Source organism: Chrysemys picta, chromosome 9 (assembly GCF_011386835.1).
Source record: "Chrysemys picta bellii isolate R12L10 chromosome 9, ASM1138683v2, whole genome shotgun sequence".
NCBI classification, from domain to species: domain Eukaryota; kingdom Metazoa; phylum Chordata; order Testudines; family Emydidae; genus Chrysemys; species Chrysemys picta.
The window spans coordinates 50,186,251-50,257,872 of NC_088799.1; the positions used below are offsets into that span (position 1 = coordinate 50,186,251).

At 44.0% G+C, this 71,622-nt stretch overlaps 1 protein-coding gene and 3 long non-coding RNA genes across 5 annotated transcripts in view; 1 reads left to right on the forward strand and 3 right to left on the reverse strand.

Annotated features, from left to right (window-relative positions):
• Nucleotides 1–4,166: 4,166 nt before the first annotated feature.
• Nucleotides 4,167–37,940, reverse strand: TRA2B (transformer 2 beta homolog). Of its 2 annotated transcripts, none has more exons than XM_065556197.1 (9): nt 28,073–28,225; nt 27,681–27,814; nt 17,801–17,963; nt 16,240–16,428; nt 13,163–13,278; nt 11,704–11,787; nt 6,978–7,043; nt 5,602–5,675; nt 4,167–4,718 (listed from the first exon to the last, which is right to left on the reverse strand). In XM_065556197.1, the coding sequence occupies exons 3-9, from the start codon at nt 17,831–17,833 to the stop codon at nt 4,708–4,710; spliced, it is 573 nt and encodes a 190-aa protein (XP_065412269.1). In that variant the 5' UTR covers nt 17,834–17,963; nt 27,681–27,814; nt 28,073–28,225; the 3' UTR covers nt 4,167–4,707. The 2 variants fall into 2 exon arrangements, with proteins under 2 accessions (XP_065412269.1, XP_005308694.1); XM_005308637.5 differs by lacking the exon at nt 28,073–28,225 and adding an exon at nt 37,734–37,940 and having other exon boundaries at nt 4,306–4,718.
• LOC135973344 (uncharacterized) lies at nt 28,199–31,217 on the reverse strand. Its single transcript, XR_010590153.1, has 2 exons — nt 31,080–31,217; nt 28,199–28,354 (listed from the first exon to the last, which is right to left on the reverse strand). It is a non-coding gene; the product is annotated as an uncharacterized LOC135973344 (long non-coding RNA).
• A 1,030-nt stretch (nt 37,941–38,970) lies between the features above and the next one.
• LOC135973343 (uncharacterized) lies at nt 38,971–42,070 on the forward strand. Its single transcript, XR_010590152.1, has 2 exons — nt 38,971–39,262; nt 40,897–42,070. It is a non-coding gene; the product is annotated as an uncharacterized LOC135973343 (long non-coding RNA).
• A 25,893-nt stretch (nt 42,071–67,963) lies between these two features.
• Nucleotides 67,964–71,622, reverse strand: part of LOC135973341 (uncharacterized) — a 5,304-nt gene continuing 1,645 nt past the window's right edge. Inside the window, exon 2 of the long non-coding RNA XR_010590149.1 lies at nt 67,964–70,636. This is a non-coding gene — a long non-coding RNA (uncharacterized LOC135973341). The remainder of the gene's footprint in view (nt 70,637–71,622) is intronic.

Consider the following 71,622-nt stretch of genomic DNA (forward strand, 5'->3'; position numbering starts at 1 on the left):
GCCCCCCCCCCCCCCCCTCAGTGTACTAGACAATCCAGACCCAACCTTCTCGGGCCCACTATAATGGGAAGTCTGGAACACCAGTTGGAATAGGTGTGGTATGCCTGTACAAGAGAAGGTGCAGGGCACGGTACTACACAAGGGGCAGTGGGACAGATGGAGCATTGACACATTCCACCTTGGTGCCTGGCCCTATCAGGAAACATGTCACCGTATGTCCTATGCTTTTCCAGGGATACTTGGCAGGAGGATCCCAAAAGAAAAAGGAAGGGGTGGAGTGTTAGAATATAGATATTCAGGCCTGCCTGTAAAGGCCTATACTTTAAGAACTTATGTGTATTTTTATCACTTAGCTAGTTATAGAGGTTTAAAAACAAAATCAAAATCACAATCCACCTGTGTATGGACCTTCTATCACTAGGAGAGTCTGAGGCCTTGTTCTTAGGCTAAGGCCCTTGGCTAAGCAGCAGGGGCAGCCATAAGCTGGGAAGCACATGGTCACATCCTCACATCCCAAACCAGTCACATTGAAATAAGGTGGCATTGGGCTTTTAGGAAGACGATCCTGTCCTGATAGCACCCACCACCACCAGATAAAGAAACAGATCTTAAGATGGTTAAATAAAACTTAGTTTGATAGCATCCTGTCTCCAAGAAATCACTTCTCAATGGTTGTGGGTGCGAAACCCTCATTTCTGTTTTATATTTATGGCTCCCTCTTTTTTACTGTTAATCTGTCTGGTTCTCTGTTTCTGTCTGCTGTATAAATAATTTTGCTAGGTGTAAGTTAATTAGTGTAGTAGGAGTTAGAGAATGGGTTAGAGAATAAGGTTACAATATCTTAGGAGTGGTTAATACATTTTCAGTAAAATGATTCATTAAGGTATAGCGGAGAATATTACTATATAAATGGGTGGAAACAGGAAGTGGAGGGGAAATTGGAATCATGCTTGCTAAGGGGGGGGGGGGAAATGGGAACAGGGACACAGGCAAGGCTCTGCAGCATCAGAGCTGGGAAGGGGAACACGGGGTAAATGCTCTGCGGTGTCAGAGCTGGGGATAGAACAGTGGGGAACTATTAGCACAAAGAGATACGCCCAACCCATGTGAAGGGCTTCGGAATATGCTTGCTTGAAAACTAACCCCAACAAACATTGCATTGTTTGCACTTCGGTCTTCTGCTTTCTGTCTACGTGACAAGAACCAGGCGAGAGGGTGAAGGGAAAGCCCTCTAACACTGCCTATGGTCATCAGGTGGGGAGGCAAAGAGGAAGGAATTCCAGTTGGAACGTGCAGTTCCGGTATGACATCCTCCTCCACCTACGGAACCGGTGCACTGAGTGGGTCCCAGGTATCTGCTATAGGGATCCCTCAGCCCCCAGTAAGGCCAGAAAGAGGGACCAACCATTTGAGGTGGCCACCATGAGGAATCATCAGTCCCTAGGAAGGTTGCGTCCACAAGGGTACTGACTAAGTCCTGGATCTCCTATCCAGTCTTGGCTCTCTGCGGGGGGGAAGGAGGAGGGATGCGCTTGTGAGATGTCTAAATATGAAAATTGCTTCTGTTGGAATGGCAAAGTCATTGGTAACAGGGCAATCATGTCTAACCATTGTAAGTGAGATGGTTCCTGGTGTGGTGACATGCCTCAGGAGGACTGGGGAGCAGGTACCATTCTACCTAGACTTTTTTAGGTTGCTCCCCACCCCATGGCCTAATTTGCCTTGCCAGTGGTTTACACGGCATTATCCCTAGAGCTAAGCAGGAAAGTTTTCCTATCCTGCTAATATTTTTAATGCGTTTGTCCCAATTTGGAATGGGGAAAATGTCCAAACACAGACCTTTTAAAGTTTTTCTAACAGAAAATGTGAGAGACCCCCCCCACCCTCAGTATAACCAAGTTTGGTGGCTAGGTTCAAGTCCCAGGTAGAGGATGGAATGTCTCTTCCCTTCCCCCCTCCCCCCCCCCCGCAAGAATTCCTACCAGCTTTAGTCATCCAATCACATCAGTTTCCTCACATTTCAGACATGCTTATTTATAAATAGGCCCCCTCTGTCACTGCCAGGTACCTTCCCAATTTTTGCTTTTAACAGGCTTGTTTTGTATGCCTAGATAGGACCAAAGTACACTACGTATCTGGCCTTTACAAAGCTGTACCAGGATTTAACTTTTGGGGGCTAGATGCACAATAAAGACCCTCTTGTTTTAAGCATGGTGATTGGAACACCCTTTCAAGTACAAATGTAGGATAGGACATAGCATTAGGAGGCCTGCATTCTATTGCCAGCTCTGCCACTGAGTTGTAGCAGGGTCTGGTGCATCTACCAATGTACAGTGTAAGTTAGCACAGGACAAAGTAACATACCATAAAACCATATGTATTTATGTTTCTTGAGTAACCAAATCTCTGAAGTCCCCTTTAAAAGACCCATGGCTGCCTCTCCCTCTCACCTTACTATTCTGTTCAATTTAGCTTCTTACAAACAAACATCCCTGGTATCTGTACACATTACAGAATAAAAATACCACATGGCCTGCATCAATACATTGTTTCTTCTCCATTTCTCCCTACTTTGAGGAAAAGGTAAAAAAACTTGTGCTTTTTGCTCTATGTAAATGGTGACGTTATTAGTTCCTTTGTAGGAAAACAGATCAAATAACATTTGTAAATGGAAGAACTCCCAATAGAGGTGTTTCTAGTGGAGTCCCATAGCGATCGTTTTTTTGCTTATTGGTATTCAATATCTTTATAAAGGACTCCAAAAAGGATATGAATCATGGTTAACCAGGTGATCTTAAGCTCCATATGTGATGTGGTGGCTTGGAATGGTAATGTCACCTTTGGAGGTATAAACGGAACATTTGAATAGGAGTAGGGTTGTGGCATTACCTCTGTAGATGGCATTAGTAAGACTACTACAAGAATGCAGTTTCCAGTTCTGTTATCCACACACAGTGCAAGTCAAGTGGTGATTTGACCATGGTCTCTTAAGTACCTATATAGTGAGATCTCTGACAATAGAGGGCTCTTTATGTTATCAAAGACATAGCAAAATTCAAGTGACGGTAATGAATCACTGGAACACTGCTGGATTCTCCATCACTTGAAGTCTTTAAATCAAGACTGGGTGTCTGTTTCTAAAAACAATTCCCTAACTCAATCACAAGATATGAGTCTGACACAGGAATTACTGGGTGAAATTCTTTGGCCTATGTTAAGCAGGAGATCCCTTCTGGCCTTAAAAATCTATAAAAGCAAGTCTGGAGTAAAACTTTGCAATTTAACCCAATAATAGTGAGATTGTGATCATACTTTGTACTGATCACTCCTACAGGAACTCTCTGGATAAAGCTACGAAAGCCAACTCAGGATAGTTGCCACCTTCTCTCCATTTTCATTCTTGTTTTACCTCTCTCTATCCCCATCCCCACATATTTTTCTTTTCCTTCCTGGTGTTGTTGATCCTTTAAGTTCCCCACCTCATATGTAGACCATATGCTGCTCTTCCTACTTGTGAATGGGTGAGAAATCCACTGATGGCAAGCAGTGTAGCAGACAAAAAACCAAATAAAAAAACTTTAGTAAATAGAAGAGTGGTAGGAAAGCTACTTTGTAATTTGAGAAAGCAGGGAACTAGTAGGCTAGTTCTGTACATTCATGGTCTCCAATACTTCAGAGATTTAAAAGCTTATGCAAATCCCTGAAGTATTACAAAAGCTACGTTTTCAAGGAATAACTCCTTTTTTAAGAATTGAAACAGTTTAGCTGGTTACCTTTGGTAAGTGAAAACCTCACAGCTGAGCGCCTCGGACTTTGTATGCTCATTAGTTGTGTACGTGTTGTCTACTCCAGTGAAAATCTGTTCCCTGCCTGGTCCTAATAAAGCACATGGTCTCATTCACAAGCCTTCAGACATAACATGTTAGGAGGTGTAGAATGTATTCCGTCACCCCATGACAGCCAATTAAAAGCTCAAACATCACCATATAACAGTAATTTATAAAAAAGCCTTCTCCAAGTATACAATAGTATTCAACATACCCCTCCCTCCTGCTAGTGTACAAGTTACACATAAGGCTTGACTAGTCAGACCTTTAGATAAGCATCTATTTACAAGCCACAAAGCAGCAATTTCGTAGAAGTAACTTGTCCAGATAAAAGCAGTATAAACTTAACATTTTATTAATGGGCTTCATACTATGCATATTCTGGCGGGCTGTGAAGAAGGGCGATGACTGTCTTCTTAGTTAATTAGCTACTGAATTTGAGAATTGGAGGAACAGATTACTTTGGCTATGCATAAGATTTGGGAAGTAAAAATCAAACTGTTTATTATTTTTTACCATTTGAAAGCATTTTACACAGGTTTTGATCTTCAGAATATCCTGGAATCAGTAGAAAAAACTTTAAATGAACAGTTTTGTATAATAGAAACCTTTCAGCAGTCAAAATTCTGACTAAAAAAATACATGCAAAACATACTCCTCTCAAAAACACAACTTTGAACAAAGCACCGAACTACACAGATATGCAGAATGAAACAGCATTTTAACTTCACCAAAAAGTAGTCTTCATAAAAGGTGTAAAAGTCACCTATTCACTAGGCACTGCTCACTTTTTAAACAGAATAGACAATAAAAATATTGTCCACATATCTGCGATCCCAGCTCAAGGGCTGTAGTTAGAAATTCCTCTAAACTTCATGTTTTAATAGCGACCTGTAAGAGGAAAAAGTAAACATACATTAATTCATTTTGTAATTACTAATAGGCTAAATCTTTAAATATATCAATCAAAGCCTTTCAACATCTGTGATCACCTTGTTCAAGTGGGTAACAGAAATTCAAGAGCTAAGGGCTTGTCTGCATAGGGAAATTTACCAGTATTAACTATAGCACTGATCTTCTCTGTGTAAGCAAGCCCTCAGACACTTGACATATGGAGGACTGGTGTCTCAAGGTACTGAGAAAGGACAGATACAATGCAGATTACTATGTATGTTTATTAGCAAAGAATGTGGGAACATCATTAATATGTATCCCTTATGACCAAGTAAAAATAATTTAATGACATTCTATTTTAAACAGAACTTACCCATATAAACACCTCTCCAGAATATGTGCTGATATAGTGAGATAATCCAGAGAGAAGCCCTCATTTTAGCAACTTTTGGATATTAAATATACTAATACAAAAGTCATTACTCTGACTTTTATCTCAGATTAATTTAAAAAGTATTATCTATCCTATAGAAGGTACCGTGTTGGGAAACAGTTACAACATGTTAGCCTCTGCCGGGATTGACCGTTTGATCTTGGGCATAACCAAAACGTTAACCATGACACGGTCTCCCATGACTTTTTAAAAAGAAAGTTATGCATGGCAAGGACACAGTAAGGCAAGGAGGCAAGAGTAAAACTGACATTTGCCTTGTCCTTAAAAGGTGGTCACTTGCTTGGAGAACTCAGTTTTTTTTCAAGGGGCATTAAAGTAGATGGCGAGAATATTAAAGATCCAGTAGTCGTGCTCTCTTTTTTTTTTTTTTCTACGTGGAAGTCACCATCCAATAAATGACACAACCAATTCTAAAACAAGACTTACGAGGTGAATAGGATCGAGATCTGGAGCGAGATCTGTAACCTCCTCGGCTGTAGTATGGGGATGGTGATCTTCTCCTGTGGAAAGGATTAACATGATAATTAAGCTAATTCAGGTTTTAAAGTAATTAATACTGATACACACAAATTCAAATGATACCAAGAAATACCATATTATAATTCTCCTTCAACACCCCTATTGCTGATTAGTCTACATCCCATGAATACTGGTCACCAGAAATTTAAGGTTAATCCGGTCACACATGCACTGTAGCTGCCTGTGCAACATTCTTAACTACCAGTTGATTCACTGAAAACCACGCATTGCAGAGCTGACAGGAGCATCTATATACTGTATTGATAGATGCTACCTAAAAGTCAGTAAAGGTACTAGAACATAATGGCCATATAGGGTCACACCAATGGTCCACCTAGTGAAATATTCGGTCTTCCAACAGTGCTGGATGCTTTAGAGGGAATGAACAAAACAGGGAAGTTATTGAGTGATCCACTCTGTGTTGTCCAGTCTCAGGATCTGGCAACCAGCCACTTAAGCACACTAACAGCATGGAGTTTGTCCCTGACCATCTTGGCTAATAGCCATTGATGAACCTATCCTCCCAGAACTTTTCCAATTCTTTTTTGAACCTAGTTATACTTTTAGCCTTCACAACATCCTCTGGAAATGAGTTCCACAGGTTCACTGTGTGCTGGGTAACTGCATGCCTATAAAAACTAGTAGTCTATGAAGAAAGCAAGCTTGAGGTGCTTAATATTTCCAGAGAAAAGGTTTCATTTTATATTTTAAAAAACAAACCATGAGTAATGCCAATGTTAATTTTTGGACTATTAAATATTCAGAGCCTGAGAAACATTAATCTTATCTGCAATCAAACAGCATACCATATGATAAGCAACAAACCAATACTACTTATCTTCAATTTGTTTCCAATTTAAATATTTATTTGGAGATGAACACCAACAGCTGCAATCTCCTTCCCCCCAGTTCTCCAACTCAAGGCTCTCTACATTTGTTTCCCCCCGCGCACTGGGTCCTGTCCCCCAGCACTAAAGTTCACAGAATAGTTTAAGAGTAACTGAAAAATTCATAACTCTTTGGCACAGATTGTGAATTTTCTACGCGTAAAGCTCCATCACTAGCCTATGTTATCACCAACCTATATAATTGTAATCAGGTGGACTTTTGTTTTAATGAGTTCTGTGGCTTGCTGAAAAATTGTATTCATTCACTAGTGACTACTCCACTTTCTTTTAATGCTTTTGGATGTACATTAGGCCTCAGCTGTTTGAATTTTTTAGGCAGGCTGTTTCATGAACATTTCTACTGTTCTTTGGATATTAAAACCTGTCTAAGCATACCTGTAGATCTGATCCCTGTCTTGGGCAGCTCTCCATCCTCCTCCTCCTCCTCCTCCACCACCTCCTCTGTGAAGACAGAAGCAAAACAACATTTTTCGCACTTTATTATTTTCAAAGGACAAGGAAAACAAAGCGTTATATCTAATATAAAACTACAGTTGGATCACACAGGAAAGACAAGAAAATACCTAAATAAAATTTGCTGCATTGTGTAAGTGTAAGCTACCTGTCTCATCACAGTTCATTTATGTACTATGCCCAGCATGGCTTGGCAAAAATCACAAAGTGTCTGGGAAAGTTGAGGAAATCTCATGGTCCAGTTTACCAATATTGTATGTTATAATTTCCTATCCTCCAGGTAGCAGCAATTTGAGATTATCTTCCATTTTAAATTGAAGCAAATGCAGTCACACTACTCTGTGCAAAAATTTGTACTTGCTCACTCACCAGGGAGCAGTAGTTTTGTTTCGAAATGAGACAAGTAAGATCAGTTCATTCTCATGATAGGATTTCACGCATTAGCTAGTAAAATTCTCATTATCATTTTAATGAAACTGTCTTAATTATGTAGTGGGGAAGTGGTCACATTTGGTATAAGGTAGCCAAATAAAATATACTGTAAATGTTATACATTGTACACCATCTACAAACGTTACAGGTATCTTGCAATGCAAATACTGTCTCCGGTCCAAAGACATTATAATCAAAGTTCTAGACAAGACTCAAATGACGGAAGGAAGGAGGAAAGGAAGAAAGTGTTAGAAAAATAAGGAGATGATTACTTTGGAATGAACACACTATTTTGGTAATTTTTCTGTTTGAAGTTACACAGGTAGTCTAACATACATAGGTCTGTCCATTCTGCTTTCCGCTCTACCCCTGCTCATCGCTGCAATCTCAGTGCTTATTTGCAGCATAGATGAGGCCACAACTCTGCCCTTTCACAATGATCCTTTGGGCCTAATGGAAAACAGTGTACATGGAGATGTCAAAGGCTGAGCAGGTGGCTAAATGGTCGAACTGGGAGTTTGGGAGTCATCACTACAAAGACTCAGACAACACCTCTGGGTGAAGGCCAGTCAGCTTGTAATTTAGATTACAGAGGATAAGGGGAAAAAGAGGGGATAAGTGGATATTCAAAGACCTTTAACTTTACTGCTCAAAGGCCAGAAGCAAAATGATAAAAATTAGCACTTCCAGTGAGAGGCAGGCAGGAAAGGAGACTAGAAATATTCAGTATGTAATTAGGAATTTCTTATGTATTTTTTCTAAAGACTGTATAGAATTTTATTCAAATAAGATCTCCTAGTACAGCACCAATGTATGTAATTAGTGTCTGCTTGCAGCAAAAATGTTATTTATATTACTTAATTTGTGACAACACTCCTAGTTCCATAAGATCTGGCTAGGCGAGAGTACATTTCCTTAACACAAGGGGACCTGCTCCATGACTAGGGTTCCTAGGCACTATGGTAATACAGTACAAATAAATTATAGTGTGAGGGAGTTAAGTTCTAACACGTCAAAAAGAGATCAGGCATTTTAGCTATAAGGACAACTGATGGATTCTTAAACATCCAGACACAGGAAGTAAGATTGTGGCTTAGCCTCAGCTTCAATTACGTTAAAGGCTGTAAATATGCTGCAGAACAAGGTAAAATCCAAAAGCTACCTGCTTATTTTTAAGTAAGGGTAGGTGGAAAAATTGAGGCCCAGACAGTTTGTTGAAATTACATAAGGTGAGCCCCTGTATTCTTACCAAGCATTTCTGTTCTAAAAGCACAACACTTCTAGAACAAGAGTGTATGTAATAGGTAAAGGGGAGGAGAAAATAGTGGATAGGAAGATGAACATATGGAGAATGTGTACAACTTATGAATTTTGGTTGATATTGTGAGGTTACGAAAATTTCTGTATGATGAAATGCCTCAGTCTGTATGTATCCACCGCTGCTGACAAAACTAAGCACATATCGCCCAGACGAGATACAATGGAGAGTAGGTAAAGTTAGATACTATACTCTGGCTGGTTAATAGTTATGCTAAAGAGATTGGTCAGAGCTGGGAGAAGCCATTTGGCTGTAGGAGGGGAGTTCTGGAGAGTGGAAAAATTATCAGCAGCAGAACAAAAGCAGGTGTTTGTGGTGAGACATAAAAACATGAGGGACTCAGGATCCTCTGGGCAGGAGAAGAGACAGGCCTGGCTTTCATGGGGTTGGGGATAGCTGTAGGACCAACCAAGATGAGAGAAAGCAAGCTTGTTGGGGGGTGGGGGGAGAGAAGGGAAGAGACTCCATCATTCAGAAGTTAAAGCCATGAAGTGCAACAGACTGGTCTGAGACATCCCCAGAGGACCCAGCTCCCAGCCCAACGAATACTCTAGAGTGGTAAGGAAACTGAGCATGGAGTTTATTTTTGTATAAATCTGTGCATTTCTCATGCTACTAAAGGATGAGCAGTGGTGTTTTAGAATCCCGTGCAAAGTCTGTGTACATTGTGTGTTATACCTATTACATGTCCTTGAAGAATTAACTTGTGGGCCCAAACAACCTACAAAGCTGGAGTTGTGGGAGCTACAGGAGCCTGAGGGGCAAGGCAGCAGCTGTCAAGAAGGAGTGCTAGATAGAGCATCTACACCCCAACAGTGCCTAGATCACCAAAGACAGGGCAACGGCTGTACTCTGCTCAAACTCTGCAGGCTTAAAGCACGTGGGATACAGGGGCTGGAACTCCTCACAGCAGTCTGGTGAGTGACCACAGGTGTGCTTGACTAGATGACAGTGAACACTGTCTACAGAGCACCTACCACTAGCCAGGATGCAGAGCAAAGAGAATGGTCCTTAATTCTAACAGTGACGCCACTAAACCACTGGTCCAGTCTTTATGTTTGTGCACATCATTCCACTCTTAGTTAACATATTTCCCTTGTTTTAGTCTATGCTCTCTCTAGGCTCCCATTCCTGTTCCCCATGCTCAGAGCCATGCCTCATACTCTTGACACCAGTATGAGCACTGCCAAGAGTGAAAGTAGTTAGTTTCACACTCCTGCTGGTATGCAATGGTCAGGAGCATAATTCACCCTAAAGGAATTCTCCTGCATGAGCAGTTTCAAATAGTTGGTGAGATTCTATCTAGCCTGTATTTAATATAAAGCTTCTGTAAAACCAGCTACAACATAAATAAAGGGAATAAAGCAAGTAACATTTGGAGGATTCGTTGACTCTCTAAAATGAGAGACTTTCAGATTTAGAAAAAAAGAAAGCATGACCAATTTTGAGTGATTATTACAAAAGGAGACAAAATAAAGTAAGGTTGTCCTAGAAGGAGTGACAGGAAAAGGACTAAAGGAAATAGTTGCTCACAAGGGATATTTTGACCCAGCTAAGGAATAAAAGATTTAAAATCTTATAACTGCACAAAATCTGCCTTAGGCCTGATGATAGGAAGTCATTAAAATACACACAAAGAAAATGAACTACTAGCTTAACATTTAAATTGTGTCTTGACTCTATTACGTGGTCCAACTTTGTTCACGCAACCAATCTGAAAATTCAGATTAACATGACATTTTTCATCAAGACCCACCACCAACTAGCTATATTCAAGTGTGTTAAATAAATTTCAAACAGTTCTACAATTTACCCATGGCAACATATGTTAACTATGAACTTTCAGCTACATGAAGTACAACCACGCTAGGTTTGTCAGACTTAAATCCTCTGCAAAATAAAACCGCTATTAAGCCTTGTTAGCACTGCCGCTTTAAACAGTTGCCCTCTATCCTTTTATCTATATCATAGAATTCAAAGTTCCTACACTACCCCTGCATTCTACAGTTTTATCTACAATTCAACACTGCATGTGTCTAATGTTTCACTTTCTCCCTTAATTTGTTTTATCTTCTCATTTCCTAGTTAGTAGCTGTGTTGGTGGATCCTGAAGCAACTGTTGTCCATAACAGGCTTTACAACAGAAAAATCCAACTATGGGTGCCAAGGAGTTAGTTGATAGATTTGAAGCCGTGAAATAGGATTGCCCTCTTTTGTAGAAAGGCTATGTGACATTTTCATAGTAGATCTGTCCAGTATAAGGACAGGTTTAATTTATGACCTCATCTAACTTTCAAAATAATCTTCCACTGTTGTACGCCAAGTGGCAATAACTTTGAGCATTGGTGGTCACTGCTATTTTTACCGCTGTGTTGACTACGTTTCTCCAGAGCATGGCTAGACCACCAGATGGGAAAATGCAAGTGGCAGAGGTGTATACTAATACTTTCACCACTGCTGTCTCTTGGGAGATTTTTTTCTTCCCCTTTTGGGCCAGCATACAGAAGAGGTGTGTATGTGTGCTTGCTCTTAAAGCTGAAGCATAGACACTATTAAGCAATTAAAATTATACAGATATACATGTAACTATAGCATTATGGACTATTTATGTTGAAATTAGATCTCATTCAAACTGAAATTCTGATCGGTCTGTCACACTGGCTGTACATCAAAAATAACAGATGGCAAACAACAATTATTTGCAGTAAAGACCAAAGATTTCAAAACCAGAGCTTGGATGTAAAATAGTGACTTCAAATGAGTTTCAAAGGTACAGTTATAACATTTAATAAGTTAAAAAGAAATGCAAATAATTTACTTCCAAAATGGAGGCGTTTCAAGAGAAACTCTAGCCCAAGGTGATCTGCACATATTTTGTATTTGTTACTAGTGGCTCACCTATAAGATCTGCTGTAATATTCACGATCATCATACCCTCTGTCATACCCTCTGTCATAGTAATCTCTTCGTCGGGAGCTGCCACTGCATGGAACAGTGAAACAAAGTTAGAAAAATACAAAATACTGCATACAGGTAAGGCTGGCTGAGCTAACAGTACTGTCGGAATCTTCAAATAAGGTGGCCAGGAAATGTAACTGCAAACTTAATCTGGATTTAACTTTTTGACATGAACACTAAGTTTAAATATTGCAGGAGAAATTCTTTTCTAAGACAACTTTCACCTATTCGTAACTTTTACGGGGGAAAAAAAGTCCCTTTTGGAAGGATTTTTCCTCAGTGAGCCCAGTATCATAGAAGATTAGGGTTGGAAGAGACCTCAGGAGGCTATCTAGTCCAACCTCCAGTAGTGACTTAAAATGTATGAGCTACTAAACTGACTTTTCAAAAAAGCTGTCAGCTGACAAAAATGTTTTCTTCAAGTGTTTCAACTTGAGATCTTAGTTCTCATGTGCCTTTCATGGTATGAAACCAAAATTTTTAATGCAAGCTTTTTAGATCGCAAGCTCAGATTTAAAGCTACAAGTTTAACATTTCTGGGTATGGCCTCTCCTACTGTTGGCCTCCAACTGCCCATGCCCTCTTGGTTTTCCAGGCCCGTTTCCCATGGAAAACAATTATGCTGATAGATCTGGACGAGTCACATCTGCCAACTAGAAGCAAGTTAAGAACTGACTAAATTAAGGAACATTAGACAGGTGGATAGAAAGTACTGAAATTGATGCATTTTTGGTGCATTAGGTTTTTTTTTTTTTTTTAAAAAGTGTTCAAGTGTTGTATTACCAGTAAGTGAAAAAAGTTCATGTAGTTTTATTTCTATTTATGGTTATCTAAAACACAATGTTACAAGTCACTAAATTATTGTACACAAATGCATCTTGACTTTTTACAGTTGGAAAAAGCATACAACCTTTGAGGGTTACCCACCAGTAAGAATTAAATAAAAGTTATGGAATTTGCTTCAACGATAACTATACAAGTTTGTCATTTTCGTAAACTGAGTGGCAGTTACTTTGCTAATAAGTGCAATCATTTGACATTTTAAAGGTTGCTTTATCTGAAAACAGAATTTTTAGATCAATTACATTTTTTCCTGACAGTGTTGTCTGATATGTAGCCTCAATGTTGACTGGCATGATTTTAACATTTGGTGCAAGTACACAAATCAAGATGCACTACTATTTTATGCCCATATACCAAGAGTTGCATGTGTACTTTTGAAAGTCTTTAACAAAAAGCACCAATAAATAAATAAGTAAAAAATAAAAATCAGGATTGTGTTGATACTGAATTCCTACAAGAGCACAGATAATTTAGCGAAATAAAACAGACTACGTGGTAAACTAAATGTGCATTTCCTTTATGCCACTTGTGCTATTCAATGTCTGAAGTAACTTACTAAGTTGGTCTCCCCATATAGATTCCAGGTGTAGGGGTGTGAGGCCTTTTTGTTATGGAGAAATCTACCCGGATTCTTCTCCCATCAAGTTCCATTCCATTGGCACGCTCTTTAGCCTATACGGAGTGAAACAATCATGATTTAGACAGTTTTAACTGCAAATAAATTAACTTCAGCCTAATAACTGCTAACAAGTTTCTATCAACTACTTCTCCTTTCCTAACTAGCTGGGGTTGTATTGTTGATCTGTCTTTTCCAAGCTTGCCAGTCCAATGCTTGCTCCATATTCAGTTAGTCTTCCCTTACAGTCTATCCACCGTTTACTTGGCTGTCCTCTTGTTCTCAGCTCACAAACTCTAGTCTCAGATGTCTCCCTAACGGGATGCCTTTCATCCATCCTTGTAGATGCTGATACCATTTCAGCTTCTTTTATAGCTTCTCTGATACTGCAAACCTTGGTTTCATGCCTGAGGACATCTTTCCACATGTGGTCCTGCAAGGTCTCCCCTCAAACATCTCATTTCAATAACTTCAAGTCTTCTCAAGTGCCTCTCTTTGGTTACCCATATCTCTGATTCACACAGAAGAGCTGGTCTTACCATGGTTTTCTATAGTTGCCCCTTATGTAATCTGGGCATTCATTTATTAGAAGTCACTCCATTTACCTTGCACCAGACTTCCCCCATGCTCAGCTATCTTGGTTATGGTTCTCAGATTTCTTTATTTGTCACTAACCAGCCCCACAAGATAAATACAGATACCTGATTTAGGGGCTGGCCCTCAATGTTGATATTCATCTGTCTTAGTTCTGAGCAAGTCACCCACATGATCTCTCTCTTCTTTACTCATTTTGACACTATAGTTTATTAGTTCCCTATTGCCTGGACCCAAATCTTCCTTGCCATTAGCAAAATTTAATTTGTATAGATCATCTTCATACAACCTTCAATTTGGATTTACTTACCTATGAAGTCTATCACAATTATAAATAGTAATGAACTAAGCACTAATCCCTGGTGGAGTCCAACCTTCACCTTGAAGCCTTCCTTGAAACACGGAAGGGCAACTGGCTCTTGTGTCTTGGAACCCTCATACAAATCCATCACCCTCTGGACAAGATCCTACAGTGCCTCTCAGCATTAGAGAGGTGTGTGTGTGTCCGTGTGTCCTCCCCCCCCCCCCCACCAAAAAAAGCCCAACCAATGAACCATGCTAGATATTTTCCTCCACCTTCTTAATCATCTATTGTCCATTTTCCTTTTCTAAATGGAAACTGCTTCTGTCCTTAAAGGGGCTTCACATTTCAGAGAATGCAGCTATGATTCTCAGTTTCACACAGTGGGACAGAAGCTTCAAACAGTTGTGTAGGTACTTTTATGTTTGTATATCGGTACCAATATGGAATTCTCTTTTCTTCCCAGACTGCAGGATTTGTGTGAGCCAATGTACCCTAGCCTCTCTCAAGGCTTTGATCATTTCCACCATCATTTCATCTGGACCTGCTACTTTTCCAGGTGACTTGTGGGCAGACCTCAAAGGCATCTACATTCATAATTATTGCTTCGCATGACAATGCAGCATATAAAGGGTTTTCCACATTAAGTAGACCCCCAGAATTTTCACTGTCAGTTACATACAAGACCCCTGCATCCTTTATGAATGATGTGTTCACTTTGTCATCTTCCTTTTGTTTCTTGTCCGTGAGATCATATATATTTTCTTTTTGGCAAATTGAGAACAGTTGTGCATCTCATTATACAGCGTATCTAAAGCTAGGTTTCTTGCCTTCTTAACTGCTTGTCTGGAGGCTCTATAGGTAGCATCCACTTCTTCTGAAGGGTTATTTTCCTGATGCATGTTTCATTGGCGCAAAGCTCATACTGGATCCATTTGCCAGTTGCGACCATTATAACCAATGTGCTGGGGGTACCAGTGGTTTGCTTGGGGTAACAGTACACGCATCTTCAAATTGAGTTTGTATTTAGGAGGGCAACTCTGGTACAACTGGAGATTTACCTTGTATTTTTGTTTAAAGCATAACTCACACCTTTATTTTGTTCTGAGATACCAACAAGGGACAGGATCTAATAATTCCTCAAGATGGCTTATAGCTCTTATATGATGAATAGAGTTGGTCTTCTGGGATATGTGTAAGTTACTTTCACCTCCAGCTGTGAATGGGCAACATTAATAGTCTAACTGCCATGGTCAGGTTCTAGTCTCCAAGTGCTCCGAAAAGGTGTTCATTTTTATTTATTGACATTTGAAATTTTGTTTCAATGTGTATTTTAAACACAATATGATTGTGGCTTTGGGCACATATTTGATTAATTACTCTAATATAAAAACTAAAACCATATAAACCTTTTAAAATATTGTTTTAAGACTATCATATATATTTACCCATTTGCCAAGACCTACATCCAAAATCAAATGCACCCCACGGGAGAATTAAAAGTTAACTGGTTTGTAAGCCTGATTACATATTAAAATCCTCCATTCAGTTGATTTAAATACTAAAATAGTGTTTCATTCATCCCAGAGAATCACAAAGCAATTTACAATTATATTCATACAAACAATACTAGTGAAATGCAACAACCAACCAGCAGGAAAAAGCAGCTTTGGTCAAAAACATAACCAGCTGTGTGGAACTATTTATTTCTCACTAACGTAGAGGCTGAATTGACCATACTGAAATTTTAACCTGTGGTATTTGAAATATTGATCACTAAATCATTCCTTTCAGAAGCTTGCTTTTTAACCACTTGGTCAAATCAGTTTGAGTAAATACATTCATAAGCCCATCAGTTATTTTGAAGAATCGTTAATAGACTACAGAAAACAAATGCCAATGCTTCCAAGATTGCTATTCTTGTTTTTGTCCAGGTGCATATTTTCCTTATAGCAGTTTCAAATATTAATGAATACTGTACCTTAATTCCTTTTCTACATGGTCTCAAACAAAGGTTTAAAAAAAACAACACATTTTACAGGGCTATGTACTAGTTATGCAGGAATAAGTTTTTAACAGTTGGGAATTGCAAATTTTAAAAGTGTTATATATTCCAGCTTACCTCCTTTGCATCATCAACATTTTCAAAATACACAAATGCAAATCCTCTTGAACGCCGAGACTGCTGGTCATACACAATGGAAACATCAGCAATTGGGCCATACTTGGAGAACACTTCTCTCAGGTCCCTTTCTGTGGTGTATAGACTTAATCCAAACACACCGAGACAACAGTTTGGGTCAGGATTTGCCTAGAAGAATAAAAAAAGCTTCTCCTTTCAAACTTTCAGCAATGCAGTGACTTTATAAACATGCGTTGATTTGGCATGACTTCAAGACAGATAAAAATCTATTGCTATCTAAGAAGCTAGTTTTACTTACAACAGACATGTCAGACTTAGCTTTCACAAAAACATATTTTGCATTTCTCACCACAAGAGGAGCACACAATTCCCGTGCCAAACTTTGTAGTGGCATCACAACTTTATTTCCAGAAATGGGTACTCTCTGGAAGCGCCCAATAGTCTAGCCACAGAAAAGGGTGCTGCTGGTGAATACAAATACCTGTATATTGGTCTGCGAGCACCTCTATATTGGAGTAGTTTGGCATTTATTTTAGTCCTCATTTTACACAGTTGAGAATGAACATGACTTTTTAGTCTAGCTGATTTGTTTTTGTTTATTGAAGACATCAAGGCGGTTTTCATTCCCCAACCTCCCCTCCAAGTGTCCTCCTGATTAGGAAACTTTGGAAACTCAAAAATGAAGCCTATATCTCAAGTGGGTATGTACACTTATTTGTTATTGTAGGGATGTTCTTGAGTCAGGACTGTATTGGTAGCTTTTTTTAAGTAGAAGAAAAAAGCATTCGTTTGGCAACAAAAATTACATGGACTTTGTAAACAAGGCAGATAAATTAAAGGGCCTACCAACTTTGACTGTACCCTTTAAAAGATTTTAATAGAAAGCTTCAGGGTTTAAGGTGTCTGAATCTATGACAAAATGCTGTGTATTTCAAGAGACTGATACAACAAATCTAGTTTATTAATTTTGAAACCTACATACAAAAGGTAATTGTCAATCAGACCTGTTTAAGAGAGAACTACCATCTCAATTTAATTGACTGTGTTAATAGTCAATTAACATTTGTTTAGAAAAAGGTCTACATTAACGTACAACTTTCAGTGAACAGGCACCTTAAGTTACTGTAAGCACTGTGAAACTTTAAAAATTACAAGCTCAAATGTGATCAAATAAGGAATATCCAAACATTAATGTACTGAAGTATGAGTTACCCCCCATAGTAAACGAAACACACAGAAGACAAAACTTAAATACCTAAGATCACAAATTTCTTCCACACATTATTCAAATCATCATAATGTAACATTTAAAATGTGATAATTTATAGTTACAAACAAAACTTCTCATGTTTCACTGTGAATTTTTATTAATGTAGTACACCACGAAAATAAATTTAGTTTCCAAATCTGAGAAGAGATGGAAGCAGATTGCTTTTATAGATTCCTTAGTTCAAGGGGGAGGACAAACATATTAAAAATTGCAATAAACCCACAAACAGCTAAATTTAACAATCCCAATGTGTTAAAGTAACAGTCTTACCCTGTTTCCAACATGACGCCTACGAGTAGACATAGGGGAATGGCTGTGACTGTGTCGTCGTCGATAATCCCGACTGTAAGACCTGCTCCGGGACCTCCTGTGAGAGCGGGAACGAGAGCGTGATCTTGTATAGTGTCTACGAGAACTCCTCCTTGACCTAGATCTGTGCAGAGAAAGAACTAAGTTACTTCTGACGGGTTACCATGTTGCAACTACACATTAACATGAGGAAATCAAATAAAAATTACCTATAAATAGAAAATAGGTAACTTAAAAATCATGTTGTACTACATCTTGTAGGGCAATACACATACCTATTTCATCACCAGTTCAAGTTTCTCAACTCAATCTTTACAGTCAGATTAGATTACTTTAGGGTATTCATCACTATATCAGGCCCCATATAATTTCCACTGCAAAAACAGAATTCCAAACTCCATTTCAACCCCGTTGTCCATAATTGTTGGTTTGAAGCAGTTCATGCATAATCTAATTCCAAAAGATGAACGAATGTTTCCACAAAAAGAAGAGGGAAAATGGCACCTTCTTAGACAAATAAACAACAAAGAAGGGGACCAGAGATATGAGATACAAATATGACTGCAAGCACAGAAAGGTTTTTTGTTTTGTTTTTTAAAATGAGGCAAGACCGGGGAGATGACCATTGTTCATTTCCCGAGGGGGACATGAAAGAGGTTTATAAAACATTGAAAGATAAACCAGGTACTCCTATTTATCCTCAATACAAGAGGCTACTTAAAGAAGCTGAAAAACAACTACTTTAAGAACTGTAAGGAAATCATCATCACAGTATAAAACCATGCAGCACTTGGCCAAAAGGCATTAAGATAAAGAGCTAAGTGGGAGTTGAAAAAGTTTAGACAGTTATATTGAGTATGAGAAAATCCAGTTACTCTAGCTATTAAAAACTCACCACTAATCGTAGTTTTGACTGTTGCCATTGTAGTCACACTCGTGGTATGGACCCCCTGTGCAACTGAGCTTCTGGAACCTTTCCAGAAAAGCAGTACTTGTTGGGACAGTGCAAAGGCCCTCTTTCAGCATTGAATATTCAGAGATCATAAGAAGCTGTGCAATCCCAATCTGCTTTAATTCCTTCCATTAAACCTTCTAGAGCTCTTAAGACAGTAGAACCGTTAACTAAAAAGGGGAAGTTGGGCGATGAAGCCAGGTAACACTGCTTGAGCTTTGTCTTGTGTTAGAACTTAACTAAGCAGGGAATTAGCTTAATATAGTGCTGACCACAACCTGTCCATGTCTACACTGACTAACATAGGATTCAGCATATTACCTTACTTGACCCCTCAACAGCAATGTTTAAGAAATTTGTAGTTGAGAAACGCCCTTGAAGAATAGAAGTTGATGGTCAACCTCTCTTCAAAGTAGTCTCTGCATATTCCCTTTTGTGACTTAAACAATTTCCAAAAGGACAGGGGACAAGAAGGGACTAAAGGAAATGCAAAATTGGTCTAGACTATTGGGCAACCTGTCAAATTTGAAACTGGATCGATGTTGAAAAAATATGAGCCAAACTTCACCTGTTTCAAGTGTCTTTATACTCAGTTGCAGAGACTTCTGGTGAAGGGGTAATGGAGATAGATTCTAGAAGTAATACCCTTCATCCAAAAGGGAATGGAGGGGGGAGGAGAGAGCTAACTTTGTTCAAGTTGGAGCAACCCCTTAGATGGTGCTGCAGATCTAGTCCTTCTTTTGAGTTTTATTTCTAGGCAAAGCTTGCCATTAAAAAAGGAAGGTTTCCTACGCTGGCTTGTGACTAAACCAACAAGCAAGACAACTTGATCTAAGCTCAGTTGACAATGCCCAATGTCACAGTTCTGACTTATCTGATGGTATCCAGAAAGCATGGAGTGCATGCCCTGGAACAGAGTGACCCATCAGTTACAGTCTTAATGGGCACTGTGAAGATGGATCAAAAAAAGGGAATACCTGATCCCAAACCTGCAACTGATATCAAAATACCTTAGTCACTGGTGACATGGAAAATGCCAAGTCAAGCTTCCTGGCATCTGTCAGAAACAGGTGGATAAAAATCAATGCTTTTTTTTTTAAATCAAATCTGAATTTTTTTATTTAAATTGGATTTTTTGATAAAATGCTTTTTGAGGAAAAAACCTCCCTAAAGAGAATTTTAATTAAGATATCTTTGAGCTATAATGTATCGCATCATGGAATCCGGATTATAAATTCTAATTCTATAGTATGAGACAATATATTATTGTAATGTTTAAGAAAAGGTTTGTAAATGAGTTCCAATAGTTCATGGATTAGGGACCTAATCTTATGGGGTTCCAGGGGCTTCTGTATAGATTTAGGTTAATCTTTCTATCTACCCAATGGGACTTGGTATCTTCTAGACTGAGCACTATCAGCGCTGCTTAGTTTTGCAATTCTCAAACTGCAAGTTTGTGTCTCCAGAGATAACATACTTGTTAACAGCAAAAATATTTTTAAATATATAGAGGTGAGAAATAAAAGACCTCAACCCTATTGTCCCTCTACAAATGTATATACACAGAGTCAATCCCTTACCTCTTTCTAAAATTGTTGGGGGCGGAATAGATCTGGACAAGGAGAAGTCTGGAGATAAATGTGAGAAGGGAGGGACAGGCAGTAGAAACAAAAGTGAAACTGGTTGAGCACCATATTCCAGAAGTCTTGAGGTCTGAGTGTAGCCTTCACTGATTTAAGATCTATCATACCATTCTCTCACTAGAAGGAAAAACCCATAATGGCAGCAGGCCGTAAAAGAGACCCAGTTTGGGAATATTTTAATGAAGTTACTCTACCTGTGGGTAAGACAGGCATGCGTGCAAAATGCAAACAGTGCAACAAAGAAATGTAGGGCCTGGTTGCCCGAATGAAACATCATGAGAAGTGCTCCTTCTCAGGAAGAAGCTGCACTGAAGATGAAAGGAACATGTCTGAAAATGCAGGATCTTCAGGTTGGTAAACTTTATTTCATACTTCTTTCTTAAGGACTGTCTGTCTTCTTTCTGGACTAGTCTTGAATTCTCATGTTTGAGCAAAAAAATATAATAGTTATTCTATGGTACTATCATTTTAAGTGCAGTTATGATAAAAAATAAAAAGCTGAAATAGGCAAATCTTCCTTTTCTAATTTCACCTTTAAAGTAGTACTGATTGTCAGTGAATGCAATGAGTAATACTAAATGAGCAGTATGGTAATAATAAATAACTGCATTGACTTATTTTGTTTAGGAGAATCCATCCTCAACATACAGGATTCTGAAGACTATCCACCTTCAAGGTCACCATCGTTTTCTATAGTTTCAGAGTTATCTGCCAATGACAGTGTTTCAGTCACATCATGTATGTCATATAGCCACAGTATATCACCCGTAGCACAAAAAAGGAAGAAGTCTCCATCATCCAGAAACAACCAGAGATAAGTTTGTGATAAGAAGCAGCTGATTACAGAAAGAGGTAACTGATGAAAAAACTGCCCAGTTTGCTTATGCAACAAACTCTCCTTTCCGTATGATTGAGAACCTACACTTCATTAACATGGTTCAGTCATTAAGACCAGGATACAGTCCACCCAACAAAGCAGATGTCGCAGGCAAATTGCTGGATAAAGTGCATGGAAGAGAAATTGAGCAGTGTGCAAAAGGTCTAGAAGGTAAAATTGTTCACCTGAGTCTTGATGGGTGGAGCAATGTCCACAATGATTCTGTTGTATGTGCTTGTGTGACAACAGAAGAAGGGAATGAATTCCTTAGAGAAACAATTGATACATGAGGAAATGCACACAACAGCAGAATACTTACAAGAAGTAGCAGTAAAAGCTAGAACAAACTCTGGAAAAAAAAAATTTCAAATGTCTAGTATGCAGCTTGGTCACAGACAATGCTGCAAATGTATCCAAGGTGAGAAAAAATTTAGGAGAGAGTGAAGAGAGTCCCAAGCTAATAACATATGGTTGCAGTGTTCATTTGATGCACCTCCTAGCCAAAGACTTCAGTGTGCCAGAAATAAAGGCTAATGTTGTTGAAATTGCAAAATACGTCTGTAACAACCACTTTGCAGCAGTTGCTCTGAAAAAAGTCGGAGGAACCAAGCTAACTCTCCCACAAGACGTGCAATGGAACTCAATAGTGGACTGTTTTGAGTTTTCAAGAACTGGCCTAATCTGATAACAGTTTGTTCACAAAACTGAAAAAATAGATGGCACTGTCACAGCCAAAGTTCTCAACATTGGACTTAAGAGAAATGTTGAACACATGCTGAGTACCCTGAAGCCTATTTCAGTAGCCTTGAACAAAATGCAGGGAAATAGCTGTTTGATTGCTGATGCTGCTGAAATCTGGAAGGAACTGAGTGAGATCTTAAAAAGAGAAATATGCAATGGCAGAGTTAAATTACAAGCCCTAAAAAAAAATGAATGGGACAAGCACTATCTCCAACTCATTGTCTTGCAAATATTCTCAATACTCAGTACCAGGGTCAAACCTTAACTGCTGAAGAGGAGTTGGCTATGACATGGACATCCAATCATCCCCCCATAATGCCAACTATAATAAACTTCAGAGCTAAGGGTGAACCATTCAAGAAATATATGTTTGCTGATGTTTTAAAGAAAGTCACACCAGTGAACTGGAGGAAGTCAGTTAAGCACTTGGATTCAGAGACTGTTGAAGTGATAATCTCTCTTGTAACAGCAGTAGCTTCTTCTGCCTGTGTAGAAAGAATATTTTCTTCCTTTGGTATAATTAATTCCAAATTGAGAAATTATGCGGGACCTGAAAAAGCAGGAAAACTTGGTTTTCTTTTCCAGATTGTGAACAAACAGGAAAATGAAGGTGAAGATGCCTGAGTTAGCTGCAGAAGCCAATATTTTAAATTTCTCATGCTGACCTGGCTGACAGTTAATTTTTTTTTTTAATATTTCATTTAACTATTTTAAACAATTTTAACAAAAACAAACCTGATTTTAAAAAACTTGAAGGTTTAACTAAATTCAAAAATTCATATGCTTGTTTTGTTAAAATATATGTTTTCTGATGAAGAAAAAAAAATCCAGAATACATAACACTGTTTTAGTTAAAACAATTTAAAATGTCTGCCTGGTGATGTCCTCCTAACACAGCATGGCAAGAAAATCCTCCAACTATTAATGATTAACCTGTTGAATTGGAGATATATATGAAGTCCCTCGGAGGCGAACTATCTGCTTCAATTACCTTTGGTAAATAAAATAACCAAACAATCATTCATTTTCTGATATAGCTGTAAAACTAATCTGAAAAGTTTTCAAAATAAATCACTTAAAAAATGTATAGTGTGTACCTTCTAAAAATGAAACCTACATCTCTGAGATGCGAAGAATATGTATTAAGGTTATAAAAACCAACAAGACTGCACTTTTATGTAGAAATCCATGATTAAATCGAGTCTTCCTGACTAGTGATTTAAATCAATTTGATTTAAATCAAGTCTACCCTGGGAAACTCTTGAACCCCTAACATTACTGATATCTGCCGACACAACCAGGAATCAGGTGTGGAAAGGCATAGTGGAATCCCTGTTGCAGGACCTAGTGCAAATAATCTGCCTTCTTGGTGACAACCGGTGCAGATGGTGGGGTTGTCTGGTGTCTCAAACAAGGTTCAACAAGCTGTCATCGTCAAGCAAAGCCATCTTTCAATGCAATATGACAAAAACAGGTGGCACGTCTTCTCTTGGATTGTGGTGACTTCCAGTTCTGATGCCAGTCTCACCCACAAAAAATTCGTAAGGAATCAAAGAAAAAAGAAGTTTGTCATGGAAAAAAAGGTTCCCTCCATCTGCAGCTTGCCACAGGAGGAAAAAAGCCAAGGTAGATGGGAAGCACACAACTTCATAACCCTTTCTCTGAACACTCAGTACTTCTAGGGAGAGTTCAGGTGGTCCCAGAAAGCACTGCTTTTCTAGAAATTTCCCAAAGCTGAACCACCTGAGGAGAATCTTACAAATGGGAATATGCTACAGTCACCTTGAAAAAAATAAAAATAAATCATGCTTCAGGGCATAATCCAACCATGAATTGTCAGGTTAGAAAGAAATTTCCTTAAGAACAGGTTTTTTGCATCTTCTGAAGCATCTAGCAGTGTCCACAGTCTGTGGCAGGATATCAGAATAGGTCAGGACTGGGCAACCACCCTCTCACATGCCATTCATTCTGCAAATTACATTCAAAGCAATTTTTAAATTAGTCTCATTGGGATGCTAATTTGAGAGCTCATTATCACATTAATGTTAACAAATGTGATCACAATTTAGTCCATGAAGCTGGGAAGAGGGTAGGCAGTGAATCCTACATGGGGGTGCGTTTCAGAAGTTGCTGCGGGGATGGAAATCCAGAGGAAAGAAGATGTGAAACAGAAGAGGGCAAGAAACAATGGAGACTACAGAAAGCAATAGAGGGCAGAAATAATGGTGGTCAAATTTATGAGCATTCTCTCTCACTGAATGTGAGAATAAGGTACTGAACAAATAAGGGTTAGTAACTAGAGGTCTAGCTGCTACATGAATGCCATATTCTACCCTGATCTTTGGAAGTTCTGCAGGTCGAGAGAGTATTTAATCCTAAACATATATGCCGGCCCACAGACCATAATTAACAATGGAGTTAACCCTCTTCAAAGAATGAGCTGTACATCACTGGACAAGATGGACCACTGAGCTGAAAAACTCCTGTCTTATAACAGATTTATACCCACTTTGCTTTTATTCTGCTCACATTGCAATGCCAAGAAAGCCAAAAATCCTGTGCTCAGAACTGTTTACTAATGGCATATCTACACTGCAGCAGCACAGCCACAAGTTCTTCTGTTGATGTAGTTCTCCATCCTTCTAAACTACTGTATCCCTTTCAGGAGTCTGATTTGTCTTGTGTACCCTAAGTTTCACCTCACTTAACTACTTGCTTACAAAATCAGACAAATACAAAAATGTCACAGCACACTATTACTGAAAAACTGCTCTATCATTTTGTCTGTACGAAATATTAGTTTTTAGATTTTTCTAGTGCTTTTTATGTAGCCTATTGTAAAACGAGGCAAATATCTAGATGAACTGATATAATCCCAGAAGACCTGTGCGTACCCCTAGGTGTATGTATCCCCCGGTTGAGAACCACTGATAAAGAGTTAATCTGACAGGCCGTAGCCATATCTACACTGGAGTTGGGTCAACCTAACCACAATGCTCAGGGCATGAAATTTCACAACCCATAGCAACGTAGTTAAATTGATCTAATTTTGTGTAGACACGGCCTTAGCACCAATCATATACGCTTGTACAAACCAGCTGAAGGCATTTTGCTCATACAGGTGTCAAAGAGCACCATTCGAAGACAATGAAATTGCACAATTATCACTTTGTGCATTATCAGATTATTGCCTCTCTCTTCTACAGTTGTGTCAGAAAGAACCCAGTCTAGCTCTCAGAACTAAAGCTAAGTTTGTAGGGCTGTTTAGTTTCTGACCAGAATCACATTTAAAATGACTTGCCAATGACCACGTTCAAAATCTGACCAAGCTGGAAATGGAATGCAGGTACCTTGGCTCCCAAGCACACCTTAACAGAAGGCTGTAATTTTACTGAAGTTAGATGGTTAAGCCAGTGGAGTTCATAAACTCTGAAAACTGAGTATTTCCAGTTCAAGGCATTTAAAGTTTATTACAGGTGCCTCTGTTCTAAGATCATGAAGCCACAGTGGTCAAAAGCTCCCAATGAGAGAGGGGGCATGCTGTAAAGCCAGTAGGCTGATTATAAATTCCATTATAACGCTTGTGATCTTCCCAAGCTCAATAGTTATTGATTTCTTATTTTCTTTAAAAGCCACGAGATTAAAAGCCAATATTGTGGCAACATTAAAGCTGCAGTATCAACCATAAGAACTCAGTAAGTCTCCAAATTTATATTAGTTCCTTTCAACATTTGGCTACTTCTTATTAATGAACAACAAAATACAAATTAACTGATATTCTTATCCAAGGATTTTTGAATCCTCCTGTTGTCCTCAGATCTCTCATGGCAATGAGTTCCACAGGTTAATTATAAACTGTGTAAAGAGGAGTTTTCATTTTGCTTTTCAATTTTAGTTGATTCCCCCTTGTTTTATTACAGTAAAGTGTAAACAGGCGTGTAGGATTTACCATTGTATGCCATTCGTTATTTTGTACACATTTATCATGTCCCCTTATTGGACTCTTCAGAGAAGAAATTAAATAACTTCATACAGAAGCCTCTCCACACCCCTAAGCATTTTGTTGCTCCTCTCTGAACTTTTCCATTTTTTTTTGGCAAGGTCACCAGAACAGTATTCCAGGCAAAGGTGTACCACTGATATACATAATGGCATGTTTTCCGTATTTTTTCTATGAATTCTTTATACAGCCTAACACTAACTTTTTTTTCCTGTATAAAAGCATGTATGAACAGCTCAATGAAAACCACCTCTGCTCAGCAACACCCAAGTCTTTCCCAAGTGTTCACAATTAAATTTAGAATCCTAGCAACATGTATGAGTAGTTCAAGTTATTTTTCTATTTGTTAGCATTGAATATGTAGATCAGTACCTATTCATACACGCAAGTCTTATTTACAAGTTTTGCAGATTTACTGTTCAGCCCTTTCTAAATAATTTATGAAGCACCAATTTCTCATATAGTCCCTTTGGGTACCGTTAAGCCACTGTGATACTGAAAGCGGCAAATTTATTCCTACTGTTTAAGTTTTTAATCCATAACAGTACTTTATGTCTCATACCATAACTACTTTCCTTGAGAGGGACTTTGTTGCCAGTGACAGCAGGAAGTTGGCAGCTCAGATTGTTTTGTAGGGCGATACGTCTCAAACAATGTTAATGTGGCACTAATTACATCTTAAAACAGCAGCAATATATACAGGTTACTTCCCTCTCCCAATCTTTGATAAGTCTTACAAAGCTCTCAGGGAATTTTAAAAATAATCTTTTCAGTTTATTGTACTAACGTTAACACTTGCTTTACACCTGTCAGTGTATTATGCAAGTACATATGATGAGGCTGTATTAATGCACTTGAGAGCAAGCTGGATATTTATCAGTAGGAGCAACTCATGCGCCATGTTTTTTGGGTGGGAACATACAAGCAGATCCTCTGAACAGGTTACTACTAAAAAATTGGGAATCAGAACACTGTTTAATGTACATAAAGGTGGCTTATTGTACAAAGACAAAAAAATTGGGAATTGTGCTTTTAAAAAAAGATACCGTTTAATGTATTAAGACAGTCTGAAAGGTGTGTAGTTTGTAAAACCTACCTCCCCCAGTCTCCCTTCTCTGCTTTTCTATTTAAATCTTGAATTCAGGCCATATGCCATGGAAGATGCTATGGTGACTGATGAACTAGTGCAATGACATCATAAGAGTCAAGAGAGTGAAAGCTGAGAGGGGAAGGAGTTTTAGTCAGACCATTTAGCAATTTGACGACATTTAACTATAAATGGCATAATATTTGAGAGACAGGAAACATTTTGTTAAACTGATAACACACAACCCCTAAATGAAGTGGTGAGCCCGTACATGAAAAGACAGCAGGAGATCTTCCAGAAAAAAAATAAGGAAGACCTAACTTGATATACCTGAGGTTGAAAGAAAAGCAAGTCTTCACATCTCACACTTATTTTTATATGTCATACAGCAACTGAAATGGCACAAGATTGTTTTTATTCAAATCTTCTGTAGGTCTGTTTTAAACTTTTGGTACCAGATTCAGGCTTAGCTTGAATAGCTTCCACCCCACCACTGTCAAACAAATTCAGACAGACATGTCTGTGTTGAAGGTAAACTCACCTAGATTCAGACCTGGATCTAGATTTTGATCTGGATCGCCTGGAGTCCTCCTTGGATCGAGATCTTGCAGGAGTGTGCCTTGCAGACTTGCCGGACCCATGGGCACTTCCGCTTCTGGAAGCAGAACGGGATTCCTGCATGCAGATATTGAAAGTCTAATTTGTACACAATTTCTGGGTGATCTAAACTCTGTAAACAAGCTCCAGTGAAAAAAAATGGTAAAATTTGCATCTCAACTATGTGTCCGGGCAGTTGAAATTAGAACTGCCTAGATTTTAAGAAGTTTTTTCCCCTGGTAGGCACTTTACCCTGCATGTGCTTTCTCTATTAAACAGATAATGCATGCATTTTTAGCAAAATATACAGGGACACATAAACAGACTAGTAATTACTTAGCGTAGTGCTTTCAGATTCCAGATTACTTCTTATCTTAACTTCATTTTTATTCCTTTTCTTCATTCTTCCGTTTCAAATTCTGACTTCTTTCATCTTCCCCACTTCACACAAATTGCTCAATATTCTATAAGTGGGACTTCTGGTCTGATAATTAGCATGCATTCACTTTCTTTTTTTTTTTTCAAATTTCAGCTTCACTTATTCCTGAGCTTCAAATAATTCTCATTTATAAAACTTGTCAAATGACGACTTCCGCATTTTCCTTCTTCAACATTAACCTTAATAGAAAAAGAACAGGATGAAGAATATTTTAAAACTCCAGGATAAAATCTAGTGCCAAAACTGAAACTAGAAAAAAATGCTACGTTTTTGGACTTTTTTTTTATTATATATGCAATTCAAGACTTGGATCTATCAATTTTTCTATTACTTTTTACATGGATGTCAAATCAGTCTTAGTATTGGGTAACTGTGCATTCTCTATTTATACCTAATTAAAATGAAGTGTGCAATGGATGAATTGAAGATTTACCGGTCATTTTGACATGAAAAATGTCAAGGGATATTATATTTCACACTTCTTTAGCCACAGATTTAGATCTTAATCAACAAAAAAATGGTTAAGTGTCAAAAGGTCACCACTGCACACACATCTAGTTAAACTGAGTAAACCGATAATCTTTTTGAATTCAAAAGTACAACTCAGCTGTAGATTAAATGACTTAACCTTTAATGTTCCCTTATGTCACTAATTCCACGAATATACACGATTATAACAATTTTGAAGGCGTGATTTTAAAAGTTCGGTGTGTGCATGTTTAGTTTGCCTGCAAACTGACCGCACATGCAAGTTTTGTATTTCCATATGCAACCATGGTAATTCTGCACACAAACTGAAGATGCAATTGTGCATATCAACATTAATTCTGGTTCTCAAAATCTAATGTACTATTTATACCATTGTTTACTACTTGTATTTTTCTCAATATGGATAATGAATATAACCTAGTTACTTACATTTTATGATTTAAAAGTTTCTAGCCAGTGCCACGTTCAACTTTCATACACAATCACAAGGCTGTAACATTTGGGTTGCAAACACTGGAGAGGAATGTTAGTTTTGAAATATTGGTTGGGGAAGTTTTTTGTTTTAAAGCTCGTGGAAACTTTCCTATTGATAGCCAATTTGGAAAACGCTTGCTATTTTATTTAAAAAAAATCTAAACTTTGAGCCATGTTTCACCTATCAGCAACCGATTAATAACATTTTGGGACCAAAAATTACTCCCACTCTTGTCAATTCTAAGGATTTTTCCCCCCTTCTTTTTAACTTTATATTCCCAGTGTTTGGAAATTCATACGAAAAGGTGTTTTCATACTGGATAGTCATTAGCTGAGCCAAATTAGTTTTAATTTTAGTTGAAACCACCACTTCCACAGAACCCAGAGGAAAGCTTGTTTTGCTGTGAGTTTGTTTACGGTGACTACCATTAATGTTTAAAATATTATTATGAAGTGTTAAATGAGAATTTATTTCAAATCAACAGCAATGGCACTTATGCTAGAAGTCAGATATTCCACTTATATTTGTGAAAATGTAATCAACTATACTACCTAGCTATGAAGAAATAAAAGCAGACCTTAAGTCTTCTACACTAAGCAGTATTTACCGGGAGTAGTGCTTTACAGTTTCATGCAATGAAAACTAATAGGATTTTTCTAATTAGTTGTGAACATTATTTAATCTGTACTCACTACTCCATTTAAAGAAAAAAATCTTAATCCATCCCAGAACTCTGCATCATTTTAAGTTTCTATGAATCAATTCAGCCAGTTAATTTTTTAAAAAAATTCAGAACTTAGTTGTCGCTTCAAACACAATTTCCTTTTACAACAGTGTTCCTTTTATGCACAACAGTGATAAAATCAGTATAGGCTAAAATGTCTTGGAGATGAGGCTTCCTAAACCTAGCTCAACTTACTCAGGGTTTTCCAAATGTACTTCTTTTAGGCCTGGCACAGAAAAATATTGAGCATTAAAAATTCCCATTGCTTCTATAATCCTAGTTTTAAAACCACTAGACTTCAGAAGAATTTGAGAATTTGCTTCCTTTAGTGACGTTTGACCAAAAGCCTTAATCCACTTGTTAACACAGAACATTGTCCTGTATGTAGTTCATACAGACTTTGCTATATTCTCCATAAACTAAGCTCTCATTTCTAAACAAATTTATAGTTCTTTGTGGGTCTCAAACTTCCAGACAAAGAGCAATACTATTGTGTGAACTCCCAACACTCATTTTAATGGCATAATTTCTAAGCTTACATTTTATCCAAGAAAGTCATGCCTCAAAAAGATGAGTCACTTTACCTATATTACCCAGTGCAACAACATCAGAGGTGGAACATGTTAAACCATTTAACAGTGCCAAGACTATTACAAACGTTGGCAACAGACTGGTTCATACAAATGCAGAGGTAACCATAACTAAGTGGAATTCCTTTAAAAAAAAATCACAGGAGAAGGAAACCTAAAAAGAGGAAAAAGATAATTGCTTAATATCTACATCCTAAATTAAGCAATTGGCTTCTCTCTCATTAGGCTCCTTTGGATTTTGTTCGCTCTCTCCTGTAATTCTGTCAACCTAAGTCATGATTCTATGCCATTTCTTTGCCCAACCCCTAGTTTCAGTCAATCTTTCTATACATTCTCCCCAGGTTCCTTTCTGGGAGTCTTTGAAGAATCTATTCCCCCTCATCTCTAAAGAGCGCACACATTACTGCAATAATCCTTAGAAGACCGAGGAAAACTGGACATGATTCCAGTAGAGCTTGTCAACACTACTCCTTCACTTGGCAAGAAAGGAAGCACTCCCTTAACAGTCAGAGAATATTGCCTCAAATACTAGAAGCCCATGGAGCAGAGAATCAGATAGTTCCCCACTATATCTTTATCAATCTCTGCTCATCTTGGTGCAAGCTTCTCCCACAGTTGAGTCTTACATTTTTCAGCTTCTAGTTTGCTTGGTTTTGCTTTTCCCAGTCTGACTTTTCCTCTCTTCATACTTGTATTGCTTTATGCTCCCCTCTGTATTAAGATGTCTGCTGGAGGCTTGCTATGCACAGGAGCAGCAAAGGCAGGGCAAGTTTCTACTTGTGCTATGGCTGGAGGGGAAGGGTAGCAGAAGAGAAGTTGGGTCCTTCTTCCCCTAACTCTAAGCAAGAGTGAATCTGTCAAGGATTGTATTAGTTTCATACCACTGCACATCCCATTTATGGAAAGAGCAAAAATTTCTAATTGGAAATTTGTTTATCCAATGTTTTACATCTACATAGTTTTCTAAATCTGAATTTCAGAGGGGGCTTATTTTAGGATTGTAACTCCCCCACCCTTTCCCTGTATCTGCTACTATATTCATTCACATTTTTCCTTCCTTCATTCAAGTTTGGATTTTGAGAGTGCATGGGAGCCAGCAGATTCAGGGTTGTAATTCCTGTAGCAGTCATGCCACATATTTTTGGCATACACATGATAAAAAATACACTTAATGCACTTAAAAAGGGAATACAAGAGGCCAGAAACTCAAATCTATGCCTTCTGTGTTTTCATTATTATTTGTAGCATTCCATTAATTACGATGATAGTTATGATAATAGAACAATTAACATGTATTTTACTAAAAATATGGAAAAGTTATAAAAGCAGAAATATCTCTAAGAAGGTAGATTGGTTTCAAGCGTTCTCCATGTGGTGAAAGCTGTAAGGCATAAGGCAAGTGCAAACAGCTAAAAAAACCTGTTATTTTAAAGTTTTTGTGGAAATACAATCTCACATTCATTTCTATAATAATTAAATGACGAGTAGTAGGGCTTCAGTTACCTTAAAGGGATAATCAACTTGAATTTTAATTTAAAAATATAAGCAGTTTCAGATAATGCACTTAACCCTGATTTCCTGTTAATTTGTGAGTTTACAATCACATTTTCCCAAGTGTTTTTCTTATTCTTAGTTACTATGTAAAAGTTGCAGTTACGAGGGGAAACAAACTGAAAATCTTTCAGTTTTAGTAATATTAGTTACTTAAAACTATAGCAGATACATTCAGAGGTGTGATATTTAAGTTGATTGTACCCTCATGTTCGGAATGAGCCATGCTTAAGTATTTTCACCACATGGAGTTGACAGTTCCTCTCATACAACTTGAATACTATTGAAATTACTTATAACAATTTCTTATTCACAACTAACATTGTGACATGTTCTGTAATTATTAGTAAGAAATTTAAAATTGATGTGTAAGCATGCTATAAACAGGGCACCAGCAGGATATGTTAAGTGACAACTAAAGGACAGAGGGCATTCAGTACAAACTATAATTATCTTTCACTGGCTATGTCTTCACTAGAAAAGGGTGTTTTTTTAAAAGTTGGTAAAAAAAACACGCAATCACCTTTTTCCATGTGAAGACAAGGTTAGTAAGTCCTATTCTGAGAGAGGTTCAGTGCCTGCAGCTCTTATTTGGTCATTCAAAGGAACAAGATCAGTATTTGCAGGTCTCAAACATTACCAAATAAAAGTACACAGACCAAGGTAACCACCCATTTTCCAAAAAGGAATGGTATACTTCAGGAGTGACCAGAACACCACTGAATCAACATTTGGCATAAAGTGACTTAAAATAAAAGTAGGAACCATTTTCAGTGTTCATTGCGAAAAATGTTCCCATTTATTTCAAATCCTGGATTTTGCACAATTTATATAATCTCACTTCATCTTGGGCAGTTTGTCAGTGAATACACTTCAGGGGGATAATGCTGGGAGGCAAGCACATGCTATTTCCATTGAAATAAATCACATCTCACTTGATTACTGGGCCCACAGCTTTACTACTATGAATAAAGTGGGGACTCCCCAACTTCCAGCTTGAAACAGCAAAAAGCCACTTCTCACTAACCTTGCAAAAAAAAAAAAAAAAAAGTACTTAAAAATACTAGAAAAATGTCACAAAAGCCAGTGTTGTTGTAGTCATGTCAGTCCCAGGATATTAGAGAGACAAGGTGGGTGAGGTAATGTCTTTTATTCACCTTCTGCTGGAGAGAGAGACAAGCTTTCAACCTTACAGAGCTGCTTTTTACCTGAAGAGCTCTGTGTAAACTCAAAAGCTTGTGTCTCTCACCAACAGAAGATAGCCCAATAAAAGATATTACCTCACCACCGTCACATAAGACAGTTTAAAAGAGCAAATCTGTTATAATCTAGTCTAAAATAGCAGAATTGTGGTAGCTAGTTGGCTATGTTCTCCATTTTTACTTTTAAAAAACCCCAGCCCCAAGTTAGTAATACTACTCCTGTATGGCTATGTTTTATAATTAAATGCTAGTGAGACATACCTGATTTTACGTCTTGTTCATGTCTATGTCGATAGGGGGTTGCTTGCATATGCAATTGTCGGAAAAGCCCCAAGGTCAGGATGATGTATAGTTTAAATTTCACACATTTTCTATGATTTCATTATTTAAGGTCCTCTTCACACCAGTGTTTTGTGTTTTCACAAAGTTGTAATATAGTTTCCATAAACACTAAGCAAAGATGCAAAGTGGTTATGTTGGCAAACTGAGAAAATACTGGCAGGGTTTGAGTACAATCAAGTAGGGGCTTCTGCCAGTACACTCACATATAACTACCAGTTTGGCAGCCCAAAGTGAACAGGGATTAAATGGTATAAATGGTAAATATGTTCTTTTCTTTGCAGAAAAGTGCTTGGTCAAAGTACAAGATGTAGACATTATGAAAAATAAGATTGGAAAAACACTAACCTAAAATTTGATCATTCAGAAGGACACCATCTGATAATGTCTAGCATCTTGAATGTACCCTAAGTTTAAAAAATGATCTTGCCCCTAATTGTTGAACATTTAGGGTGTCTACACTGCAATGTAAGCCTGTGTTAGAGCCTGGGCTCAAGGCTAACGCCATTGTGCCTCCACTGTAATTGTGTTAAGCCAGGACCAGGACACCCTGCAGGGCTGGAGGGTCCTAGTTCGAGTCAAGCCCAGGATCCAAGCCGTATTGCTTTGAAGTGTAGCTGCAGCCCGGCTTGACACAGATCCCAAGAATCAGTTGGAAGTATCCCCCAGTTCCATGCAACAACTTCCTGAGCCCTCTTACCTCCAACAATCTGCAATCCACCCTATTGAAAAGGGAAGCTGCCCCCATCACCTCTTTTGCAAATCCATTCTGTTCTGATCATCATTCTGCAAATACACTATCAAAATTTCCTGGATTTGCAGTGGAAAGTGAGTTGATCAAGCCTCTTGCAGAGCAAGCTGCTTCCTGGTAATGTGCCGAGTGGGCAGTAAAGATGTCCCACACTGTACCACAGTCCTAGGGCTAGATTGGCCACATTTCAGGGGGGAGCATTAGGGACTCTAGGATATGGTTACTTTGACTTAGGTCTACACGCTGCAGTGTGTATGCCTTAGCCCTAGGTTTGAGCACGGGTTAGAAAAGACTTGAATGTAGGGTTTAAATACAATGTAGATGCTCAAACCCGGAGTTCCTTAATACTAGTCAGCTGACTTGAGTCCCACTAACCCCAGGCTTATACTGCAGTGTAGCTATACTCTTAAAGTTCAGTACTACTGTCCAATACTGGTAAATCTGTGCCACTGGAAATTCTACACAGGCTACTGGAAAGATGAGCACATGGATAAAATTTAAGATTTCATACTAACACCCTACATATTGATTTCTATGGAAAGCTAAAGTTTTACCTTTTTTTTTTATTATTAAGGAAATGAAAAACCCTCTGTGACAGATTTAAAAACTCAATTACCAACCAATATGTAGAAACAAACAGCTACATAGGTCTCAAGCATAACAGAAAGTCAGAATATTTCATTTAAAGAATATGTATTTTTGCAAGGTTTCAATTTAAACTAATTTACTCTATTTGGATTACATTGACAAGCTTTTTTTGGAGGGGGGGTGGGGGGAATACACATATCACCTCTCCTTTTCTGATTACCTTCATTTGTTATATTTGACCCAGCTAAAGAGAACATTTTTGCAGTAAATGCTGCTTGTTTCTGAAGATGTCATTTACTGTACCATAATTGCAATATTACTACTTGGCTTTCATAGCTAATTTTGTACCCAGTGTGAGCATTTGTCCCAATAATCCAATGGTCCGCAACCTTTTTCGTCTGGCACGTGCCAGACAACAAGCCACGGAGGACCGTGGCGGCGGACGACATCCGCCAAAATGCCGCAACGTTAACAGGTGTCGCCGCCGCCAAGTAGCATCATCCAGAGGTGGCGGCATTTCGGCGATGCCGCCTCTTGGTGACGCTGCTTCTTGGCAGCATTTCGGCCGATGCTCGTCCGCTGGCCAGTACGCAGGCGCAAAACTTAGATGCCATGGCACCCGTGGGCACCGTGTTGGGGACCCCTGCAATAATCACTTTTTTTTGGGGGGGGGGGGGAAGAACCCACTTCAGGGCTCGTAATTTCAAGTCAGATGCTACTGTCCAGATATACAAGTCACCTTTAAACATGGTTCAGGAGGCCAAAAATATCTGTACAGACTAAAATTGCTATCAATTGCTGGGCAGTTCAGCTGTCCCTCCCTCTCCCCACTTCCTTGGAGCCGCTCCCAGGAGCCTCCTGCTTCCTGTGCAAGGGTGGGGGGAAGAGGGGTGTGAGGGCATCCTCCTCTCCCTGCTCCCTATCTCCAAGAAGGGGGGACACAACAGGGCTCAGGACAGATCCGCAACTTGCAGACCTACTTAAAAAGGCAACCTACTTAGAGTGGGGTCAGCATACTTAAAGGGGCAACGCCCATCTCTCTCCCCCACACAAGGTGTATGTCTCCACCTCTCTGCCATGCTGTCTCCCCTCCCGCCATTTGTGCGGCCTTGTAGAGTGTGAGGCTACATTAACAACAATGTGTTAACCCTTGAGGGCTCGGCCAAGTGCTAGCTCATCATTTAGCAGTAAGGCATTCCCTGGGAAATATCCCACCGTCTTCCATCCTGACTCCACCACCTCAACCAAGCTTCACAATTGCCACTGATGTGTACAGTATTAAATTGTTTAAAACTTATATTGTGTGTGTGTGTATATATATATACACACACACAGTCTTTTATCTGGTGAAATTTTTTCCCCCTGCAACCTAACTCCTCCTATTTACATTAATTCTTATAGGGAAATTGGATTCACTTAGCATCATTTCACTTAACGTAGCATTTTTCCGGAACATAATTACAATGTTAAGTGAGAAGTTACTGTATTTTGATCTACCAGTGATCAAAGGGGCTAACTGTATAATGCAAAAGTCTACAGGATTCTTGTCTGAGCAATTATGCTATTCCAGTTTTTGGGGAAAAACATTCTAAGACTCAACCATCCTTGACAAGCCCAGTAAACTATGAAAAGTTACATCGTGTTTACAAGCAGCATAAGGTTTGAGACAGTGCTCCCCTAATAGTTGTAAACACAGCAAGAGCTCAGATGCAGCCTCATTTCGGCATCCCCTTGACTCAGGCTCTAGCAAATGCAGCGGATGTCTATGCCAGTACTGATGGTAAAGCAGGCTGGCCCTCATAAGCTATCCCTCTTCCCTCAAGCACTCTATGCATTTTAGGCACCATCAACAGCTTCTGGCTATTGATAGTTTGTCAAAAGCGGTCACACCCAACCATTCATAGCAAACCAACATGGACACTACAGGCAGCGTCAGTGCCTCCAGTAGTGAGCACAGGAACCGGAGCGTGGAGGCTTCAGTTCCAAACCCGTCTCCACGGTGGCTGGAGTGGGACCGGACCCACGTTACTTAATGTCGTCTAAATACCCCCATCCCTTACACGGAAACACCAATGCAGAGGAGAGAGAAGGCTATAGCCATGCTGGCTGCCCGGGCACCCGAACTACCAGCCCCCGACAGATGCTCTGCGGCAGCGATTGCCGGCAGACAGGTGGCTACGCCCCGGGGCAGCGCCGGGAGAGGTGCTGGGCCGGAGGGGGCAGATGCCCTAGCCGAGCTCCGTGCTTCACCCACGATTGACTCAGCGGCTTCAGGGCGAAGCCCGCTGAAGCTCCCCGCTGCCACCAAGCGCAGGAGACGCTGGGGAAGAGCGGGGCGGGGAAGGGGGCTAGCCTGCGCGCCCCTAGCCGCGGAGCCCGCGCAAGGCACGTTCTGTCGGGGAGAAGCTCGGGTCGCGCCCGTGCTTCCGGGGCTGCCACGGCCCAGAAAGCGGCTCGCCTGCCAGGACCCCGGCCGCGGGCCGCCTGGGCACGGGACGCGCCTGGCCTCTCGGCCATTTTGTCCCTTTGGCGGGTCACCAGCCCAAGATGGCGCCGGGAGGACTCACCATGGAGCACGCAACCGAGCAGCTAGAGTGTCCCCGCCTCCCCCATTAGCGGCCCAGCGGCCATTTTCCCGCGCCAACCCCAGCCAGACCTAACAAACGGGCCACCCAGCGCGCTCCCCGCGGAGGCTAGGCCGCGCTCCACACCGCCGCCGCCTGCGGGTTACAGGCCCGCTCCTGCCTCGCGGGGCCGTGGAGCGGCGCCTCAGGCCAGCCCCAGACGGGCCAGGCTGCGCTGCCGCTTTGGAGGCCCGGCCAGCTGTGCTCTCAGGCTCCGTGTATTACCCGCTCGCCGTAGTTCTGCTCCCCGCTGTCGCTCATTGTCCCTCGAAGGCTGCCAGCAACCGTCGCACTAACCGCCACCACCGTCCGGCACCAGCGCTCTCCACCACGGAACGGAAGTGACGTGCGTCCCTCCCTCGCTAGGCCCCGCCCGCTATGTGAGGCGGGCGTGAGTGACACACCCGGTGACCTGAAACTCCCTCAGTGACTGGATGAGCCTAGCCCCACCCCCACCTGCTCCTCCCCCCCGGACTGAGCGGTGAGACTAGCCCCTCCCCCCACCCTCCCCCCCCCCGAGTATGGCGGGGGGGCGGCTGTGTGTGTATTGGGAGGGGTATTTGAGGGGCTGGAGTGTATGTAGACTGAGAGGGGTACTGAGGTTTGTGTGTACTGGGAGGGATATTTCGAGTGTGTGGGGAGGGTGCATGTGTACTGGGAGAGGTATCTGGGAGAACTCGGGTGTGTGTCCTGGGAGGGGTGTGTGTGTACTGGAAGGCAGTGATTTCCCTACATCCCTCCCCACTAGTTTTGTGAACTAGTTATATGCCAATTTAGTGACTGTTTGGAAATTTGAATTGAAATTGAAACATTAATACACACTTTAAAAGCATATACAGTGTATGATAAAATACATGTATCTGAAAAAGTATAATAGATTTGAAAAGTATGAACATAGACTAGCTTCCTTATACGGCTGTTGTTTTTATGACAATGTCAGTGCATTCATTTTGGTGATGTTGGCCAACCTAATAATTTCAAATGGTGTTTTGTAACCAAAGTCTAAATGAGCTCTCCCTGACAGCTAGTGATGAGCTGGGACTGAAGGGAAAGGCTTCAGGACTAGATTGTATTTACATTATTTTTTATTATCTAGGTATCCAGCAAACAGAGCTGTGTTGCCCAAGTGATAGATTTTGATTGGGGTTGGGTTACAAATCACTTGAATGCGGGGGGGGGGGGGGGAAAGAGGGGCAGGGGATGAAATGTTGTTTTTATTGTATGAGTAAAGGGCAGTAGAACTGTACTTAGCCTGTGCTGATTGAGAGCATCAAGAGAGAGGGTGGGACCTGTCCCTCTCCACTGTTTAAAGACAGAGCTGATTAGGCTCCATAGATAGTCTTTTGTTCTGTTAAGTGACCACTGCAGCTGAAATCACTGATAATCAGGTCTAAAAGTGCTTAGTTGTGCTGTGGGGTCATGTTTCTGTGGAAGAGATGTCCCAGACTGCACTAGCAGTGAGTTCTCCCCCCCCCCCCCCGAGCTCAGCTGAAATCACTGAGAGCTGGGTGGAACCTCAAGAGACCAACTAGCAGAGGTCACAGTGGCAGGTGGCAGCAGAAGGTGACTGCGCAGGGCCATTGGCAACAGAGTGGTGCAGTGAACGGTGGCACAACAAACAGCAGTGGCCAGAGCGAACAGTGAGCAGCTGGAGGAATGAGCAAGGTGCCTTCTTGCCCCCCACCTGGGAGGTGTCTGTACTCACGTGAAAGCACCTCTGAACTCTGAGTCTCTACTGACCAAAGACAACACCGGTGAGTGGGGTGCGGAGGAGGGAAAAGTGAGGGGCATGTTAAATAAACATTTGTTTGTTGGACTATATTTTAGTGACTTTGCTTCAGAATGCTAGATTTGTGACTGGAAATGGAAACTTATACAAATATTTTTCCTAGTAGGCCAAGATTTTTAAAATGCATTATTTGCCAAGGTTGTTATCTCACATCGTTGATATCTTGAGAGGTCATTATGTTGGGGAGTTTCTGTACTAAACATTTTTATTATTATAATTAATTTTTACATAAGAATGGTCATATTGGGTCAGACCAATGGTCCATATAGCCCAGTGTCCTGTATTCTGATAGTGGTCAAGGCCAGGTGCTTCAGAGGGAATGAACAGAACAGGGAATCATCAAGTGATCAATCCCCTGTTGCCCATTCCCAGCTTCTGGCAAACAGGCTAGGGACACTCAGAGCATGGTATTGCATCCCTCCTCATCCTGGCTAATAGTCACTGATGGACCTATTCTCCAGGAATTTATCTAGTTCTTTTTTTAATCCTGTTATAGTTTTGGTCTTCACAGCATCCCCTGGCAGAGTTCCACAGGTTGACTTATGTTGTGTGAAGAAGTACTTCCTTTTGTTTTTTTAAAACCTGCTGCCTATTAATTTCATTGTGTGACTGCTAGTTCTTGTGTTATGTGAAGGATTAAATAACATTTCCTTATTCACTTTCTTCACACCAGTCAAGATTTTATAGACCTCTATCATATTCCCCCTTAGTCATCTCTTTTCTAAGATGAAAATTCCCAGTCACTTTAATCTCTCCTCCTGTTTCATACCCCTAATCATTTTAGTTGCTATCTCTGTACCTTTTCCAATTCCAATATATCTTTTTTGGGATGGGGGACCAGATCTGCACACAGTATTCAAGGTGTGCACGTACCATGGATTTACATAGAGGCAATATGATATTTTCTGTCTTATTATCTATCCCTTTCTTAATGATTCCCAACATTCTGTTCGCTTTTTTGACTGCCACTGCACATTGAGTGGATGTTTTCAGAGAACTATCCACAATGACTCCAAGATCTCTTTCTTGAGTGTTGTTAGCTAATTCAGACTCCATTATTTTGTATGTATAGTTGAGATTGTTCTCCACTGTGCATTACTTTGCATTTATCAACACTGAATTTCATCTGCCATTTTGTTGCCCAGTCACCCAGTTTTGTGAGATCCCTTTGTAATTCTTCGCAGTCTGCCTGGGACTTAACTATCTTGAATAGTTTTGTATCATCTATAAATTTTGCCACCTCACTGTTTACCCATTTTTCCAGATCATTTATGAATATGTTGAACAGTAATGGTCCCAGTACTGACCCCTCAGGGATACCACTATATATCTCTCTCCATTCTGAAAACCGATAATTTATTCCTACCCTTTGTTTCCCATCTTTTAACCAGTTACTGATCCATGAGAGGACTTCCCTCTTATCCCATGAGGGCTTACTTTTCAAAAGTCAATTTAAATTAAATACATTTTTTTTAATTATATTTTTTTAGAAATCTAGACCTGTTATGTGTTTTGGTGTAACTTGCATTATCCGTATGTTAAATTTGCATTATCCTAACAAAACATTTACTTTATTCATATCTCTTTTATATTTTGCAGGTCAAAGTGAAAATGAAAAGACAAAAAACAATAAAATAATTTTTCCACTCAAAGGCCTCAAAAACTAGCTAAGGTGAAGAACACATCAAGAACCAAGAATATATCAACATGTCATCTGAAGGTTCAAGTGGTATATCTACATCCGACCAGCCCGAAGCACAAATATAGCTACCTACTGAAGAAACAGTGTCTCCAAAACCTAAGGGCAGTTCCCAATGTTTGTCGGTCAAAGTGTTCCCATTTATTAAAGTTACAAAAGGTGGCTACTGGTGCACCTCTTGCAAAAAAGCTTACGAAGAAGGAAAACTTCCCAATGCTATAATTGGTAAAAGTGGAGGAGCTTGGTTTGTCAAACCGACCAGCAAAGCCAATGCTGACAAACTACATGAAAAGGCTGCAAAACACCAGGCCTCTGGAGTGCATCAATATGCAGAAAGACTTATAAGCCCACTTTCAAAGCCAATTTTAGAAGTACTTAATGAGGCTGTTAAGAATGCTGGAGACACAACACAGTTCATGCGAACAAACATGGCTGTGGCATCCTACTTTCTATTTAAGCAAGAGATACCACACACTACAAACTGGAGGCCAATGTTAAGTGCATTGTCCCTTGTTCATCCTGAAGTTGAACACTGGTTCCGAACAAGACCAGCAAATGCTCACTATCTTTCTGCAAGAAACTCAACTGACTGGCTAGAAGCATGCAGTGCAACAGTGAAAGACTCAAGAGTTGAAAAAGTGAAGAACTCTCTCACCACATTCAAAAAATTTGCATACATGGCTGATGAATGCACTGATGCAAATGGGCATCAAGTATTAAGTCATTGTGTACGTTATCTTGATGTCAGGGGTAGGCCAGTAGATGCATTTCTAGATGTTCAAGTTATAGAAGACACATCGGCTGCATCTATGACAACCCACATCGTAGAAGAGTTAAATGCTTGTCAATTGGACCCCAAACAGATGGCTGCTTGTGTATTTGATGGAGCTGCAAACTTCTCTGGAAGACCTGGTGGAGTACAAGCTTTGCTCAGAGAAAAGTGTAACCTAATCTCTCCTATACGCACTGCAGAGGCCATCTACTCCAACTAGCGCTAGTATGAGCTGCAGAATCTTCAAAAGACATTTAAAAAGCTATAAATTTAATGTCTTCATTATATTCTTTTTTCAACAAGAGTCCAAAAAGACTGAATATCTTGGAAAATATAGAAGCTACCCTGGCTCCCTGTGCTTGCCCTGCAAAACTCATTTGTGGCAAGCCTGGGAGGGGGGGAGGAAGGGGAACGCGGTGCGCTGGGGAAGAGGCGGGGCCAGGGTGGGGATTTGGGGAGGGGTCCAATAGGGACAGGGAGGGGGCGGAGTTGGGGTGGGGCAGGGGACAGGGATTTGGGAAGGGGTCCAATAGGGGCAGGGAGGGGGCGGAGGCAGGGCAGAGTTCTTCTTCAGCGGCAGGCCCTTGACTTGCTCCAAGTCTTCGGTGGCAGGCCCTGCAGAGCCGCCGAAGACCCGGAGTGAGTGAAGGGCCCGCCGCCAAAGACCTGGTAGGGAACCGCCCGGTGAGTACAACCCCTCTGTTTTTTCCCCCCCCCCATCCGACCCCCTGTCCCCCCTCAGAACCCGCAACCCATCAACCCCCCCCTCCTTGTCCCCTGACCACCCCCTCCTGAGACCCCCCCCAGGACCACACCCTCTACCCAACCCCCCCCCCCATTTCCTGTCCCCTGACCGCCCCCCCTAGAACCTCCGCCCCCTCCAACTGCTCCCTGTCCTTTATCCAACCCCTCCTCCTGGCCTGGCCCCCTTACCATGCTGCTCAGGGCAGCGTGTATGGATGCTGCATGGCCCACTGGAGCTTGTAGCCCTACCCCCTTACCATGCCGCTCAAAGTGGTAGGAGCTGCAGAGCTGCCCAGGAGCGGTCCAGGGCGCCGGCGGTGGGGCACGCTGAGGCTCTGCGAGAGGGGGGAAGGCGGGGGAGCCTCCCAAACCAGGAGCTCAGGCAGGCTGGATGTGGCCTGCGGGCCGGTGTAACGACAGAAAAACCTCCCTCTCCCAATTGCCCACCCCTTTAACAACCAGTTCTAAAGCAGCTTCTAAATTTAATAACCAGTTCACACAAACCGGCTTCAACTCACCACTGAATACAGGTGCCTCCAAATAATTTTTGAGCGGTGTCATTTTCTTCTGGACAAGCTTCTGACACCCCCTCCATGCACTTGAGTGTCAAGTTTTCCTTGGCATTTGGAGTGGGGGCTGAAGGAGGGGGAACGATGACCCCTTGGGTTTGTTTCAGCAACACTAATGGGTGTGGGGGCAGGCAGAGTTGTAGGAGAGAGATCTTTATTGGGCACGCTGAAGCTGCAGAGTTTGTGGGAGGGGCCTGGCCCCTGTTTGCGTCCCTGAGCCCCTGGTGACACAACAAACTAGGTCCTCCGGAAACATGGCCCTCTTTGGCCCAGGTCAGGGGAGATGCTGCTGTCTTGAATCTGGACTAGAACAGTTCAGAAGCGTTCTGCCATTGCACTCCAAACAGACAGACGATGGAGTATTATTCCCATTTTACAGACAGGGAACTGAGGCCCAGGGAGGTTAAGTGACTCATCCAAGGTCCCCCCAGGGAGTCTGTGGCAGAGGCAGGAACTGAACCTACATCTCCCAAGACCCAGTCTGTTGCCTTATCTAGAAGCCCATCCCCTAAGCTGCAGATGCCCCCTAAAGAATGGGAAATGCTCCAGAGCTCATGTCTGCACCCTACGCTTTCCAAGCTGGCAGCTGAGTTTTCTCTAGCAGCAGCAGCAGGATTGGCTGCTTTAAATGCTATATTTACAATACCCCCTGTCCCAGAGATTGTACCCTGGACCTGTAGCCCCACAAGTACCAACCCTCTTGAGCTAAGGGAACTACCTCATTGGTTGTGAGTAAGTGGAACCAGCCACTAGGGGGCACTGCACTCCCACAGCCTACCCAATGGTTACATCCATAGATGAGTGAATCTGATTTCCCCCTCCCCCCGCTTCACTAAAAATACAGCCAGGATCAGCTCCCTCCCTCATGCCGGCACAGAAGATGGCCTGGTCCCCACTGAATCCCTCTCACATATCATGCAGTCCCCCTGCATATCTGGGTTGGCGGGGTGCTCCCCAGCACCCCTCGCCACAGGTTCTTTTATGCACAATGTAGGCTCCAGCAATAAAACACAGACACCTAATTCGAGCCCTCAGGCATCTCTCTTGCCTCTCTGTGCTAAGCCTTCACCCACTTGGAATTGCTTGTAGATAAATCTCTGATAATTTTCACATGACTTTACATTGTGCCTCTTCATATAACTTTGTAGTGGGTCTACCCATGTGTGACCTCTGTTTTCATGAAACTTTGTATCAAAGCCTAATGTAGAAACTTTGCATGCCCTTGGTATAATGTTATAGCCCCTAAGGATAGAATAAGATAGAAGAAAAATGTCTCTTTGCTAAGAATAGATAAGATTTCCCCTCACCCCTTAATTAATTGCCCTGTTGAATGAATGAGGTGTGAATAAGGAAGGTGTGGAAGGCAGGCACCTCCAGACAGCTGCAATAGTTGAAGAGGGGATGGAACCCAGACCCAAAGACAATAAAACTTGTCAAGTAGGCTCACGTACTTGTAAAACAATATCATTCTTGTGTTTTTATTTTAAGTACAAAATAAATATGTATAACAAATTTAAAAGTATGTAATTAGTAATTTGGTATGTCGGGTGGCACCTTTTTTTTTATGTGTTCGCTCCCCCTGACTTTAGAACCTGGCTACGCCACTGGCCAGGGCAGGGGAGAAGCAGAACACGGCACTCAGGGGAGGAGGCGGAGTGGAGGTGGACTGGAAGTGAGCTGGGCGGGGACCGGGGAGCTGGGCTAGGCTATCCCTGTGGGCGCTCCCTTCAGCCCCAGAGCACCCAGAGTCGGCAGCAGCAGGGCGCCACCTTTGGTGAATATGCTCAGTGGGGGAGCAGCTGCTCCCCCTGCTCCCGCCCTAGCTACACTCCTGGGTCTGTGAGGATATTGAATTGCTTGGGTAGTTCTGGAGCACAGGCCTGGGCCCTGCAGGGACAGAAATCTATGTGACTAGCATTGCCTTTGGGAGCGGGGCTGTCCCCAGGGATGGTGAAGATCAAGACAGTGGTCTCCAACACCTTCCATTCTCTGGAGAGTTTGATTAGGAAACTCTGAAGTGCTGATAGCAATTTGCAGACATCATGTGTTACCTTTGGGTGGGCTAGTCCAGTGGCTCTCAACCTTTTCAGAGTACTGTACCCCTTTCAGGAGTCTGATTTGTCTTGCATACCCCCAAGTTTCACCTCACTTAAAAACTACTTGCTTACAAAATCAGACATAAAAATACAAAAAGTGTCACAGCACACTAGTACTAAAAAATTGCTTACTTTCTTACTTTTACCATACAATTATAAAATAAATAGATTGGAATATAGATACTGTATTTACGTCAGTGTATAGAGCAATATAAACACGTCATTGTTGGTATGAAATTTTAGTTTGTACTGACTTTGCTAGTGCTTTTTGTAAAACTAGGCAAATATCTAGATGAGCTGATGTCCCTCCTGGAAGACCTCTGTGTACCCCCAGGGTTACACGTACCCCTGCTTGAGAACCACTGGGCTAGAGTTCACTTCATTGCCCTTCTCCAATGCCTAAAAACCCCAACTCCCACAGAAAAAGCACCTGGAGACCCAGAGTTCAGTCTCTAAGGATTTTCAGTAAGGATCACACACAGTCAACCTCCCCACATTCAAGTCCCCAAAAGAACAAAAGAAATGAATTTAATTCTTAGTTAAGCTAAAGAGCATTAGAACTGAAGCTAAATGGCCACAAGGTGGTGTTATACCACCAAAAATGAAGCTGGGCTGCAGCTCACTCCACCGCACTAGCCAGAGGCTAGTATCACAGAGCAGGTCCCACACCCCTGGTTCCCAGTCTTCATTTCCCTGGGGCCTAGAATGCCTCCAGAGTTGCTGGCTCTCACCCACATGGGCCTCCAGCATCTACCCTCTCATTGCTCCCACCAAGCAAACACTGGGAATCGTTGGAAGGGTTCTGGAAGAGAACGGGCTGCTCTGCAGGAGACTGGGGCTCATGTCAGTGCAGGACACTCAGCTTCCAAGTCCTTGAGTTAGCCAAGGAAGAGGAGAGTTAAGATTTAATTTTCCACCACAGTGTCTGCCAGCTGACCCTCCTGGAGATGCTCCCCTAGAGCTCAGCCGTGCTAGAACTGGCATGCGCGGGACCCAGAGCAGCACGGTGCTGATACCTTGCCCACCCCTGATTGTGTCTGAGGGTACATCTACACTGCAATTAAAGACCTGGGGCACAGCCACGGCTGGCTCAGGCTCACAGGGCTTAACAATTCCTGTGTAGACATTCCAGCTCAGGCCCTTGGGACCCCCTCCCCTGCCAGGGAGCGAGAGCCTGGGCTCCAGCCTGAGTCTGAACGTCGACACTGCAGTTTTATAGCCCAGCCTGAGCCCCACGAGTCTGAGTCAGCTGACCTGGTCAGCCATGGGTCGTTGACTGTGGTGTAGACATACCCCGAGCAGCTGGTAGGGCAGACATTGCCTGTCCGGGCAGATATCGAAATGAACCCGATAAGACTTAGCTGGGGGAGGGGAGGCTGGGAATTTGCCCTGGCAGCATGCAATGTTGGAGGAGTTGTCTCAGGGTGTGTCCACACTGCACACTAAGTCCAGGCTCTGACTCCTTCCATACACACACAAATCAGTCTGACTCGGGTCAGCAAGCATCAGGTCCTAGGACCCTGCTGAGGGGTGGGTCAGAGCCTGAGTCCTGTAGTGACTCAGGCCCAAGCCCTGTCATTTTACAGTGTGGTCACAGCTCCACCTGCAGACCCGAGTCAGAAGGGCTTCGTAGTGCAGTATGGATGTGTTAGCATGGCTTCTGAGATCTGGGTCCAGCAACTGCCAACCTAGGTTTACAACGTAGTGTGAACGCTCAACTGCGGGCTTGGAAACACCGTGCCCATGAGCTGGGGGCCCACCACAGTTCTGCATTTGCTATACGTGTAGCCCTCCCCCGAGGTTTGGTAGAGTGACAGGAGGGCACAGCCCAGAACTTCGATTGTAAATTAAAATGTGCGGGCCCAGAATCCCCTTCTGCCTCCATTTCATTGTGAAGGATGAGTGCATGCACCCTGCTCTGAGCCACTTGGGGCGGTGAATTGCCCCTTGTCCCGCAGAGCTGTCTGCCCCTCTGGCCTGCCTTGCACACCAGGTGGAAGCACTGATGTCTCTCCCAGGTTCTTTCCACAGGCCAGGGAGCATGCTGGCCTGGGGGTGGAAGGATGGCAGCAAGAAGGATATTCTAATAGAAACCAGTCCTGAAAGGTGCTGGGTGCCTCTGCTAGGTACTGAGCACCCTTAGCTCCCATTGACTTTAATGAGATGAAGACACACTTCCCCTGGCAGGGCCAGGCAGAACAAGCTCCTGCACTAAAACAGCCCTGCGTGCAATATCCCAGGGCACGGTGATGCTCTCTCCTGAGTCCCCAGACAGTAACTATTTGAGGGTATAATAAACCCCAGGGTAAAATCACAGCCTTAAGCTTAAATGACAGCATCTCCCCTTCTCATCCCCGCTCCCCCTTTTCAGATCTCCCCAGAAGCGTAGGAAAAGCCGGGCTTTCTGAGCGCTGAGGACCCGGTGTTTGGCTTCTGGCAGAGGAGACCAGATTGGGATCTTACACTGACCCACCAGCTCAACCTCCCGTCAACAATTTTGACCAGTTCATGGCAGCAAACAAAGGAGTCCTAGAACGCCAGTCTGACTCCCACAGAGCAGGACTCGCGATGGCATCATGCAGTCAGCTGGGCTGTGAATTAAAAAGCAGCTGGCACGTTATAAACTTTGTTTTCCCAGTTTAACATTTACTCTGTCTATTTTGGCTAGTGTCTATTGGGCCAGCTCATGGAGACGAGCTGCCTGAGAAGAGCTGGAGGAACACATCTGCAAGCAGCATTTGCAGGCTAAAGTTGCTATTTTTTCCTACACCAACAATTCCCGCTTCCATTTGCCCTGGTCCGTGTGGGCGCCCAGTGGTGCTGCTCAGAGGGGAGCTCCAAAGGGGCCAGAAGCTGTGTGTCTCACCAAGTCGGAGGGGCAGTGTCGGGTGGCACATGAAGAGGGGAGCATGTGGTGTCTCCCAAAGGGGAGCAGGCACAGTGGGGCTGGATGGGGGATGCTGGGTGGGTGCTCAGATAGGGTAGCAGCACCCAGAGAGGGCTCTAAAGAGGGAGGCAGTGAGCACATGCCCAGGACAGTTGTGTGGGAAATACAAAACAAGGTTAATTTCCCAGGTCAGCACCCCAGAGGTTTGCATTCCCCATGGGGCATTAGCTGGCTGTGCCCAGCATGTGAGCCCTTCCAGGGTGACTCACGAGCACCATGGCTCTTGGCCCTGCACAGGGGTCTTAGAAGCTCCTGAGTAGATCCAGGTCCTGGGACGTGAGGCAGAAAATTAAAGGCCTCCCTTAATATGGGGAATGCACTAGGGGGTTGAGGGCTTGGCTGTCTGAACGCAGGCACTTAGGGGAAAGGAGTGGCTCACGACATGCCGGACCGGGCACCTAGAAAGAGACACGTGCTCCTCAGCGGTCACTTCTTCAGGCTGGGCTTTTCACTGGAGCCCCAGGACGGCAGGGGCCCAAGTCCTGTGAGAGTCAATGGGAGCTGGGCAAGGCATTTAACTCCTCCAGATGCCCTTGAAACCTCTGCTGGCTATTTACTACTTTCCCTAGCAGAGATGGCCTTGAATCAGAAACTGCGCCTGAAGGCTGAGTACCAACCACTAATGTCTCCTGGGAACCACCAGTTACTCACCCTCACCTCAGCCACATGGGCAAAGGTCCAGTGATGGGCGGGAGGACTTGATGTGAGCTGGTGGTTGTTAGAAGTGCTCAAAGGCATAGAGCTAAGTCCCACCCCTTCCACCAGTAGCTGAGCCAGCTTCAGGTATGAAGCGGGGCTGAGCCTCGCTTGATGCCAACCTCTGCATGTCACATGACATTCTTATATTCAAACTAGGGAAATGTGGCCTAGATGAAATGAAATGAAAGATGGGTGCACAACTGGCTGAAAAAACAAACTGAAAGAGTAGCTATCAATAGTTCATTTTCAAACTGGGAGGATGCACCAAGTGGGGTCCCACAGGGGTCTGTCCTGGATCCGGTTCTATTCAATATTTTCTTTAATGACTTGCTTGGATAATGGCGTGGAGCCGTGGAGAGCTTATGTAACCCTTCTGCCCCAGAGTTCAGAAGTTCATCTGCAGAGTTTACCTCCCAGCCCGCGTGGAAGCGGGGGAGGTATGGGGGACATCTTACATGCTCTGCTGCTCAGGTTGATGGCCGAGTGCCACACCTCTCTATGGGGTTCTGCTGCAATCTTCACCGCCAGCCCCACCTCTCCGCCAGCCATCCTGTTGGCTGCTCTTCTCCACTCTGCTCCGCTCTCTGCCAGCTGCCCAGCCAGCCGCCCTGCTATCCCCTCCGCTCCACTCACCATCCTGCTGTCTGCTCCACCAACTTGTCTTCAGGCTCTCCCGCCCCCAACACAGCTCTCAGTGAGCTCACCTCTTAATAACTTCAGCTCTCAGTGAGTTTAGCTGGTAGTAGGGGAGCCTCAGTGCTAGTACACTACTAGCCCAAAGTAGGTCTAAGCATTAGGTATCAATGATTTCAGTTCCGCAGTATATAACAAGACTACTGATAGAATCAAAATTAGCTCTGTTATTACACAATGGAGAGAGAAGAGGTCAACGTGGCATTTTAGGACCTCAGAAGGAGGCCCCCAATTTTAGTATATGTGATGCCAAAGCACTGGGTACACATACCTATCCCCCATCTCTCTTAGTTCACTAGGCTTTGGAACCCATGTCCCTTGCCTAGTAAGTGCTGCTTAGTTGAGGGTGAATCCCTCCATCATAAAATGCCAAGTACAGTTATCCTGGTTATGTGAATCAAGGACAGTAGAACAACCTTTATTACTCCTGCCCCAATTACAAAGAGACTGGGGATCCCACAGCAGCCAAAGTGACCATTTGGGCAAGCAGTCCATCATGCTAGGCAGGGTGGATGTGCCCATGCAAACAAGATCAGCCTCTGAAGTCCTTTTCCACAGCTCATCACTAGATGTCAGGGTAGCGCTCATTCTGACTCTGCTTACACTTACAATTTCTGCAGATGCCACCAAGCTGGTGTAATCCATTAGAGTTAAAATGATCTTGATAAACTGGTGGATCTGAAAGCAAGAAGAAATTTCAGTGAAGACAAGTGCAAAGTACATCACTTAAAAGGAAAAATCAAATGCACAACTTCAAAATGGGGATTAACTGTCCAGGCAGTGGTCCTGCCAAAAAGGATTTGGAGTTTACAGGGGGTCACAAATTCAGTATAAGTCAACAGTGTGATGCTGCAGTGAAAAAAAATCAAATGTCATTTTGGGTTGTATTCACAGTAGTGTTGTATGTGAGACACGGAAGGTCATTGGCCTGCTCTGCCAGGCACTGGTGAGGCCTTAGCGGGAGTACTGTGTCCAGTTCTAGGCACCACACTTTACAAAAGTAAAGGACAAATTGGAGCAAGACAAATGATAAAAGGTTTAGAAAACCTGACCTGTGAAGAAGTTTGAAAGAACTGGGCATGTTCAGTGTAGAGAAGACTGAGGGGGGGACCTGATAACACTCTTCAAATATCTTGAGCTGTTATGAAGAAGACAATGATCAATTGATCTCCATGTCCACAGAAGACAGAAGTAGTAATGGGCTTAATCTGCAGCAAGGTAGGTTAGATATTAGGAAAAACTGTCTAACTATAAGGATAGTTAAGCTCATAGAAAAGGCTTCTAACGGAGGTTGTGGAATCTCCATCCTTGGAGGCTTTTAAAAACTGGTTGAACAGACACCTGTGAGGGATGGTCTAGGTTTACATGGTCCAGTGTCAGCATAGGGGGAGATTGACTAGAGGACCTCGAGGTCCCTCCCAGCCCTACATTTCTACGATTCTACACCCTTGTCTGCATTTAGGGCTCGTCTTCACTAGAAAACCAGCTTGCTTTAGGACTTTGACTGTAAGGAGTCATGTCCACTAACAGAATGCTGACATGACTTACCACTTAGTGTAGACAGAAACTACAGTGTTCAACATCATGTCAGCCGGCCATGAGCAAACCCTGCTGAACTGTAGGGTTAACCATTACCAGCGGACACAGTGTTAAGTGTAACTTATCCCTGTTCATTCTGACTGCAAAGCCATGTTGAACTTTGTGTTTGTTGATGTGGCTCTTCAGGATGGTGTTCTAAGTCTAACATGACCTGATTTCCCAGCTGGGACCCCTAGGCAGCTGCAGCAGGCATGCTGCTACAGCGAAAGCTGGCTGCCAATTGTTGAGTTAGGGCTACCCTCGTTCCATTGGATTGTTGTTGTTTTTTTCCCCCCAACTGTTGTGCTAAATAGGTGTTCACAAAGAATTTGAAACAATTGGAATAGAAATCACCATTCCCAGTTGTCCAAGGCCTCTTCCAGAGAAAACAGCAAAGTCCAAACTTTAAGGTTTTCTTTGTCTCCCCAGCAAGAAGACAAATAAAAAGCAGGGGACAAACATTTTCTTCCCTTTGCAAGTCGCCTTTGGCTGTCAGATGCACAGTGACCCTGCTGGCTGCTCCTTGAACCAGGCTGTTTTCTTAGGACTGCGATAGGCCTGGGTTTCATGCTAATGCCATGTGCGCGTGCACTGCCTGCTGAGGCCAGGGTTGGTTCCATGTACATAATCACAGCTTATTATTACAAATCACCAGGACCAGCCCACAACATTTTGGCACCTGAGGCAGGGAGCTCAAATGACGACCCTATGCCTCCTTGCTTGGGCCAAAACTTTGAAAGGTCTCAATTCTGCCTTCTTCCTGTTCTACTCCTCTCATGGTACTGCTCTGCTACCTACCCCAATAAAGGAGAACTAACAACTTACAATGCCTTGTTCAAAAATTTTAAGTAACACAACTTTCAAATGCTTGAACAGCAAATGTAACTTTTCTTGTCTGTATAGTAAACACTGGCATTTTTATCTGTTTGAATAATCAAAGTGGTGCCTTCTTGGTTGCAAAGATTTGAACTGCTTCCTGCTGAAGGTCCACAGTCCGGGCCAGCTCATGCTCTATTGAGATGGTTGCAAGGCCGACCAGACTCTCCTGTGTCATTGTGGAGCGTAGACGTGTTTTTATTAACTTCGGCTTGGAGAAGCTGCGTTCTCCACTGGCAACGGTTACAGGAAGTGTTAGAAGTATGCGCAGAGCAACAAAAGCATTTGGAAAGAGGGTGGTCATCTTATTTGTGCACATATATTCCAGAACAGCCTTTGGAATTGATCCTGCTGAAATGTATCTTGAAAGGGCTTTCAGTTCATCACCTAAATCACTCGCATCAAATATCGCGCATGTCATCATGTGTCACTGTCTCTAATGCCCTGCATTGCTAGTGTAGATCTTCTTCAGGTATAGTGAGGAGTTTTGGAATATCATACAACATCCCAAATATACTGCTGTGTTCCTTGAGCTGCATGGAATGTTCTTCAACTGACTGTATTGCACAATCTAGCACCTAGTTAAAGAATTTAACTTTGAATTGTTGTTTGGGGTCTCTTATGGGATTATCCCGTGCCTCGTAATCAAAATGTCTTCTTCTTCGGGGACTCTTGTATTCTTGAATGGGTGGGGAAATAGCTTCAGTGTGAAGTTTCTCTGCTAACTTCCGTGCACTCTTCAGAACACTCTGAAATCCCTCATCTGACCTGTATGACTTTGCTTTGTCCAGTTGTTCCATTGCTCCAGATATATCAGGTCAACACCTTGGAGTCTCTTGCTTACAACATTTATTTCAAACAGTATGTCATGCCACAACACTAAGCCACACATAAATTTGAAGTTATGTATGTTTCTGGTGATTCCATTTCCCTCTGCCACTGTTCTCCCATGAACAGTTCCTGTCATAGCATTATCCTCCATAATTGCAACTATGGCATCATGTATCTTCCCAACTTAGTGTTTGATAGGCTTTATCGCCTCCACTTGACTTTCCCATCGTGTGGCACTCAGTGCTTTCAGTGTCAGAGAGGATCTTCCCAGATGTTGCTTCAAAATTTGCCATCGATGAGTTGATGCAGAGAAAAATAAAAACATAGATGCTTTGAAGTACATTAAAATATTCAGCAGCCTCACTCGAAGCTGATGCTGCATCACTGACCACCAATTTCAATGAATGAGAACTGCATGGAACAAAAAAAGCTCGAGGGTTTCACTCTCGGATCCGTGTCTGCACTCCTCTGTTCTTTCCTCTCATGTTGGCATCATTATCGTAGCCCTGACCGCTCATGTCAGCTATCGCACTTCCCATATCTTCCAGCTTTTTAAGAAGCACATTTGTCATACCAGCTCCTGTTGTATCATCAATGTCAATAAATGCTAGAAAATGCTCTCTGACAGTCACCATTGCAGGGACATTTTCATTAGGTTCTGTTGTTGTTCCAAAACGCACCATTAAAGTCATTTGTTCCATACAGCTGATGTCAGGTGTGCAGTCCAGAATAACAGTAATATCTTGTTTACTTCAGATCTGCCACAATCTTCTGTTTGACTTTTGCTGCCAGTAATTGTATGATCTCATTTTGAATTGTTTTTCCAAGGTAGTGGTGTATGTACATTTCTTGGTTGGTGACTCTTCTTAGATGCTCCTTGAGTACAGCATCAAATTCAGCCATCAGCTCCACAATTTTAAGGAAGTTTCCATTGTTTGGCACATACAGCTGATCTGAAGTGCCATGCAGTGCTAGGTTTTGGGTAGCACGCATTCTCACAATGGCAATGAGCCTTTTCAGAACATTTTGCCAGTAAAGAAACTTTGATGCAATCTTCTCTTGATGCTGATCATCTATGGTGGCCTTTAACCTTCGTCTCATCTCAAGCTCTTTCCACCTATGGAATGCTCTCTGGTGATTTGCTGCCTTCTCATAGCATGCCAGATTTTTAGCCAGATTTTTCCAGTCCTTTGTTCCTATAGAACCCAATGTGTCTGGAACATTAGACTGGAAGAGTTTGCACCTAAAACAATATGCAGCATTCTGGGTTTTTGAGTACATAAGCCATGGCCTCTTCACTTTGTCACCATTGGGGATTTCATGCCAGTAATGTGTTGGATGGAAACTTCTATTTTCATTGTCTTTGGGGAACATGAAGTTTTTCACTTGCTGTGGCCCATGCAGTACAAGGAAGTCATCTAGACTTAAGGAACTAAACTCAGCAGCAGCTGTTTCTTGCGCCTCCACCATACTCTTCTCTGATCTACACTTTTCTTTAGGAATGTGCATGGTTACATCCATTTGAGATGGAGATATGGATGCTGCAGTGGCTGCCAGGTCACCTGCACTCTGACTAACTGGAAGATCAGGCATCTCCTCACCACTCACATCCTCACTGGGGCCGGAAGGTTCACCGTGAACATTTGTGTCTATAAAAAGCAACAGAGGGTCCTGTGGCACCTTTGAGACTAACAGAAGTACTGGGAGCATAAGCTTTCGTGGGTAAGAACCTCACTTCTTCAGATGCATCTGTAGAAGTGAGGTTCTTACCCACGAAAGCTTATGCTCCCAGTACTTCTGTTAGTCTCAAAGGTGCCACAGGACCCTCTGTTGCTTTTTACAGATTCAGACTAACACGGCTACCCCTCTGATTTGTGTCTATGTATCTCAGGAGAGCTCCTTCCTGCTTAGATAGAAAAGCTTCCTTTGCTTGCTTGCTTTTTCTGAATGCTGCCCCAGAGGGGTGTTTTCTTCTTTCACTTATGACTGCTGTTGTGTGCCAGCTATAGTGGCTCTCACTCAACACTCAGTTGAAGGGGACAAAAACAGGCTGGTAGCGGGGCCTGAGTGAGGGAAGATATCAGCGTCTTAAGGGCCTAACTGGCTCCTACTCTTTCCGTTGACTTCCTGTTCTCCTCAAGTGGGTTCAGGGAAGCAGCAGGAAACAGGAAGTTCCCTGAGAAGCTGGTGTTAATCAGTCCAGGCTCCTGGGGGTGCTAGAGTGGTACATAAGAGGCTCCTCCTCCTCTCTTTCCCTGCAGCTCCTCTGTTATTCCCTCTCACCTTTTCTCCTGCCTGCCTGTTATGTCTCTTGTGCCCTCCTTCCTCCAGCACAGCACTCCACCATCTCTGTGAATCTAGAGCAGAGAGAATACATATGCAGCAGCAGCCGCCACAATTTTCTACACTCTGGGTCCTAGTGCCCCCCCACACACACAGTCTGGCACCTGAGGCGGCTGCCTCAGTTTGCCTCATGGTAAGGTCAGTCCTCCAAATCACTGGAGCAGAATGGGATGTTATGGTACAGCTTGATTTTGTTTCAGTACCATGGCAATTAACAAACAGCATAAACAGTGGGCATGGCTGAACCTCCAAACTGGGGTGTGTGTGGGTGTGTGAGAGAGAGAGAGAGAGAGAGAGTGTGAGATTTAGTGACAGCTCCATCCCTTAGACCAGGACTCAAGCAGCTGGATGCTCAGCTCCTCTTTGAACACAGGATGGGTCAGAGCCATGCCCCTCCCTGAGTCACATGGACCCTTTCTCTGCAATGGTGCAGAACTCTGACAGGAGGCAGGGATACGTGACAACTCTGTGTCACAAGGAACAGCCAACCCAGACAGTGATTTCTAATTCATGGACTTTTCTTGGCAAGGGAAATTGGACGGTTCTTTGACTTAGAACTGCGTGAACACAGGGAGCCTTCTCCATCACATTTTCCATGTATCTCTAGGGAATGTAACCAGTACACATGAACACCAAGGGGCACAGTCCTCACATGTGCCTCACATGTGCCTCTCCAGCAAGAGAGTCCTGCCCTTTGGTCTTTCCCCTCTGGTCTCGAGAGCAGCATGCTTGCCCAGGCGTGCAGGGCAACTTCAGCCTGTGAGCAATCAACTGTTTTTGCTCTGAGGTGCCCTGAGCTTTGCTGTGATCAGAACAAGTTAGGCCTAAATTCAAGGATAAGTCTCTGATTTGAGATCACTGGAGTTTATCATGCACTGACAGATGGTTACTTGGCCTGCCATGTACAAATCAGTGTCTGAGCACTTGGAACGTGTGGCCCATCCAGAATGATTATGACTTATGAAGCCTAACGCGGCATTGCCAACTCTCCCAATTTCACTGTGAGCCTTGCAATATTTGGTCTTTTCCTAAAAACCCCAGGACCTGGAGTCTTGTGACTTCACAAGAATCTCAGCCTTCATTTACAAGGAAAGGTAACTTTCTAACCCTCCTGGTTGTGGAGAGAAGCCTGAGAACAGGACCTGATTGCAACATAGAGGCTCAGAAACCAGAGAGCCCAGCTTTTAGTACAATTATGATGTTTAATCTCAGCATATCTGAGATTATCTCATGATCCTTGGCTGTAGGAGGCTGTCGATACTTCTATCAATCTCCTTTACCTCTTGCCCTGAAACTGACCTGCTCTGGGTGTCTCCTACTGGGCAGTAAGGCATCTGGGCTGGGGCGAGATATCTCAGAGGTTAAAAAGACTCCGTCTTCTGGAAAGAGCAGGGCAGTCATTTTCACCTAGAAGATGCCGGGAGACGGGGCTGGTTGCACAGACCATCCTGGTCTCCCCATCCCCAAAGTCCCCAGTAGCACCACGTCTTACAATTAGACCATAACAGCATGTGTGAGAGGGACCAGGTGTGCGTGTGTAGCACTAGGTGCGTGTGGATGCTCTGTGTCCCCCTGTGCACTGTGTGCACCTCCCCCACTCGAGCAATGGGTCAACCCCCATCTGGGCTGCTCTCCGGAGCTGCAGAGGACTGGGCTGGGCCAGGGGATTGCACTTTTCAATAGGGGGAAGTGGAGTAGTATCCTGGCCTGTCTGCTCCGGCCTTTCCTCATGCTGGGTGCCCCCTGGCGGTGTGTGCGCCTGCCCTGGCGGGGAAGTGGCTGCCTAGACACAGTGGAGGTCACTCACGTGTCCAGAGTGTTTGTTACACACTGAATGACTCCGCTGGGCTCTCCCTGACCTCATTGCAGGAAAGGAGGCTGCAGCCGTTCACCTGCTGTGCCAACATATGGCACGAGGCAGCTGGAGACACGCTGCACGCAGGAAGCAGAGGCAGCTGTTCCTGGTGTGCAGTAGCACAGCCCTATGCACAGCAGGGGACCTCGGGCACGGGCCCTGCTCACTAATGAAACCACACTTCACCTGGCACAAGATCTCTTCCTTAGGCAGGGAGCCTGATCCTTGCTCCTGTTAGATGTGGGAAAGGCCCAAGGGCCACCCACTAGACTCACTGGACACTGGCCCTGGATTCAAGATGCCCACTAGAAATCTGTCCTGCCTGGCAACAGAATTCCAGACATACACTCCTCACCATTCCCTCCATGCTGTGTCGACAGCACCCCCAGTAGGGTGTTCACAGAGCCTCCCAGGGGACATGTGAGCTCTCCCACCTCCAATTTCTTAGTTTTCCAGGCATTAGTGAGTGGCACTTCAGCCCGTGCTTGGGTAACACTCCTTGCCAAACTTCTAGAGAATCCCATCATGGCCAGGGCTACAAGTTGTGCTCAAGGTGGTGTCCCCGTTTTGGGTTTCCATTTCACAATAGCTGCAAAGCTGAAAATATTCCCCTGCTTCAACTCCTCCCTCTGCCATGTTGCCTACAGAACACAATGACTGGTGTGCTAGGACCATGGCTCATTATACCAAACAGGAGCAGTTCTGGGTTACCTTGTCCATTCCCTTCCACATCGCCAACCCCAAGGGATCCAAAATCATGAGCCAGGCCCCACAAAATTACAAGAGTGGTTTATATAAATCCTGATCCTCAAGGGTGCCTCTAGGTGCTTGTGAAATCAAACATCAACAGGTGGCCCTGACGTTCCCCTGAAGTCCAGCTTTGCAGCATTCCTTCAGGGAGAAGTGGTGACATCACTTTCCATTCTCCCAGTGAGTACGGTCTCCGGGAGGACTAGCCCTGAGTCTGCTCACACTTATTACAGCTCCCTGCCCCCTTCCTTAGACAGCACTGGCCAGATCTAGGTGCCGACTCCATGGATGCTCCGGGGCTGGAGCACCTATGAAAAAAAAAAAAAACAGGGTGCTCAGCACTCACCGGCAGCCCCGCTGATCAGCACCTCCCCCTCCCTCCCAGCGCCTCTCGCCCACTGCAATCAGCTGTTCAGCAGCATTCAGGAGGCATGGCAGGGAGGGGGAGGAGTGGTGGTAGGAAGAGGCGGGGGAGAGGTTGAACAGGGTGGGGCAGGGGTGGGAGCTTGGGGGAAGGGGTGGAGTGGGGGTGGGGCCTGGTGTGGAGCAGGAGTAGAGCACCCTGCGGAACTGGGGAAGTCGGTGTGTTTGGGGGTGGCCTGAACATGAGTACATGAGAGAGGTGAGCAGTGGGGTTACAACAGCACCTAAGCAGAGCAGAAGGGAAAATTTTTCCTGCAATGAAATTTTGCTGAAATATGCTGTTTGGTCAAAGCTGAGATGTGTCGGCGTCAGTGACCTTTTCCCCAGGAAGTGGGGCGAGCAACTCTTCTGCTCCATAGCCTGCTGGGTTAGGCACTGCCCTGGGAGAGCCAGGATCTAAGCCCTGTTCTGCCTGATTCGGAGCAAAGCCTTTCATCCCAGAGCACTCTCAAGCAGGCAGAGCGGGTCCCAAACCTGGGTCTCCCCATCCCATCCTGAATTTGTTTCAGTGCTGAACGAGAATAAATTTCAGAGCTTGAAGCAGAATGGGCACCCTCCAGTCAGCACTGCACCCAAGTGGGCTGGCTACCAACTCCCAGGGATTTCAGTGGGGATGGGCACCTAGCTTGCTCACTCACCACTAGGGCACTGTAATAGGGCGCTCCCTTAGCTTAATACATGCAGGCCTGCACTTTCTCTCCCTGCACTCTCTCTCTCCCTCTCTTCCTTGGGCTTAGGTCCTTAATTAGTCCTGTAGTCTATCAGTGGTTTTAGCCCTGGTATCGGGTCGTACTCCAGGGCTCCATCTCTCCTGATGGGCCACTAAAGGGTTCAGTTCCCCTTCTGGAGTGCCTCAATGTCCAGGCCACTTCCCCACAGTGGCTAATGAGGGCATGGGGGGGACCCATTCCCTCCCACTACTCCAGGTCTCAGCTTAGAGACCCTGTAGACAGTAGCCATCTGCCATGTCCCTTTATCTAAGCTGTGCCACTGCTCTAATTCCCTAGTCCACTTCCCCATGGCCCCACACTGTCTTCACTCTAACCTCAGGGTAGGACTGGCTCCAGGGTTTTTGCCACCCCAAGCAGCTAGAAAAAACAAAAACAAAAACCGCAATCGGCAGCAGCTCCACCGCGCCACTTTCTTCTTCGGCAGCACTTCAGCGGCAGGTCCTTCTCTCCGAGAGGGACCCACCGCCGAAGAGCCCAACGTGCCACCCCTTCCCCTTGGCCGCCCCAAGCACCTGCATGCTGAGCTGGTGCCTGTAGCTGGCTCTGCCTCAGGGCCTTGTCCTGGTGGAGTCCCAGCAACCAAACCAGAGCACCTTCTTGCTCCCCCTTGCTTCTGCCAGCACTAACCTGTCCAAGGTCCAGCAGCTCTCTCAGCTAACCACACACCATCAACACTCCTTCAGCTCCAGCAAGGAACTGAACTCAGTCTGGCTCTGCAGCTCTTCTTATACTAGCCAGCTGAGCCCTGATTGGCTGCTCCCTGCAGCACCTTTCTGATTGGCTGTGTGGAACACAGTAACTCTAGGCAGCTTGGAGGACCCTCTCCACTGCCTTTTTTTGGGGCGGGGTGTGGCAGGACCATGAGGCCTCCAGCAGGGGCCTCAGAGGGTCTGGTATACCCCATCACAGGCACCTCCTCCTGGCTGCTTTGGGGATTAGCTCCTTCCAGGTCTGATGCTCCCATTGGCCAGTCATTTGCATGCCCTGCTGCCTCTGTCCTTCTCTCTCTCTCTCTCTCTCTCTCTGTCTGTATGACTCAGGGTTCTCTCCCTTCTTGGCTTGGCTCTCCGGCCAGGTCACTGTGTGTTTTCCCCTTCCAGGGTATCACAGTCCCTCCGTATACACTGTCTCCAGCAGTCTTCCCATCCACTGCCTATCTGTGCTACTTCCTCAGTGGCTGGTAGGGGAACCTGGGCCTGCCCTCTACTCTAGGTTCCAGCCCAGGGACACTTGAATCATCAGCCAAGGTCTGCACTGTCTTAAACTTTGCTGCCTTTTCCCTAAGCCTTTTCCTATATCCTCTCCCCTTGTCTCCTTCCTTCCCTCTCTAATGTCCAGAGGGTGGCTACCAGCTCCTCACTACAACCCCTTTCTGCTGCCAGCTGCCTGACTTTATCCTAGCCCCACTTGTTCCTTCTCAGTTGGGCTCCATCATCAATCAGGGGCTACTTAGGCCACCTAATTCTCCCCCAGGAGCAGCCTATCAGGTTAATTAGCCCCTTCCCAGCTACCTTAATTCTTTCAGGTGAGGGGTGCAGTGAATGCCCCATCACAGGCCTGGATTAATGAAGGGACTTAGGTGTTGGGTCTCTAAGCATCATGGCACCTAGAAAACCACAGGAACACACTGCGATTCACAAAGCCTGAGTTTGGAGCTTGTCTCTCTAGGTATGTGAATCATTCTGGGGCTGAGGCAGGAACTAGGAGTATGGACACCCAGAGGGAGGCAGCAGGGCGCATGCCCAGAGGCAGAAACTTAGGCACAGGGAACTTCTGCCCTGAAAATGTAGGCGCCGGGTAAATTTATGCTCCTACAAGGTTCAACAGGAGTTTTGTGAAAAGCAGTGGAGCCTAAAACTGGGATGTGGGCACCTAACCCAGATAGAGCCTTAATCTGGGGTGTTGGTGCCTAAATACCTCGGTGAATCCAGGCCTAGATGCCCACCTGCATCTTTAAGCATCTAAATCCCTTTGTCGGTCTTGCCCTCAGGGTTTGGGGTGGTCTCCTTAAGGAGCACATGCTGTTACAGCCATCACCCTGGCAAGGAAGGCCTTGTTTTCTCCAGGTAGCCAGCTCACTCAGGCAAGGCAGAAAGAAATGGCTGTATTTCAAAAGACATTTATGGACATGAGGGCCGAGCTCACAGTGCTTTGTTGTTGGAAAAAGTCCCATTTGGGAATTATGCAGCCGCAAAGCAACACTTGGATAATATCAGAGAGAACCTTACTGTGACCTGCTCAGAGGGATGGTGGACTTGGGTAATGATGGAATACCACAGGAAGTGCACCTTCCAAAACCCACTCATTTGCTTGCTGAGTCATTATATTATGGTGTCTAAGGACTTTGCCTCCCCTGCCTATTATTTTAATTTGTAACCATTTTATATTCAAAAAGGCCTATTTCAACATGGACAGTTCATAAGAACTATAATGAAGACCCCCATCTAATGTTCCCCAGAATTTTTCTACTGCTTGTCCCATAAATAACTTGAGCAGAGACAGAGATAGAAGCTTTTAGTTGCATCTCTATTTGGAAGAGACCTTTACTGATGATACTATTAATCTGGGTCACAAATAGGAGACCTGAGCTTCCAAATCCATTTCCATGCTCCTAGTTGACCGGGAATGCATTCTTTGTAAGCAGGGAAAGCCCTTCAGCTCCTTTCAGGTTCTGTGCAGAGGGACAAAATAAACGTTCCTTGACTTTTTCAATTATTGACACACTGATCGCTGAACCTTCAGCCTTGAAGTTCTCCCTGTGACTAGCCCTTAGCAGGGAGCACAGCTCTGCTACATTTGGAAAAAGAATATGAATGACTGAACCTGCTGTCGTCCTGAGAGCTCACCCCAACGGAAGGTGCGCGGTGCAGCTGTGTGCATCTCAGGAGTGTGCATCTACTAAGAGGGATACTCCGCCCCTTCTCCACAGCCCTGGGACTGCAGTGGAGAGATGCCAGCAGAAAGTTTGCCCCAGAGTGTTTGTGCGGCACACAAGGGAACTGTATGTTGGAGGGTCATGCAGAGGATGCTGCATAGTGCTCTGTTCTATGCAAATTCCCTGTACAGCCTTGCACAGGGGAGGGCAAGGCAATCAGAGCCGCTCGGGGGGGGCAAGTGGGGCAATTTGCCCCGGGCCCCACAGGGGCCCCGCGAACCCTGGCCGAGAATCCCTTCCCTGGCTACTCACCCGGCGGCGGTCTGGGTCTTCGGCGGCACTTTGGCAGCGGGCCCTTCAGTGCTGCCGCAGATGTGGAGCAAGTGAAGGACCCACCACCGCTGCCACAGACTCGGAGCGCCGCCCGGTGAGTACAAGCACCGCAGCGGGCGGCGCCTTTTTTTATGTCCGCTCCCTCGCTTTGCCCCAGGCCCCCTGAATCCTTTGGGCGGCCCTGAAGGCAATGGGGGAGCAGGGCCTGCTCCAGGCCAGGTTAACCTAAGAATAGCCCTTCAGAAACAAGTTTAACTCCTTCAACATAGTGCACAGCATGCTGATCTCAGCCTCTAACTGCAGGAAAGTGCACAAAGTGGCTCGTTTGAATGAGACTTAACCTGTTTATTATGGCACAGGACTTTTTAAAGGCTCTTGTTCAGGGAATCTGGGAAGCTCTCCTAGCCTGGGACTCCTTCTGAGAATCCGGTCATTTCAGCTTCCATTGAAGGCAGGTGCGTGCTAATGAGCGAAGGGAGCACAGCCGCTCCAGCCAAACATGCTGCGGAGCCAGGAGTTGAATGAGGAGAGCTGTCTGCTAATAGCTCTAGGTGAGTTCTCTGCAAACCTTTGTTCACCACCCTGGATTACGGACATGTGGCAAGCCAGAGAAAGACAGGAGAGTCTGCAGGAGAGCCCATTGACAACCCAGCTGCTGCTTGCGTAGGGCTGGTTTTTTCAAAGCACAAAGAGGAGAGATGTATTAGTTGTGCTGCCTACCCCCCCCCATCCTATTTCTGTTATTGGTGCGATGCCTCCAACAGCTGACACTACCAGTGCCCATTGGCAGAACCGTCTGTAGTGTGGTGGTTTGTGTCAGATGGGAGCTGTGTTGGCAGAGAATTTGCACAGGATGCACAGAGCTGGACCTGGGCTATTGCCCTGTCTCCAGCACAAAGTATAATGGGGTTTGGGTACCCAGGTTGGGACACGTTCCTCGAAGATAGTGACAACAAACACACAGTTTCTCTGCCATCACAACCCTGGGATGAAACATCAGAAGAAATTCTCCCTGCCTGCCCGTCCCCTCAGGGCAGCACAGAATTGTTAGCTGCTTCTGAAAGCTATCTTTAAATGAACTCGTTCCTGGATGTAAATGGCACCACAGGGACTCCTGGGAGGGCCCATTTAAGCAGGTTGCTGAGAACATATTTACAAAAGTCATTATTTACAATCCTTGTTTTTCAACCAAAACATCATGGGAGGGGGCGTCAACACGTCTTTCTTCTCCTGGTCCCAAGCACTTGAGATCGCAAACCTTGAGCAAACACTTAAATTGCTCTCCTCTCCTTCCTGAGTGAATGGGATCCCCCATGGTCCCTTACAGCTCTGCTTCTCCAGCTTGGAGTGGGGTGCATGTGTGTCATTTAAAATAACCACACCCACTTCACTGGGGTATTTGCCCTCATGGAAATGACCTGCTATCCTGGCACAAGTTACTTCATCTCTCCCTCCCTTTGTTCTGACACGAGGGCCTCCTGATGTAGATTCAGGTAGGACAGTTCATAGGCAACACCACTGATATCCCTGAAATGGTCAGGCAGGGATTTTCCCATCCAAAAAAATAAAAATGGTTCCTGTGTTGATTGCCCTGTGGCCCCTGTCCCTCCTACTGTCACCGACACCAGTGCAAGGTGTGCATGAGTGGAGCATGTTGGTTGGGTGGCATTCCACACCCTCTCTGCACAGGTGGGAGTGACCACGCCCGGGGCAGGGCTGTGGAGGGTGGGGCCCTTCATGCTGGTGACCTACATGTCAGAGAGCCAGTGAGAAAACATGTTCCAGTGTGGCCAGCATTTCCAGCTGTGAAATCAGGCACTTGTAGCCATGGGAGGGAGTGTGAAAGGGAGGCTGTGCGCATGCTGGGCGTGGGTCTCATCAGCCAAGAATGACGCTGGATGCGGGTAAGTTGAACAAGTGGAACTTTATTAAACCCCATGCACTGCTTTGTCTACATGGCCACGTTGCATCCAGCCCAGCTCCCCGCACTGCCTGGCCCGCTTGTGTCCCCTCAGTGACAGTCCCTCCAGGAGCATGGGCCCAGTTCCACTGGTCATGGTCCAGCTTCCTGATTTTACAGACATTTTGATACAGCCTGACACCCAGATCCCACCCCAGGACCCTTGGCCAGAGGCTGCTAGCACCGAGCTGGGCTTGTCTTTACACAGATTCAGCTGGTCACAGGGTCTGTGAGACACTTTGGTCTCCTCAGCAGGTGACTGCACCAGGAGTGACCTTGCTCTGTGTCCATCACCTGTCTCCGAGGCCAGCCACCTGTCTCTGGAGTCTCCTCCATTCCTGAGGGGTCGGCCTCTGCATAGTTCTGTCCCTTCCTTTGGGGGTGATCTCTGTATCGCTGTGGGCTCTCTCTAGGTGCTGTGTCTGCTGGCTCCCAAGTGTCTCCTCTTCCTTCGGGTCACTCGTCCCTCCCACGCAGTCACCTTGTGAGATCTGTGTGCCACTGCACCCCTTGTGATTCCTTTAGTTCCCTCCTTCTGCTGTGTCTCTAATGGCTCGACTCGCTGGATTGTCTGTCTCTGCAGCTGGCAGGTCTGTAGCTGATCTGCCATACTCTAGTGCCTGCTTTCTCTGATTGTCGGCCATCTCCTCTCAGTGGTTTCTCCATCTTTCTGGCTGCAACAGGTCTTCCCTGCACTGGATTGTTTTGGCACCTCTGGGATGGGTATTCCAGTGTGCCAGAAATGCTATCAAAGGGGTTGAACCAGAAGAAACAGCCTTGAGTAACAGCTGATTCCATCTTACTGTTACTCTGTGGGTATGCTGGGGAGGAGGGGTGGTAGTCAAACTCCCTGTAGCATGCAAACTCCTGGAATTCTTCCAAGACAAATGGAGGTTTGTTGTCAGTGAACACAGTGTCCTGTGTGACAGGTTGGGTCACAGAGACCCCCTTGGATCTGCCACCTGACGTGCTGGAACTACCTCTTAGCCCGTTTTCCCTGCCAGCTTGGGACTTCAGTAACCTGCCTTGTTGAGCTAGACACGCTAGCCAGACACTGCAACACAGACCCAGGTCTGAACCACGTCCCCCAAAAGCTGCAGGCTTAACTGAAAACAGCTTAAGCAGTGCCCCCATCTCCAACACCCAGATACCCAGTTCTCAATGGGGTCCAAACCCCAAATAAATCCGTTTTACTCTGTATAAAGCTTACACAGGGTAAACATAAATTGTTCGCCCTCTATAACACTGATAGAGTGATATGCACAGCTGTTTGCTCCCCCAGGTATTAATACATACTCTGGGTCACTTAATAAGCAAAAAGTGATTTTATTAAATCTAAAAAGTAGGATTTAAGTGGTTCCAAGTAATAACAGACAGAACAAAGTAAATTACCAAGCAAAATAAAAAAAAAACCACGCAAGTCTAAGCCTAATACAGTAGGAAACTAAATGCAGGTAAATCTCACCCTCAGAGATGTTCCAATAAGCTTGTTTCACAGACTAGACTCCTTCCTAGTCTGGGTCCAGCAATCACTCACACTCCCATAATTACTGTCCTTTGTTCCAGTTTCTTTCAGGCATCTCTTTGGGATGGAGAGGCTATCTTCTGAGCCAGCTGAAGACAAAATGGAGGGGTTTCCAGGGCCTCTTATATTCTCTCTCTTGTGCCATATCACAGTCACAAGATGGGGTCTCTAGCCACCTGGGCAAGTCACATGTCTATGAATTATTCAGCTTTTTGCAGGCCGACACCATTATTTATATGTTAGTGTGAACAGTCCCAAGAAAGCTCAGATGTGGATTGGTGTCTCCCAAAGTCCATTGTTAGTTAAGTTGAATTACTTGAATAACCCCAGAGGCCTCATAACCTAAGTCGTGCAGAATGCAATGCCATCCACAGCCTCAGAAACCACCCTGACATTATCATCAAAGAGGCTGATAAAGGAGGTGCTGTTGTCATCATGAACAGGTCTGACTACACCATCTACTCAGGACACTCCCTACACTAACACAGGAACAAATCAACATACCCTTAGAGCCCCGACCGGGGTTATTCTATCTACTACCTAAGATCCACAAACCTGGAAATCCTGGACGCCCCATCATCTCGGGCATTGGCACTCTCACTGAAGGACTGTCTGGATATGTGGACTCCCTACTCAGACCCTACGCCACCAGCACTCCCAGCTATCTCCGTGACACCACAGATTTCCTGAGGAAACTACAATGCATTGGTGACCTCCCAGAAAACACCATCCTAGCCACCATGGATGTAGAGGCTCTCTACACTAACATCCCACATACAGATGGAATACAAGCTGTCAGGAACAGTATCCCTGATGATGACACAGCACAACTTATTGCTGAGCTCTGTGACTTTATCCTCACGCACAATTATTTCAAATTTGGTGACAATATATACCTCCAGACCAGTGGCACCGCTATGGGCACCCGCATGGCCCCACAATATGCCAACATTTTTATGGCTGACCTGGAACAACACTTCCTCAGCTCCTGTCCACTCATGCCCCTTCTCTACCTATGCTATATTGATGACATCTTCATCATCTGGACCCATGGGAAGGAGGCCCTGGAAGAATTCTACCATGCTTTCAACAGCTTCCACCCCACCATCAACCTCAGCCTGGACCAATCTACACAGGAGGTCCACTTCCTGGACACCACCGTACAAATAAGCGATGGCCACATTAACACCACCCTATACCGAAAACCAACCGACCGCTACGCCTACCTTCATGCCTCCAGCTTCCACCCCGGTCACACTACACGATCCATCGTGTACAGCCAAGCACTGAGGTACAATCGCATCTGCTCCAACCCCTCAGACAGAGACCAACACCTACAAGATCTTCACCAAGCATTCTCAAAACTACGATACCCACACAAGGAAATAAAGAAACAAATCAACAGAGCCAGACGTGTACCCAGAAGCCTCCTGCTACAAGACAGGCCCAGAAGAGAAACCAACAGAACTCCACTGGCCATCACCTACAGTCCTCAGCTTAAACCTCTCCAACGCATCATCAGTGATCTACAACCCATCCTGGACAATGATCCCTCACTTTCACAGACCTTGGGAGGCAGGCCAGTCCTCGCCCACAGACAACCTGCCAACCTTAAGCATATTCTCACCAGCAACCACGCACCGCACCATAACAACTCTAACTCAGGAACCAACCCATGCAACAAACCTCGATGCCTACTCTGCCCACATATCTACACCAGCAACACCATCACTGGACCTAACCAGATCAGCTACAACATCACCGGCTCATTCACCTGCACGTCCACTAATGTTATATATGCCATCATATGCCAGCAATGCCCCTCTGCTATGTACATTGGCCAAACTGGACAGTCACTACGCAAGAGAATAAATGGACACAAGTCAGATATCAGGAATGGCAATATACAAAAACCTGTAGGAGAACACTTCAACCTCCCTGGCCACACAATAGCAGATGTAAAGGTTGCCATCTTACAGCAAAAAAACTTCAGGACCAGACTCCAAAGAGAAACTGCTGAGCTCCAGTTCATTTGCAAATTTGACACCATCAGATCAGGATTAAACAAAGACTGTGAATGGCTATCCAACTACAGAAACAGTTTCTCCTCCCTTGGTGTTCACACCTCAACTGCTAGCAGAGCACCTCACCCTCCCTGATTGAACTAACCTCGTTATCTCCACACTGATATATACCTGCCTCTAGAGATTTCCATTACTTGCATCTGAAGAAGTGAGGTTCTTACCCACGAAAGCTTATGCTCCCAATACTTCTGTTAGTCTCAAAGGTGCCACAGGACCCTCTGTTGCTTTTTACAGATTCAGACTAACACGGCTACCCCTCTGATACTTGAATAACCCCTTCACACTATGTTGACCAAATCTGTTTTATGTGCTTCCTACAGCAAACATTTTAATTACAAGCATAGACCCAACGCTCATAACTTCAGATATAAAGATGTTACATGCATACAAATAGGATGAATATATTCAGTAGATCATAACCTTTGCAAAGATATGCTACATGGCATATCTAGCATAAAACATATTCCATTTATGTCATATTTACACTCATAAGCATATTCCTATAAAGCATTATGGGGTGCAACGTCACATCCGGAATGCTACATCTCGCAAACAGGCGTTCAGTTCGCCAATGACTGACTTGCTTCTGGTATCAGGCAAGGCATTGAGTGGTGAATAATAGTCCACTGTGCTGCTTTTCCTTGAAGGTAAATACACCTGCTCCAATCTTTTCCCATGGTTGGGTGGGCAGCTCACATGGTAACAGTCTCTTTCTGCTGGTGGTTATCACACGACAGGCAGGTGTCCCATCCTTCCACCAAGCAGCAGAGTTGCATGTTTATGTTTCTGCTTCTACCAGTATATGGCTTTTCTCTCCTGGCCACCCTGCTAGTATTGCTCTCTTGACTAGATGTCCTTTTCCATCACCTCTTTGATTTCCATCTGCTTTGCTGTTGAAACTAGGATACTGAATCCATTAACATGCTGCAGTGTGCCCTGAGCCCCTTCCCCCAGCTTGCTGATGCTGGGTATATATGTCCTGCTCAGTGTGCTAGCTCACACCAGTAATAGTCCTTGACAGTGACTGGTCTCTAGCTGGAAGCACTGAAGGCACATCAACATGGGTTGCAATCTCTTTGGAGCACTAAGAGGTGGCTTTGCCATGATTGTCTCTAGGGGTCTGTGGTCAGATTGCCCTATTGCTGGGTGGCCCCAGGTGTCCTGATGGAATCATTCCACTCCAAACACCACACCCAGAAGTATTTTTTTTCTATTTGGGTGGATCCCTGTTCAGTCTCTGACAGGTCTCTGCTGGCGTAAGTGACCGGCTGCTCCTGCACCCAATCCTTTCTCTGATGCAACACGCTGGAGTGTCACTCTCCTGCCTGGTAATATTTCAGGATGGGGCAACCGTTATCATTTGTTTCAGTGTGTTAAATGTCTGCTGTTGGGGATCTGCCCGGTCCCACTCAACATCCTGCCATGTGAACTGACGAATGGGTTCCATTACTGCAGCCAGGTGTAGACAGAACATTTATCATTCCTATTAGGCACCGTTCCTCTTTCACATCTTCTGGAGCTGGCAGGTCTGACTGCCTTGCTCTTGTTGGGACCTGCTTTCAGTCCCTCTGCTGTGAGCAGGTGTCCAATGTATGTCATCTCAGTCTGAGCCTGAAATGTTCTTGGACTCCAGGAGAGAATCATCATGTCACCACCGCTGTCCAGTGTGCCCTCCCACTTTTGTACAAGTCTGGCTGAATCTTTTTGGATCCTTCCTCTGCTCTGGCACACGCTGCTAAAATGGCTCAACTTGCCACGTTCCTTGCAATGCTGTCCAATGCAGGGACTCTACCTGCTCATGCCGTCTCCCTCGGTAAGTGCATCTCACAATGAGTATGAAGCCCTGGCCACCTGTTCGCCTTTGCTGTTGTCTCACTGTACATACTTCTGGGGCTGTTGTGCCTCCTAGGGCTGTCATACTTTCTCTTGCAGCTTCCACTGCACATCCCATGGGTAAGCATCTGTCTAGTCTGAGATCGCATTCCTGGAGCAGCCGCTTCCGCAGGCGGGATCCCAAGTGCCGCACACTGTCCTGTCCTGAATCAGGGAGTCTGACAAGTCCCCAGAATCGCATGTGGCAGCCAGTGTGCGTAAGGCAGTAGCATAGGGGGCCATCCCCTTCCCTTAGGATGGGTCTCTAGTGACAAACCAGTCCTCCCTCATTCTGTTTTGAGGAGCAATAGGTCCCCAGGGCTCCTAGGACTCCTGTGAGGCCATGGTGAGCTTCAGAGTGAGTGCAGGATCCATCGCTGGGCTAGGTTTGTGTCTGCAAAATCCAAGGCTTCAGGGGTCATCATACCATGTGCCACGGCACACGCCACCAGCTGCTGCACTGCAGAGAACTCACCACTCCTGTGCTGCCACCACGTTTCATTTGCAAAGAGTGAGGCTGGAGGCGGGTAAGCTGAACAAGTGGAACTTTATTAAACTCTGTGCACTGCTCTGGCCTGACCTTGTTGCTTCCAGCCCGGCTCCCCACACTGCCTGTTCTCCTGGTGTCCCGTCAATATCAGTCCCTCCAGGGAACATGGGCGCTCTGACTCCAGTTCCATTGATCATGATATGGGCATGGATCCACATCTGCATTCCCCTTTGTCTATCACCACTGACAACTTCACTATCATCCCTGGCTCTCAAATGAATCATCTTGGCAAAACCCATCCCAAGGAGAAAGGATGGGCCAAACTGGGTGCTCTGAAGTGTCCCTAGCCTCTGTTTGCCAGAAGCTGGGAATGGGAGACAGGGGATGGATCACTTGATGATTACCTGTTCTGTTCATTCCCTCTGAAGCACCTGGCATTGACCACTGTTGGAAGACAGGATACTGGGCTAGATGGAACATTGGTCTGACCCAGTCTGGCCATTCTTATGTTCTTTTTAACACAGGGCAGGTGGGGAGGATGTGGCGTCTGTGCACTGTCTCTTTAAATCTGCAGACGGAACCTGGGCAAGATCTCTGCAGTGAAGAAGAGAAAGAGAGGGAGCAGCATTAGGGATGACACTGTTTTTTTTATTCCAATAAAGTCCCTTGTTCCGTGTTAGAGGAAAGCGGCTGCTTCTGTCATTCGTTTCCACTGTCACTTTGCTTTTTACTACTGGTGCCCTGGTGGCCTCATGCTCCAGCCAGCAGATCCCTCTCTGGGCAGTTGAGGTGGACTAGCTGGTGGGAGCCTTTTAGCTCATGGCTAATACTACATTAGTCAGGTGCTGCTTTCCCATCTAATCCGCTTACCACACTAAAACGCTTATTACTTAACAAATAACTCTGCCCAGGAGAGCTTAGTGCTAAAGATGTTTGGAAGCTTATCTTTAGCAAGAGCTTAGAACGTAGACGTACGCAAGCAAGAAATCACGTGTGTCACCCTCATCTACCTTTGACCACCCCTGGGTGACAAGTGGACATAGAGAGTTGAGGTGAAGGAAGGAAAAGTGCATTAGTCTTTGAATAACCCACTCAGGCTGCAAAGTCAGGGCTTTCATGCCATCGGAGGGCAGAGAGGATTCACGCCAAGGAAGGGAATCCCAGAACAGAAGGCCCCTCGCAACCTTCTGTTCAGTTTGGTGTTTTTTCCGTGCAGGTTCTGGAGTCAGGGACCTGGCTCTGATTCCCTTTGCAGCATGCCCCACCAGGGGTTGGTGGTCAGGGGGTCCATTTTGACAATAACCAAATAATTTCCCCTTTTGTCTGAGGGTCTGAAATCACTTTGCAAACATGAATGATGCTTCCTAACAACCCTCTGAGGTCCATCTGACTAGGTCCACCTTATGGCTGAATAAACTGAGCAGAAAGGTGAAGTACTGTCACGTCACATAGTGAGTCATTTGTAGGGTCACGAATAAATCGCTAGACATCACATTGCCCCAGGATTGTATGTGATTTCACTTTCCATGTTTTGAGCCTCTGGTTAGAGCTGTGCAGGAACCCCAATTTGTTATGTGGGA

What these genes read in the sequence shown, in the direction of transcription:
- TRA2B (XM_005308637.5), bottom strand. Translation starts at nt 37,769, where the DNA reads ATGAGCGACAGCGGGGAGCAGAACTACGGCGAGCGG. An exon ending in AGCAGAACTACGGCGAGCGG is followed by an intron (nt 27,815 to 37,733) that starts GTAATACACGGA and finishes ATCTGCATGCAG; the next exon opens with GAATCCCGTTCTGCTTCCAG. An exon ending in GGCGTCATGTTGGAAACAGG is followed by an intron (nt 16,429 to 17,800) that starts GTAAGACTGTTA and finishes TTATTCTTCTAG; the next exon opens with GCAAATCCTGACCCAAACTG.